The sequence below is a fragment of the Ochotona princeps genome, chromosome X, assembly GCF_030435755.1.
Source record: "Ochotona princeps isolate mOchPri1 chromosome X, mOchPri1.hap1, whole genome shotgun sequence".
In the NCBI taxonomy this organism is placed as follows: Eukaryota; Metazoa; Chordata; class Mammalia; order Lagomorpha; family Ochotonidae; genus Ochotona; species Ochotona princeps.
The window spans coordinates 66,374,889-66,446,359 of NC_080865.1; the positions used below are offsets into that span (position 1 = coordinate 66,374,889).

General features: G+C 43.9%; 3 protein-coding genes across 3 annotated transcripts; 2 read left to right on the forward strand and 1 right to left on the reverse strand.

Annotated features, from left to right (window-relative positions):
• Positions 1-1,309: 1,309 nt before the first annotated feature.
• On the forward strand, positions 1,310-4,123 carry RPL36A (ribosomal protein L36a). Its single transcript, XM_012928389.2, has 5 exons — positions 1,310-1,437; positions 1,830-1,935; positions 2,034-2,101; positions 3,595-3,717; positions 3,981-4,123. The coding sequence occupies exons 1-5, from the start codon at positions 1,435-1,437 to the stop codon at positions 3,999-4,001; spliced, it is 321 nt and encodes a 106-aa protein (XP_012783843.1). The 5' UTR covers positions 1,310-1,434; the 3' UTR covers positions 4,002-4,123.
• Positions 4,124-5,202: 1,079 nt separating this feature from the next.
• GLA (galactosidase alpha) lies at positions 5,203-19,542 on the reverse strand. The gene is made up of 7 exons (XM_004590221.2): positions 19,287-19,542; positions 13,082-13,256; positions 11,544-11,721; positions 10,435-10,526; positions 7,170-7,331; positions 6,771-6,968; positions 5,203-5,993 (listed from the first exon to the last, which is right to left on the reverse strand). The coding sequence occupies exons 1-7, from the start codon at positions 19,478-19,480 to the stop codon at positions 5,727-5,729; spliced, it is 1,266 nt and encodes a 421-aa protein (XP_004590278.2). The 5' UTR covers positions 19,481-19,542; the 3' UTR covers positions 5,203-5,726.
• Positions 19,543-19,741: 199 nt separating this feature from the next.
• HNRNPH2 (heterogeneous nuclear ribonucleoprotein H2) lies at positions 19,742-25,756 on the forward strand. The gene is made up of 2 exons (XM_004590138.4): positions 19,742-19,887; positions 23,553-25,756. The coding sequence occupies exon 2, from the start codon at positions 23,606-23,608 to the stop codon at positions 24,953-24,955; it is 1,350 nt and encodes a 449-aa protein (XP_004590195.1). The 5' UTR covers positions 19,742-19,887; positions 23,553-23,605; the 3' UTR covers positions 24,956-25,756.
• Positions 25,757-71,471: the final 45,715 nt, after the last annotated feature.

A 71,471-nucleotide genomic window follows, 5' to 3' on the forward strand; every position in this document is an offset into this window, starting at 1 on the left:
GTCAGCCTCATCGGTGGCCATTGCCGTCATCTGGGAATGAACCTGCAGATGGAAGATTCATCTCTCTCTCTGTTTTAAGTAACTAAATAAGTCTTTAAAAAAAAACCTCTCAAAGGTTAGTGAGATTATAGAAGGGTCTGGATAGAAGAAAATGCTCTGAGACTACAGGCTGCTACTTTAGTGGTAGTTTTTTTTTTTTTTTTGAAAGGCAGACATACAGAGGTCCTGGCATTTGCAAGGAGGAGGATTAGCCAACCGAGCCATAGTCCCTGCTTCCCCTGATGAATGTGGTAGTTTTAAGTGCAAAATGGTGGTATCAGACTACCCAGGGTCAAATTCCACATTCACAAAAATACCCATTTACGTGATTTTGAAGAAATGAATTTAATGCTTTCATGCCACAATTTCCTCATCTGTTCAATATGTACCATTAAAGGTGCATGTACCTCTTGGGGTTGTTGTCAGGATTAAGAGGTAGCATGTAAGCTTGCTAGGCCAGGGCCTGCCATAGAATTGGTGTTCAACAGTTTTTAGATATTATCACTAGCAGCTCATAGCAGCAGTATTGAACAAAGAGAAAGGGACCCAGGTTTGGGAGCAGAGACCACCTCGATTTGTAAATACTGTTGTGAAAATAATTTCCTAGCCCAGGGCTTCAATTCTCTTATCTGTAAAATGGAAACAATAGCATCACCTACCTTCTAAAATTGCTGAGAACCGCATGAAATAGTCTATTTGAAAACTTAGCAGCTGGCAGTCTGTCTTTAGCAGACTAGACACCCATAGTGCAAGCCTTCCGCCTGGTAGGCAGAGAAGGGAAGAGCAGTCCACGTGAGGGTCCCAGCTCCCACCCAGCTGCCGTGGGTGGGAGTATTTGGGAAGTCGATCAAGGGACAGAAGACCCCTCTGCACCTCTGCGTTTCCAATAAACAACAATAAAACATTTGTTGAATGGATGAACTGGAGTAGCTGGCTTCCTACAAGCCTTTTGCGAATTAGCTGTTCTCTGCACCTCTATGAGGTGGAACTCGAATGGCACACGAGGCTGGAGAGCGTCTCCTCTCCAGCCCAAGCCCCTTTCTCCCCGGGGAACCGGCGACTAGAGTGCCAGGGAACAGCGCCGCTCCTTTCACTTCACGCCCTTGCGAGGCAGCGTCCTCCTAGAGTGGTGAGGAAATACAAGATAGCAAGCGTTGCAAGTTGGGAGGAAGTCTGAGAACCAACCCGCGTTTAGATTCAGCGAGCGGCTCCTGAAAACTCCCGCCTACCTCTCCAAAGCGAGTCTTCTCAGCCACCTGATGGCGCTGCACATTCAATCGTAGACTCTATGGTCGCTCCCGTAGAGTCCCATGAGGAAGTGCGACTGGGAACCTCCTATATACTTCCGCTTCAGGCCCGCCTGCTTTCTTTTCGTGCCGGTATCGTTCCGCAAACATGGTAGGTCTGTGGTGTGGAGGGCCGGGAACATCCAGCTTAATCTTCCCACGCAGCGTAATCGGTGCTGTTCGTAGATGAGTTCGAGTACTTGCGTGAATTTATTTTACCAAAGAAACCCAGTATTGTTGCGATCGGTCTCGAAGGGCTTGGGCTACAAGGCAAAGATTTTAAGTGCTGAGTTCAAAGCAGTAGGCTTAGCCGGGCATGGAGTTAGCACTAGGAGTTAGGACTTCGCTGTCTGGGGTTTCGCGCCCAGCGCTCTGCTGGAAGCATTTCGGGGCCGCATCACCAGCCACGGGGGCGCAGTCCTTGCGGGATTCCCCCGCTTTGGCTGGGTCAGGTGCGGTGTAAGGCGTTGTGGCTCATAATAACCCATCTGTACGGTTTACCAGGTGAACGTTCCTAAAACGCGCCGGACCTTCTGCAAAAAGTGTGGCAAGCACCAGCCCCACAAAGTAACACAGTATAAGAAGGGCAAAGACTCCCTCTATGCCCAGGGTAAGAGGCCTGTGTGTAATTGTTTTAATGTGTTTGGCGTGGCACTGTAAGAACTTGCGGTCTTCGATCCACTGTAACAAATAACTTCATTTTCTCAGGAAAACGGCGTTATGATAGGAAGCAGAGTGGCTATGGTGGGCAGACTAAGCCTATTTTCCGGAAAAAGGTTAGTGCAAATGACTGATTGACATGTTTCCTACCTAATTTGCTAAGAACCTTACGTTTGTCCGCTCTAGCTAACATACTTTTTAAAGCAACTTTTGAACTGGCTTTTGCTCACTCTCAATCTCCTAATTGTTTCTCAGTCTCCCAATTGACTCTAAACGTAACACTTGACAACATACCAGGTGTCAGTCCCAGGGAAATTGCTGTAACTTCTTTTTCTTATTGCAGCCTCTTAAGGTGACATTTAGTGGGCACTGGAGCAGTGAGTTTAGCACAGGTGTGATTTTAGTCTGCAATATTGTACAGTGTCAGTGTATCACATTTTGAAGAAATACTCTTTCTGGAGGAGGCAAAAATCAAGCAGTATACCCTGCCTTTCCAAGAACTGAAGTGTACTTATACCAGTGACTCCCTCCAGACCCTCAATTTGCAGATCTTGGTTGTGGTTAAGAGTTCTGTTCATCTTGTCAGCTACAAAACCTGCAGTTGGTCTTTGACTACCTCAGGCTTAAATTTTGTAAAGAACAAAAACAAAAACAAAAAAGCCAAAAAACAAACAAAACAAAACAAAACAAAAAAAAGCTAGTTAGGCCATACCCTGGCTTTCTGACTTCCATAGGCTGAATAGCTTCTCTACCTTGTGCAACTTGGTTACCATTGAAAGTAACTGGCGCAGTTCCTGGAGGGTAACTTTACCTTGAGCACTGCATTTGGTCACGTAGCTCCAGTTCCTGAAAAAATCAGGGAATGATTTACTGTTCAATCGGGTGCAGAAAGTGGTTTGGTCTCAGTATAGAGAAGGGATGCTTGGGTGCCTTTTCATTTTGGAGTAACCTGTGAGAAGCTGGAGAAGCTTCAATTGCATTTTGGCCTTTTGCCAGTTGTGCACTAGCAGCAGTAGCTCCTTGCTAAAAGGGGCCATTGTGCCACTAGGGGTTTGGCTTGAGATCAGTAATTAAGATATTCGTTACAATATACATAATTGTAGGTAATCTTAGAATTAATAGTAAATCTTAAGTAATAACCCTGTTTCACGAGTTATAAAAGTTGATTATTTTATAGTTGTGAGCTTGGTTAAACTTTAAAAAAAAAATTGTGTTTGAAAGGTGGAGTTAGAGAGGCAGAGACAGAAATGGCCCCCACAGTGGCCCAAGCCACAGGCCTAGTCTTCTGTATGGGTACTTGGTCCACCATCTGTTGATTTCCCCCAGTGCATTGGTAGGGGAAATGGGTGGAGAGTGGAGTAGACAGGCTCAAACTGGGGACTGTATGGGGATGCTGGCATCGCCAGTAGCAGACAGCCCTAACTGGATTTTGATTGTGTGAAATGAAATGAAGATTAGTGGAAGGTGATGACAGCTGAATAACCTGCCACCTCTACTATTTCTAGATTATCTTACCTCTAACAGCTGTTGGAAAGGAGCCTTGAGTAGGCATTTTTCAAGAAATTAGGTTTCTGCAGTCACGGATATGGTGGTTTTGATTCCCCCCCAGGCTAAAACTACAAAGAAGATTGTGCTGAGGCTTGAGTGTGTAGAGCCCAACTGCAGATCCAAGAGAATGCTGGCTATTAAGAGATGTAAACATTTTGAACTGGGAGGAGATAAGAAGAGAAAGGTATGTAATTATGAATACCAGGTGCAGCCTCGTCTATATAGTTTTGTTGTCTTTGAAAACATACATTTCTGCCTACTCATTATGGCCTACAATCAGGGGCAGCCCTTTTGTGGGAGGGGTGAATAAATAATCCACAAAAAAGGTTCAAGACTTGAGTGTTGGGTGGCTATACTTGGTACAGCAGGAAATTTTTTTTTTTTCTTGGAGCAGGGGGTTCTTTACAAGAATCACAGACTCAGTTTTTTGTTTGTGTTTTATTACAGGGCCAAGTGATCCAGTTCTGATCTTCATTCTCAGTTTTGTTATGAATTGAATAAAGTCTTTAGATTATTGTTCACTTAATTTGTTTTTTGGGGGGAGGAAATAACCTGGAGCCATCAATAAAATTCCTCTTGGACATTTGTAAGCTGTGTGGTTCTACTGGGCACTATCTGATACTGAATCCGGTTGATCTCAAGCCAGATGTTGGGAATAAATGTGGCACTTGAAATATTTTGAAATTCATCTGATCTCATTTGCTGTTGAACCCAAGTAGAGACTGAGGCTCAGGCTAACAGGGAAGGTTGGTAACATCCATATCATTATAGTCTCAGATCTTCGGTACTGTAGTCATTTGGCAAGGAGTTTTGATCCCGTACCCTAAGCACAATATAATGTGTTCATAATTTTATGGTGCTTAGAGTAACTTGTATAAAGATAATGCGGATTATGTTTCTGCAAGGAATATAATTCCTGGTATACTAAGCTTCCAAGTGGAATTGAGGATGCTGGTCCATTTTCTAAAGTGTGTACTGAACAGTTGGCCTTTACACATTTCCTTCTTAGCCTCAAGTCTTAAAATTTAGCTCTTTAGAAATCTGCAATTTGTTTTAGTAGACATAGTACATGACATGCTTGCCATCTGCTCCTTTACTCCTTTCATGTTCTGCTTCCCAGGTACCTGTAAGATTCTCAAGCATGCAGTGGTGGGACTTCAACCAGGGACTAAGAATGTGAGCATTCATGTAATGTCTCAACAGTGCCACCAGTTTATTCCCTCGACATACACTTTGTACATTAAGAACTTGACGTATGCTTTTTTCTAGTTTGAATAGCAAGATTTATTTAGGAAAGGAAGAGGGTCCCTACTGTGGTGACAGAAGGAAAAGACCCGTGAAGGGTATGCTTTTTTCTTTTTAAAGATTTCTTTTTATTGGAAAGTCAGATACACCAAGAGGAGAGACATAGGAAGATCTTCATTGATTCAGGCCACAAGCAGGAAGCTGGATGGGAACTGGTGCCCATATGGGATTCTGGCATGTGCAAGGTGAGGCCTTTAGCCACTAGGTTGTGATTTATTCAAAGGCAGAGATTACGCAAAAAGCCACAGTGGCTATGGCTGAACCAAGCTAAGCCAGAAGCCTGGAACTTCACATTGTTTTTCCAAGTCAGTAATGGCCCAAACACTTAGGTCATCTTATGTTTTTATAGGGCCATTAGAGACCTGGGTAGGAAGTGGAACAGACAGAACACCAATGAGGGCAGCTGGCAGCTATCACTTGTCTGAGATGGTTGCTTATATTCCTTGTCTTTACAAATTTGATGTAAAAAGACATTTGAAAGGTAGAATGGCATGGAGATGTTCCATTAGCTGGCGCATTTCCCAGATGTTGGAATTGGGAAGTGCTGGGAGAGACCCAGGCATCAGCACAGTACTTAGGCCATCTTCTACGTCCCATTTAGAAGCTGGATCACAAGTATGGGTTAGCCAGTATTCAAGCTGGGGAAGCTGTCCAAAATGTGTACCCTGCACCACAATGCCAAACTAAACCTGAGCTTTCAAAGGAGCTGGGATGCATGGTCAAAGCAGAAACCAGGAACAAGTGTTATATAAGCCCTGAGGTAGTTGCATGTTGTGTGTGAGACAAGAAAAAGTGGTATAGTGAAGGCCATCACTCTTGGAGCTTGGATGGAATAGGGAAAGGAGTGAGTGAGAAACATTCATGTATTTTTAGGGTTGATGGTGTAATCTAATTAGGTCCATCTAGCCGGAGCAAAACAGTGCCTGTGGGATTTATCCGGACTTTGATGAGTGAGATCCATTCGTGGAACCCAAGTTTCCTTTTCTCCGGGAGGAGCTGTGTGATGAAGCAGCCAGGATTACAGGCCATTCCTCTACCGAGGGAGGCAGTCATGATGGTATAATAACTGGGTCCACCTATTTCCTTCAGGTTCATCATTGCCACAGCCCAGGATAAGTTTGAGAGTGGTCGCTCCCATACCTCAATATTTCCTTCCTGAAAAGACAAAGAAATAAGTATGATAATAGTACGTTGTTGCCCTTTTAGCTTGTCATTTGATTTTACTGTTGGAACTAGCAAGCATTTAGAGAAAAGTAAAAATTTCTCAAAACCTACAGGGGCAGGTGTTGTGGCATACCAGGTTAAGCTGCTACTTGCTACGGCAGCACCCCATGAGAGAGGGTTGGTTTGAGTCCTGGCTGCCCTACAGATGATAGCCCAAGTACTTGGTCCCCTGCCATCCATGTGGGGGACCAGGATAAAATTCTGGGCTCTAGGCTTCAGCCTGGCTCATTCCTCAGTCATTCTAAACCAGCAGATGAAAAGATCTTTGTGCTTTTTGGAATTTTTTAAGCTTTAATTTCATTGGAAAGGCAGATTTACAGAGGAGAGACATCTTCCAGCTGCTGGTTCACTCCCAAATGGCCACGAGGGCTTGAAGCTGAGCTGATCGGAAGCCAAAAGCTTCTGAGTCTTCTACATGGGTGCAGTAGTCCCAACTTGGGCCATCCTCCACTGCTTTTCCAGGCCACAGGCGGAAGCTGCATGGAAAGTAGAGTGTTGGGACACAAGCCTGCAGCCATATGGAATGCTTGTGCTTGCAGGTAAAGGGTTAGCCAATTGCACCATTATGCCAACTCCTGAATATTTTACCAAAAAAAGGGGGGGGGCGGTGGAGGGGCAAAGTTGGTATCTTCATTTGGCTGAATTTGAGACGTCAAGAGAACAAGTTCTTGGCATGCTGTCTTCCCCTCCCCCCAGGGCATTAATTACCTTTCTAAGCAGGTACCCTTGCTTGCCCAAGGGGTCTTGATTGATAGAAATGACATCCTTATTCTGAAGTAAGCTTTTGGCTTGATGACTGATGTGTCTGAGGTCATTGGACATGATTAAAGGAGCTGCCATGATAGCCCAGAGTGCCATCTGTGTTACTTGCTGATCCCAGCTGAGGCCAAAATTGCCAATCACTAACTGTGACAAAAAAAAAAAAAAAAAAGGAAGAGGTCAAACATTGTGAAAGATGCCTAGTTGTCCTGTACAGAGGATAGCATTCTGCTCCAAGTAGTCTCCTGGAAGGCATCCTCCCAGGAAATTCACTTCTGTTTACCTTGAATGGCAAGTAGGAAACAGGCTGAATGCAAGGTACTGAACAAGAAGGGCTCATGTGCTTACCATATCTGGGTCATTCCATCCCCCTGGTCCAGCAGCATCAACAATTTTCTCCTGGTTATATGATGTCCAGGCCAAGACACTCTTTACACTTTCCCAGGAATCGTAAATGTCACCAAAATTTCTCCAGTGATTGCAGTATGTGCGGATTTGTGTGTAATTGGGCTTTGAAAACAGAGATAGACACTTTACTTTCTCTGACATCTTTGTGAGATGAAAACTAACTTAAAAGTAGGCAGTTGTAGCCTCTAGTTTACAGATTGAATCTCATCGCAAGTTTGCTTCTGAAGTAGGTCGTGTAACTTTAAAATCCCTACTTGAGGGCCCGGTGGCGTGGCCTAGCGGCTAAAGTCCTCACCTTGAACGCCCCGGGATCCCATATGGGCGCCGGTTCTAATCCCGGCAGCTCCACTTCCCATCCAGCTCCCTGCTTGTGGCCTGGGAAAGCAGTCGAGGACAGCCCAATGCATTGGGACACTGTACCCACGTGGGAGACCCGGAAGAGGTTCCAGGTTCCCGGCATCGGATCGGCGCATCGGCCCATTGCGGCTCACTTGGGGAGTGAAACAACGGACAGAAGATCTTCCTCTCTGTCTCTCCTCCTCTGTGTATATCTGGCTGTAATAAAATGAATAAATCTTTAAAAAAAAGTCCCTACTTGAAGTAACTTTAAAACTGTTAATGCTACAAATAGGAGTTTGTGGGAAAATGGAATTTAGTCTATTTTGGTGCCAAAAAAAAAAAAAAAAAAAAAAAATTCTGGGATGAGCATTTGGCCTAGCCAGCTAAACTACATTTGGGACGCCTCAGACCCATAATGTCAGCTTGATTCCAGCTTCTTGCTAAAGCAGACCCTAGAAAGAAGCAATGATGTTAAATGGTTGGATTCCTGCTACCCAGGTGGCTCACCTGAACTCCTGGCTTTAACTCCAGCTCCACCTTAACCACATACACACATCACTGGGGAGTGATCCAGGTGGAGGTGGGAGGATGAGCTCTCTTCCAAAAAGAAAAAAATTATAAATCATGCAGTCATTTCACAATACATAATTTTCATGTGTCCAAAATTTTGCACCCGAACACCAATATGCCCTTGAATCCTAAATGGCAAGCACATGGTTAATGTTTTCCAAAAGGGGAGATCGATCATACACTGGTTCTCTCCACAGTGGCCAGGGCTGTGCTAGGATGAAGCCAGGAGCCCAGAGTTTCTTCCAGGTCTCCCATGTGGGTGCAGGGGCTCAAGCACTTGGGTCATCCTCCACTGCTTTCCCAAGCTCACCAGCAAGGAGCCAGATGGGAAACGCAGCAGCTGATGTGAAAGTACCCAGCATGAGTGGTGTCCTAACTTGTGCCGCAGTACTGGCACCTCCAGGTTTTCTAGTTTGCAAGATTCATTTTCACTGGAAAGGCAGATCTTCCATCATTTGATTGACTCCATAAGTGGCCACAACGGCCAGGGCAGGGAGCTGGATGAGAAGTGGTGCAGCCGGGACATGAACCAGCACCCATATGAGATCCCGGCACATGCAAAACAAGGACTTTAGCCACTAGGCTACCATGCTGGGCCCTATGTACATTTCTTTTACAATCAGAAAGAATGTGATTTGAATGGGTAAATAAAAATTGCAAAAATTGTACAGTCTCCATTAACTGATGAAACATATGAATCCTTATTACAAAATTTGTTAATGGAATGGATAAGTTTATTGACAGGTAAGATATCTGAAGGTTAAAATATTAAGAAGGTGAGATTATTTTGCAGAGAAAGTAACAGGGATTTATTGCATAACTTTCACTGGCTGTTAAGGTTATAGTAATAAAGTCAGATAAGGTTCCTGACCTGATGGGATTTATATTCTAATAAGGAGACAGATAATAAGCAAGTCTCATACTTGCATGAAGTACTAAGATCTTAGAAGACAAACAGATTAGCATGATAGTGGTTAGCTGCTTTTTGTAACAGACCCATCTGTATGTAGCATTTAGTTTGACACTTCTTTCCTTTCTTTACAATTGTTATTTTGGGGGCCAGCACTGTCTGTGATGCTGACATTCCACATGAGCACTGGTTCAATTCCCAGCTGCTTCTTTCCAGTCCAGCTTACTGCAAATTGCCTGGGAAAGCAGAGGAAGATGGCCCAAGTGTTTGGGCCCCTGTACTCAGGTGGGAGACTCCAAAGAAGCTCTGAGCTCCTGGCTTCAATCCTGGCTGTTGTGGTCATTTGGGTAGTGAATCAATGGATGGGAGATCTTTCCTTCTATCTCTCCTCTCTGTAACTCTACCTTTCAAATAAATATATCTTATAAACTAATGCATGTTCATCTACTTGAAAGGGTTAGGGGAGGAGCATGGCAGGGAAGATACTTTTCATCTGCTGGTTCACTTCACAAGTGTATGCAATAGCTAGGGCTAGACCAGGTGGAAGCCAAGAACTCATCTAGGTCTCCCATGTTGGGTAGGAATCCAAGTGCTTGGGCTGTCATCTACTGCCTCACAGGCGTATTGGCAGGAAGCGGGACAGGGACTTAAATCAGGCGCCCCAGCGTGGTTTTTGGGCACCCCAAAAGACGGATGGCTTATCATGCTGTGCTACAGCTTCTGCCCCTGAGATTTCAATATTTTGGAGCTAGATCTTTAAAAAATCTTGTATGAATGGTTCTGGCAAAAAACCAAAAGCAAGTATGAAAGCTCTGAGGCAGCAGTATGCTGCAGTATTTGAGGAACCCAAAGGAAACCAGTACAGTGAGGGAAAGAGCCATCACTGTTTTGGAGGTTGGATAGGCAGCGGAGTTTGATTTTACTCCAAGTGCAATGGGAAGTCAGTTAAGAGTTTAAAGTAGGGGAATGATATGATGACATTTATACTTGAACAAGGTAAATCCTGTTACAGCTTTCGAAAATCGATGGGGGTTGGGAGAACAGTGAAAACCAAGAGATGAGGTTGTCAGAGCAGTGTCAGGGAGAGATGCAAGTGGCTTGGAAGGCCAGGGTGGATGCAGTAGAGAAGAGAAATGGACTGACTCTAGATAGATTTCAGAGGTAGCACTGTTGGGATTGCTTATAGGTGGTACATAAATGATGAGATAAAGGGAAGAGTCAAAGATGACTTCCAAGGTTATTATAGCTTGTGTTACCATCTTACAGTTAGATCCTGGGAGAGATGCTAGGTTGATACTATCAAAGAACATTCAACTCTGGAAACCCCTGTTCCTTTGTTCTCATCTATCAGTATGGCTCTATTGGATTCTGGGCTCACTAGCTCACCTTCTGAAAGGGCCACATATAAAGGGGCCACTCACAGGAGTATACAATGCTTCTGCCAGTCCTGTTGAGAGCCAAGGACATGTACTGATAACCTGTATGAGAAAACAATGGGTAAGATAAGGGCAAGAAGAGAATTTCCAGCTGGGGTTCTCTCCTATGTATATTTAAGATCCTGCCTGGAATGTCCATGTTTATGTGTATGTTTGTATGTATATATATGTGTGTGTGTGTGTGTATATATATATATATATATTTGTTTGAGAACTCATATTATTCCAGGTTTGTAGGTAAAAAGTCTGGTTTCTTTCTTTCCTTTTCTTTTTTTTTTTTTTTTTTTTTGAGAGATCTCCAATCTGCTGGTTTATTCCCCAAATGCCTGTAACAGGTGAGGCTGGCTAGATAAAAGCCTGAAGCCAGAAACTCAATGTAGGTCTCTCACATGGGTAGCGATGACCCAACTATTTAAGCCACCATGGCACCTCCCAGAATCTGCATTAGCTATGCTGGAGTCAGGAACTGGAGCTGTGTGTTGAACCAAGGTATTCCAAAGTGGTAAATGGGTATATTAAACTGGCATCTTAACCATAAGGCAAAATGTCTATTGCCACATTTATATTTTAAACTAGCAGCAGGGACACTCAGTGGTCTGTGCTTAAATTTGCATACTGCCTCCTAGACTGCTGGGATTATTCTGAAGTGGACAGTGTATATATATATATATATATATATATATATAACACAAATACCTGTACATGGTATACATATATACAGAGATGGTATACATATTTAGGAAAGGCAAGGGCTGAAGATGCTTCTTTCTCAGGACAGTTTGACATCCTGAATCTTCTCTAAATGTTATTATATAGAGATATAAACATTAATTAACATGTAGAGTCTTCCTGAATAAAAAGTATATAATATTAGGCATGCTTAGCCATGCATGAATTTTACATACATGCATGAATGAGAAAACAAAGAGGCAGGAAATTTTGGCACATTAAGAATAATTATTTCCAATAAAGTGACTGAGCATTTAAAATCTGAAGGTTAGTCCTGTGCCTCAAAGTTCTTGCTTTTTCTCATAACTAAATCTCTGGAATGAAACATACCTTCAACCAAATGATCCACGCTGTCACAGTAACAACCATCGAATTTTAGTAGATCCACTCCCCAGTCAGCAAAGGTCTGGGCATCAATGTCATAGTATCCAAAACTTCCAGGGTAGCCTGCACAGGTTTTGTTTCCAACATCTGCATAAATACCTAGCTTCAATCCTTTGCTGTGGACCTGAAAAGAAAGAAAATGAAGAATCACCAAACAGAAGGGCAGTCATGACGTAGCAGAGCGAATTATTCCTGGCTGGAGAAAAACCTACATTTCATCAGGTATTAAGGATTTTTTTTTGTCTTCCCACAACTTCCTCAAAATGATCCAAATGAATTCGTTAGGAGATTGTGCTGAGACAGTTAAACTACACATGTAACTTACAGCACTGGACTGAGGAGAAAGCAATCAGCCTCTCTTAGTTGTTCTTGAAAGGATCACAAGCTGCATGTCCAGAGCAATGGTAGACTTATTTTGACAACAACTCTGTCCTTAATGAAATTTTAGTTCAATGTTTCAACTTTCTTTCTCAGTAGGCCTTGACCTTAGCCTCTCATGTTTGTCTTAGCCCATCTTCAGCAAGAACCCTGCTAAGTTACTCCTTACTTACTGTTCAGATTTGATCGAGTTCCTTCATCCCCTACTCTAAGTCCATGCTGGTTTTTTTTGTGACCAAGAATCTTCCCACCCTTGGTGTCTTAGTAATTTTCTACCAATTCCTCTCAATCTGCTTATTCTGTGCAAATCCCCACTTGTCTTTATTCATATTTGAGCTTAGCTTCTTCTCCTATTGCATTGGTCCTGAACCTTTCTTCACTGTTTTTTTTTTTTTTCTTTAAAAATGTATTTCTTAAGGAAAGACAGAGACCAGGAAAGACAGAAAGATCTTCTGTCCACTGGTTCACTCTCCAAGTGGCTTGCGATGGCTGGAGCAGAGCTGATCCGAAGCCAGGAGCCAGGAGCCTCTGCTGAGTCTCCCACAGGGATGCAGGGTCCCAAGGTTTTGGGATATCCTCCACTGCCCTCCCAGGCTACAAGCAAGTAAATCTGCTAATGGGATGAAAATTAACTAATAAGCCTCATCATTCAGTGTCCAAATAACCTCAGTGACTCTTCTGAATATCACAAGGGCTTTCTGAACAAGCTTTTTTTTTTATTTTAAGATTTATTTTTATTGGAAAGGCAGATTTACAGTGAGTAGCAGAGATAGAAAGATCTTCCATCCACTGGTTTACTCCCCAAGTGGCCGCAAAGGCCGGAGCTGAGCCGATCCAAAGCCAGGGGCCAGATGCCTCTTTTGGGTCTCCCACGTGGGTGCAGGGTCTCAAGAACCTGAGCCATCCTCTACTGCTTTTCCAGGCCACAGGCAGGAAACTGGATGGGAAGTGGAGCAGCTGAGGTACAACCTGGTGCCCATATGGGATCCCAGCTGTACAAGGGAAGTTATTTAGCCACTAGGCTACTTTGATGAGCCCTGACCAAGCTTCTTGTACAGAAGTGCCTACAGTCTCCTGAATGAAAACAAAATCATGTACAAACTCACATAATTCGCAAGTTGGCGGATTCCACCAGGAAAGCGCTGAGGGTCTGCCTGCAGCCTGCCTTTTGGATCTCGACTGGGGGCCATCCAACAGTCATCAATGCAGAGGTACTCATAACCGGCATCCTTCCAGCCATCTGAGACCATGAGCTCTGCCATCTGCATGAAGAGCTGCTCACTGAAAGAAATTCCAGTCATTATTGCAATTTATTAAATGTACAAGACTTGGAATTGTGCACTTTTAGGAATCACAACCAATATTCCCTACTCTATCCACTTAATATTTCCACCATTCAACCCTTAAACAATAAAAATACCAATAAGAAATATAAGATGAAATTGAAGTTATTAAAGTTAAGTTCAGCAGAGCATGACACTGCAAAGTTAGTATAATCAACAGCTTCCATTGATGTTAACAATAAGCTACTGGAAAAAAAAATCCCACTGAAGAAAATCTAAAAACACATCAGAAAAAAATCTAACATATTTAAAGATAAAATATGCACAGGAGTCACATATGTTTAAGTTATGAAGATCCCAAATGACTTGAATGTAGACATTTTTTTCTTAGACCAGAACACTCAATATTTGAAAAACCAAATTCTCTATAATCTTTAATACATTTAACAAAATTCTGAACAAATTCCAGAAAGACTTTTAATTATCCCAAGATTTTTCTGAGGGGTAGGCATTTACCAGAGTACTAAAGATGCTACGTGGGAATTCCTGTATCCATGTGAGAGTGCTGAATCTGGCTGTGCTCATTATTTTAGTTCCCTGCTAATGTGTACACTACAAAACAACAAGTGATTGTTCCAGGAGTTGGGTCCCTGCTGAGCACATGGGAAACCTAGATTGACTTCCTGGTCTAGCTCAGTTCTAATTGTTTCGGAAATTAGGGAGTGAATCAGTAGATGAGGGAGCCTGCCCCCACATACATACTTATTTATTCATTAAAATATTTAAAGATTTATTTATTTTTATTGGAAAGGCAGATTTATAGAGAGAAGGAGATACAGAGAGCAAGATCTTCGGTCCAATGATTCATTTCCTAAGTGGATGCAATGGCCAGGGCTGAGGCTAGAGTTTCTTCCAGGTCTGTCATACGGGTGCCGGGTTTGGGCCGTCCTCAACTGCTTTCCCAGGCCATAAGCAGGGAGCTGGATGGGAAGTGGAACAGCTGGGGACACAAACTGGTGCCCATATGGGATTCCAGCACTTGCAAGGTAAGAGGTTAGCCACTGAACCATCACGCCAGGCCTTACATATTTATTTTTATTTGAAAGGGAAATTTACAGAGGAGAGACAGAGCTTCCCTCTGCTGGTTTTCCCCACAAATGGCTGCAATGGCCAGAGCTAAGCTGGTCTGAAGCCAGGAGCCAGGTATCTTATCCAGACCTCCCACACTGGCACAAGGTCCCAAGTGTTTCAGCCATCCTCCGCTGAGTTCCCAGGCTATAAGCAGGGAGCTGAATCAGAAGTGGAACAGCTGGGACACAAACTGGCACCCATATGAGATGCTGGCACTTGCAGGTGGAAGATTAGGAAAGGATCATCATGCTGACCCCTCAAAGAAATTCTTTTACCCATCTGATACTGTAGGTTTATTTAAAAGATTCATTTACCTTTATTGGAAATGCAGATCAGATTTATGTAGAGAAGGAGAGGAAGAAAGATCTATCAGGGCATGGCACAAAGCCTAATGACTACATCCTTGCCTTGCATGCACGAAGATCCCATATGGGTTCCTCCCGGCTGCTCCGCTTTCCATCCAGCTCCCTGCTTGTGGCCTAGGAAAGCAGTAGAGGATGGCCCAAAGCCTTGGGACCCTGCACCCATGTAGGAAACCTGGAAGGAGCTTCTGGTTCCTGGCTTTGGATCAGCTCAGCTCTGGCCATCGCGGTCACTCGGAGAGTGAATCTGTGGATGAAGAATGTTTCTCTTGGTCTCTCATTCTCTCTGTAATTCTGACCTTTCAATAAAAACAAAATAAGTCTTACAGAAAAGGGAAAGAAGGAAGGAAGAATGAGAAAGAAAGGAAAGAACTTTCATCTGCTGGCCCACTCCCCAAATGGCCACAGTGGCCTGAACTGAGCCAATCTGAATCCAGGAGCCAGGAGCTTCTGGTCTCTCAAATGAGTGCAGCATCCCAAGGCATTGGGCTGTCTTCCACTGCTTTCCCAGGCCACAAACAGGGAACTTGATGGAAAGTGGAGCAGCCGGGACATTAATTCGTGCACATATGGGATCCTGGAGCTTGAAAGGTGAGGGTTTATTCACTGCGCTATATTGCTGGGCTCAATCGGACCTTATACCATAGGATTAGTACATGTTACATATGACATTCCTTACTGGTGAGTTATTTAAAAAATGTATAAAAAACTTGGATTTTATAAAAAAAAACACTAGAAGAAAATTATAGGTGATCGTATTATCTTTAGGGAAGAATGGATGTTCTCAGTGTGACCCCAAAGCAAGAAACTGGAAAGGATTGACATGTTTGGTTACATAATTATCAATATTGACACATTGGCAGAATCACCCAAATTACAGTGTCTGAATGAGAAAAAACAATATAAAAAGCAACCCCGGTGTGGTGGCCTAGTGGCTAAAGTCCTCGTCTTGAACACATCAGGATCCCATATGGGCGCTGGTTCTAATCCCGGCAGCCCCGCTTCCTATCCAGCTCCCTGCTTGTAGCCTGGGAAAGCAGTCGAGGATGGCCCTTGGGACCCTGCACTCATGTGGGAGACCTAGAAGAGGCTCCTGGCTTAGGATCGGCACAGTTCTGGCTGTTGTGGTTGCTTAGGGAGTGAATCAATGGAAGGAAGCTCTTCCTCTCTGTCTCTCCTCCTCTCTGTATATCTGACTTTGCAATAAAAATAAATAAAAATAAATCACAAAGCAAAATAGAAAACGAACAGAAAGAGTCAATCCCGAAAAGAAATAAATGCAGTGCCAATTCAATGTATGAAAAGATGTGTAACCTTATCAGTAGCAAAAGAAATGCAATTAACACACAGAAGTTGACAAAATTTTAAAAGAATGACAATAACGCAGTGTTAGCCAAGGTGGAAGCAAACAGTCAATCATATATATAGTTGTTGGAGTGTGCATTTGTAAAACCCTTGAGCAAGTTAGTTTAGTATGTATCAAAATGACTGTAATTTTGGACCCAGTAATTAGTCTTGTGAAGACTGACTCAGATAAGAATCAGATGACTTACAAAAACTGAAGAGCCAGAATAGCTTACCAACAGGGATGGCTTGAGTGAATTATGGTATATACACATAATTTGCATTTATGAAACTCTCATTCTGTGCCAAACACTCTATTCTGCTTACATGTAGATAGGATAATTACTTTGCCTGATGCCACATGGCTAAGTAACAATGGGGTAGAATTGGAACCCAGGCAGGACACCAGAGTCTTACCATTGACCATACCTGATATAAACATGATCCATTTTCACAGGAAATGATGGGAGAAAAATCTGTTTCTATTCACACAGAAAACAGTTGGAAGTCATGTATGAGGGTGCTTCAAGAAATTTATAGATGTGAGTGGGTACTGCAGAGGAGTGGGTTAAGCCCCTTGCTGGGGTGCCTGACTCCTGAATTAGAATGCCTGCTTCTACTCCCAACTGCTCCATTTCTGATTCTGCTCCCTGGTAATACATCTGAAAAGTCAGCGGGTGATGGCTCAGGTGCTACAGCCCCAGCCACCAATGTGGAAGACTCAGACGGAGTTCCTGGCTTCTGGCTTTAGTCTCGCCCAGCCCCCACTATTGTGGCCTTCTGGGGAGTGAACCAGAGGTTGGAAGATTCCTCTTGGTCTGTCTCTCCCTCTCTGTCACTCTGATTTTCAAATAAATAAACATAAATCTTTAAAAAATATAATCTTAGGGTCGACGCCATGACTTAACAGGCTAATCCTCCATCCTGTGGCACACTGGAATCCTATATGGGTGCTGGTTCATGTCCCAGCCACTGCATTTCTGATCCTGTCCGGGAAAGCAGTGGAGGATGCCAAGGCCTTTGGACCCTGCACCCCATGGAAGACCTGGAAGAGCCTCCTGGCTCTTGGCTGCTGGCTCCAGGTCATCTCAGCTCAGGCCATTGAGCCATTTGGGGAGTGAAGCAGCAGATGGAAGACCTTTCTCTGTGTGTGTCTCTTTATCTCTGTAAATCTGCCTTTCAAATAAAAATTAATGTTATTTCTCTCTATATATCTATCTATATAAATATATTTTATAAATATATATAGATATATATAGATAGATCATTTTACCTTTTAACTTTGCTTTCCATAGACTTTGAAATACACCTGCACTAATGTTTTTAAAGACTTATTTATTTGTTTTAAAGGCAGAGTGACAGAGATCTTCCATCTGCTAGTTTGTTTCCTCACTGGCCACAACAGCCATGGGTGAGCCAGGCCAAAACTATGGACCAGGAACTACATCTGGGTCTCCCGTGTGAGTGGCACAGACCCAAGTACCTGGTCCATCTTCTGCCTGTCCAGGTGCATCAGCAAGGAGCTAAAAGGGAAGCGAACAGATGGGGTTAATAGTGGCTAGCTATTAACATTTTAACCTTGACTATTTCTGCATGATGGAATGGCAGAAATTTTAGTTTTCGTTATATTTTTCTTTACCATGTACATTTTTAAAACCACTAATTATTGGTTTTATAGTCATATGAAAATTACACAGCTCTATGTTTTATAAAAAGAAGAAAGAAACCCACAGGTGCTCAGTTACCATCCATTATACTCCATGGTGACAACAGAATGAGTCTGACAGAGGCCCAAGTTCTCCTGTCCTATGGAACCAACACCATAACTTAGTCTCTAAGGACATTCTCAGAAAGAGGTTATGGACAGCAATATATTGTTACCTTTGGCCTTTAGAATGGCCTCTGCATCATGGGGTATTTTATGTCTTTAAGAGTATCTACTAGTGATTCTTTTAAAAGATTTATTTATTGGAAAGGCAGAGTAACAGACAGAGATACACAAAAAGAGATGTCTTCACTGAGCTGGTTCACTGCCCCAAATGGCTGTGATGCCCTCCAGACCAGGCCAGGCCAAGAGCCTGGAATTCTATCTGGGTCTCTCTCCTAGAGGCAGGGCCCAAGCACTCTGCCCATCTTCCACTGCTTTCCCAGGTCATTATCAGGGAGCTGGATGGACAGAGGATCAGCCAATACCGAAACTGGAGCTCACACTAGATGCTGGCATCGCAGGTGGTGGCTTTAGTTCACTGTGGAACAGCACTGGCTACTCTAGTGATCCTTTTCTATTTCACATATACCTTTGAAAATTAGGAAAAAACCTAAAGATTTTATTTGTAGAAAAATGTACATACAGCTCTAGACTTCATTTTTCATAGACTGCAGATGAAGAACATTTGTTCTATATGCCCAAGGGCTAGGTGCTGGGTACTGCCTACTTCAGATAGGTTATTTTATTGAAAGCTCACCTGTGACATTGAACAATAACAAAAAAGTTCAAACTATTATATCTGTCTGAATGAGCGCCATGAGGCCAAAAAGTTGTTATCCCAATTGACAAACAAGAATTGTAAGGGTCAGATTCAATACCTTTGTAGTGCAGGCTGAACTCTCCCCTCGGATATGTTAAAAGTCCCTACAGGTCAACGCTGCAGTTTGACACCATACTCAAAAGTGAGGTGGTGGACATCTCAGAAACCCCATGTCTAACTTCCTCTATGGTCAGCCAAGGAACTCGTGACCACAAAAGGAGAAGAAAGAGCACGCCTCATACGCTCTGGTCGCTCCTACTCACCTTGGGTGTGTTCAGGGCTAACTCCCGGGTAAACACACCCAGCAGGGACAGTGCAGAAGTTAACAAGAATCTGAATGGAATCAGATGATAAGTCGAGACAGGCTTAAGCCGAGTTACCGGTCTTAAGCTGAGAGAAAGACAGTGAGTGTGTGGGTGTGTGGCGGGCCAAGGAGGGTCCAGCCTCTAGCTGGACTCCCGTTCTAGGAGGGATGACACAGAGAAGATTTGGGGCTGTTCTCGATTCGGGACAGTTTTCTGGGGGATAAAAAAAAGCAGCAGTAGTAACAGAGGAGCTCTCCCTTGGGCTCATGCATTTTCGCTGAAACCCTTCATTCCCGTAAACACCCGAGACAAACAAACATGGAAAAGCTAAGGGAAGAAGGCATCTAATATCTCATACCTGATGCAGGATTCTGGCTCTTCCCGGCAGTCAGTGTTACACTCGAAGCGTTCCCAGTGCAGCCAGCCCATGGTAGGCGTTCTTGCCAAGCCATTATCCAATGCTGTGGTCCCAGGGACGCCCCGGAGAAATACGACCAGGAAGTGAAGGGCAAGCGAGCAGCCCAACCACTGACCTCCATAGTTCGGCTTCATCGTCACGGTGAACACACAGTACACACTTGGGGAGGTAACCTGGCTTTTAAGTTTAACCTTAGGAGCGGACCAATCACCGAGAAATTATTAAAGAGTGACGTTGTTGTTACTCAGGCAACTGGAACGGTTATCCCCGGAGGCGGGCCAATGAGTAGTTACGTAAAACGTATCTGTAACCAATCATACTCTTCCTTTCTTAATATTGGCCCGCCCTACCGCCAGACCAGCAGGCAGTGCGCAGCGGCCCGGGTTTGAGCCGAGTTGCTCACGTGACCGAGATCTCACATGACGTAGGTGCTCACGTGACCACTCGCTTACGTGAGCAGAAGTAGTTCTGGTCGTCGTCTATCCTCGTCGCTATAGCTGTGTGAGGGAAGAAGAAAGAAAATTGCCCGATATCGTTAGAGGTTGGTGTGTAGGTGGCAGCTGGGGAGCCGGGGAGGTGGTGGTGATGATGAAGTCCGGAGCGGGTTCCGCGAACCGCCTCTGCCGTTTTCGTTTGGTTTTTCCCCTCCCCCACTCCTCCTAACCCCCTCCCCCCCCCATCTCAGTGCCGGGAAGCCGCCTTTGCTGCGCCTGTTGGGGAAATGGTGGACGACTGTGACTGTATGTGTTTTTGTGTATTTCTGCGTCCGGGCCGGTTTCGAGGAAGCCCTGAGAGGGACCATAAGGTGAAAAACGTTTGAAAACCGCGGCCCTGAGTTAGGAAAAAGATGTTGAGAGCTGTAATCTGGGTCCGGGTTCATCCATCCAAGCATTCGGTCTCCAGTGCCTGATTGTGTCGGGGCGAAGGCCCCAAGTAAATTCTGTCTGTAGAGTCACATCTAGGCAAATGCTGCGTGCATGGCAGAGGCGCCCAATGAGTGCTTCTCCGGAATTAAGTATTGGAACACCGTTTATTTTTTTGCTTATAAATACAATCCACACGTTCAATTTTGAACATTTAAAAATAACAGTATACTTTTCAAGTTTTAAAAATGCACGTAATTCACCACCCGGAGGTAACTGCTCAATCTTATGTCGCTGTTTTTTTTTTTTTAATCACCTTAAGTATGTGTATAGCATACATTAAATACACAAACGGAATCTTGAGTCCTACTTTAGGCAGCACGCAAAGGCCTTTCTGGTGGCTTTCCCAGGAGTTGTAGAAATAAAGCAGAACCTCCCTACCACAATCCAGGGGGGATGTTAAGCTGTGGAGTGCTGCAGGAATGGTAAATGGGACAGACCATCTCAAGGATAAGACGGGCAAAAAGCCAGTCCCTAGGACCTTAGGATGCTGTATAGGAAGACTGTTATCACTACCGATGCAGCCACGTAATAAGCAATTAGTGTCACTGAGGCGAATCCTGACTGTAGTTCTGTGGTAGCTGTTACACCTTGTACTTTCCAAGAAGCCAGTGTTCCCAGGCTGTTTCAGATAAGCCATCTACCTGCAAAATTATAACGTGTAAGAAATTTGTTATACCAAGCCCCAGAGAAGCGAACGTTTTCTTTTGTTTTGGTTACTTTTAGCTGAACTAAATCGTTTTTCTCTAGAAAATTAGAAATGTACAGAAATTTAAAAATAAAAATAAAAATGCTAAAAGCAATAAACCTGTCACAGTAACCAGTATTAACATCTCACATTGCCCATGCATATATATATATCTTTTTATAAATTTTTAAAAATGCCTACACAGTGACTTTAAATAGCTAAAACTGTACGGAGGTTTGTATGATAAAAGGCAAAAACGCTACTTCATTTGCTCAACCCTGCAGTTCTGAAAAACGAGTTTGTGTTACATTCTTCTGGGTGTTGTGTTATGCTTGTGTGTATCCGTATACTCTCATGTTTACATTTAATATAAGTAGGATCATGCTCTGTAACTTCTTTCATTTCGTAGATCTTTCTGGGTCAGGGCAGATTTTTTTGAAGATCTGCATAGCATTCTATGTTAAAGAAGAAATACAGTTCATTCAGCCTCCCCCCCCCCATTGAACACTGTTTAGATTGCTATTTTCTGCCGGTTCTTCAGTGACTTGTTTTAAGTTCTCCGTTGAGCAGATTCCTGGAAGGAATTCTAGCAGGGTCACGGGACGTATGAATGCGTGCTTATTTTGCATTGTTGAGATTATGATGTAGCTGTAATCTTGGCAGTATTCAAAGATTGTAGAATAAGGCATTTCTTATGTTATTACATGTTTTTAGAAGTTTTTAATTACACGTGTAATACTGTTGTTTTTAGTAAAATGCATTTCAGTGAATATATTTTTGTAAATCTTTGGATTTCAGATCATCTGTTTAGGGCACATAACTGGAAGTAGGTTTTATTGGGAGATTTGCTTTCCAGAAACGGTGTAGCAGTTTTCCCTCCTGGTAGTCTGAGCCCTGGATAGTGTGCTATCACTATCTAATTTCTACTCTCTTGGTGGATGAAAAAGGTTGGTTGTTCTGGTTTTAGCTTGAATTTCTGATGGTGAATGATGTTTAAACATTTCCCAGGCACCCTCCTTCCTGTGTCTTCTTACAACTAAACAGAATTCCCTGTTTAATGTGTTAGAAAGTCCCACAAATTCCACTTTTTCGTACGTGTAGAACACATCTTACTTCCCCCTTTTGCTGCTGTTGCATTAGTGAATCCTGGAACATCGCTCCAAGAGAGCATTCGAACTAATCTCGCCTGCTTCACCTCAGCCCCCTTCTGATTGAGTGCCATACTGTTGCCACGGTGATCTGTCTGGAAGGGTTATGGTGACGTCACTCCCTCACTCCCCCGGAAAGACCTGTAAAAAGCCCTTAGCATTTGTATATCGAATAAGGCCTTCAGGATCTGATTCCTACCTTGCCAGCCTTATTTCTTGTTTTGCTCCGTCCTATTTTATGCTCAGTCAGAATTTTTAAAAATTGGTTTATGGATCCCTTAAGGGATTAGTCTTTTTAACTGCTCTGCCTCTGAGGAAAATCCACCAAGTAGTCTCTCCTTTATCCCCTGCACTGGGTACTGAAAACAGATATAATGTGTACTTGCACTTTTAATAGGAAGACATACAGTGCTCCATAGGACCATAGGCCTGCTCTGAGTTGGATCGATTCTTGTATGCCATATCCAAGTACTAGACCTAGCAGGAACAGTAACAAAATGTTGATAAAATAAATGCTAGCATGCCAATGATGTCCATTTGTTTCTCGGCCCTTGATACTTCGCAGGGTAAGTTATGCGAGTTCTTGTGGCAGGAATATTAGTGGATTTGCTGCAGGTATCAGTTGTGTTTTGTTTGTGTTTTCATTCTGTTTAATCTTTTGTCCTAATGAAAAACTTTTTTTTTTTTCGTTTTTATGTAAGCAGACATAGCCAGCTTTTATTTGTGGACATCTCCCTCCAATTCTTTAAAGTGTTTTCAAGTCTTTTTTATTTTCTGTTTTTGATGTCAGTAAATGGTCAGTGCAGAAAATTGAGACCATACAGAAATGTCCAAGGGAGAAAAATGACCCCTGAAATAAAAAATATCCAATCCTCCCACCCATAATAGTCACCATTAATAGTACCCAGAACCCAGCAGGTAATTGTTGAATGTGTGAATAGACTAACCATTGGGTGTAGTCTTTGTTTGTTTGTTTATACAGATGTCCTTTCTTTAATAGCAGTTTTGTTCATATATTTTCTAGTTTTTTTTTTAAGTCAGATTTACAGAGAAGAAGAGATAGAAAGAGAAAGATCTTCCATCTGCTGGTTCACTCTCCAAGTGGCCAGAGCTGAGCTGATGTGAAGCAGGAGCCTGAAGCCTCTTCCAGGTCTCCCTTGTGGGTGCAGTGTCCCAAGGCTTTGGGCTGTCCTCGACTGCTTTCCCAGGCCACAAGCAGGAAGCAGGATGGGAAGCGGAGCAACCGTAATACAAACCAGTGCCCATATGGGATCCTGACGGTTGCAAGGCAAGGATTTAGCTATTAGGCTACCATGCTGGACTCTATATAAATGTCCTTTAAAATGCTGTCAGTATTGTTGATTTTCATGTTAATGGTCAATAGTCTATTGTTTTACTATATTGTGAGCATTTTTCCATGACAGTAGTCTTCCAATTTATTTTCCAGCCACACTGAAATTACATTGAGCCAGGCTTGCCACCAAGAGCCCAACAGTCACCATGATGCTGAGCACGGAAGGCAGGGAGGGGTTCGTGGTGAAGGTCAGGGGCCTACCCTGGTCCTGCTCAGCTGATGAAGTTATGCGCTTCTTCTCTGATTGCAAAATCCAGAACGGCACATCAGGTATTCGTTTCATCTACACCAGAGAAGGCAGACCAAGTGGAGAAGCATTTGTTGAACTCGAATCCGAAGACGAAGTGAAACTGGCTTTGAAGAAGGACAGAGAAACCATGGGACACAGATATGTTGAAGTGTTCAAGTCCAACAGTGTTGAAATGGATTGGGTGTTGAAGCATACAGGTCCGAATAGTCCTGATACTGCCAACGATGGCTTCGTCCGGCTTAGAGGACTCCCATTTGGCTGTAGCAAGGAAGAGATTGTTCAGTTCTTTTCAGGGTTGGAAATTGTGCCAAATGGGATGACACTGCCGGTGGACTTTCAGGGGCGGAGCACAGGGGAGGCATTTGTGCAGTTTGCCTCACAGGAGATAGCTGAAAAAGCCTTAAAGAAACACAAGGAAAGAATAGGACACAGGTACATTGAAATCTTCAAGAGTAGCCGAGCTGAAGTCCGAACCCATTATGATCCCCCTCGGAAGCTCATGGCCATGCAGCGGCCAGGTCCCTATGACAGGCCAGGGGCAGGCAGGGGATATAATAGCCTTGGCAGAGGAGCTGGGTTTGAAAGAATGAGGCGGGGTGCCTATGGTGGAGGCTATGGAGGTTATGATGACTATGGTGGTTATAATGATGGGTATGGTTTTGGGTCTGATAGATTTGGGAGAGACCTCAATTACTGTTTCTCAGGAATGTCTGATCATAGATATGGAGATGGTGGGTCCAGTTTCCAGAGCACCACAGGGCACTGTGTGCACATGAGGGGGTTGCCTTACAGAGCCACTGAGAATGATATTTATAATTTTTTCTCACCTCTTAATCCCATGAGAGTCCATATTGAAATTGGACCGGATGGCAGGGTTACTGGTGAGGCGGATGTTGAATTTGCTACTCATGAAGATGCAGTGGCAGCCATGGCAAAAGATAAAGCTAATATGCAACACAGATATGTGGAGCTCTTCTTGAATTCTACTGCAGGAACAAGTGGGGGAGCCTATGATCATAGCTATGTAGAACTCTTCCTGAATTCTACAGCGGGGGCAAGTGGTGGTGCTTATGGTAGCCAAATGATGGGAGGAATGGGCTTATCCAACCAGTCCAGTTACGGGGGTCCCGCTAGCCAGCAGCTGAGTGGCGGTTATGGAGGCGGTTATGGCGGTCAGAGCAGCATGAGTGGATATGATCAAGTTCTGCAGGAAAACTCCAGTGACTATCAGTCAAACCTTGCTTAGGTAGAGAGGAAGCATTTAACAGCTACTACTACAGAAATAAAAGCTGTGCATTTATGGGAGTGGAATAGTGTGGGAGGGATGTTTAGTGTATCCAGTATGATTGGCTCAAATGGGAAATACAGTTGATGCTGACCACTTTTGGTCAGTTTCCTTTTTTTCTTTTTATCTTTCTTCTTTTTTAAGAAAACAAAGATTAAGTTTAACAGTTTTGCATTACAGGCTTGTGACTCCTGCTTACTGTAAAGTGAAAGTCAAGATTGTTTTAAAACTTTATGCTCAGTCATTTTAAACAATGAAACCTTCAGCTAGGACGTAATAACAAAGTTCAGTATTGACCATAACTGTTCAAACAATTTTCAGCTTTCCTCAAGTTAGTTATGTTGTAGGAGTGTATCTAAAGCAGGAAGCATATTTAGGTTACAGCAGTTTCGCATATGTTAAATGTTGCTCTTATACCACAATACATTGAAAACTTCAGATGCATGTTGAGAAACATGCTTTTCTGTAAAACTCAAATATAGGAGCTATGTCTACGATTCAAAGTGAAAACATTGGCATGTTTGTTAATTCTAGCTTTTTGGTTTAATATCCTGTAAGGCACGTGAGTGTACACTTTTTTTTTTTAAGATCTGGGACAATTTTGAGATGTAATACCAATACCTTAGGAGTTTGGTCGTGTTGTTTGTATGAGATTCTGAGGCTTTGATTTAAATCTTTTCTTGTATTGTGATTTCCATTTAGATGTATTGTACTAAGTGAAACTTGTTAAATAAATTTTCCTTTTAAAAACTGGAAAAATAATCTTGTGCAGCTTGACTTTATTTGGTTCCATGTGGCACATCAATTTACGATCCTCTGGTATTAAAATTTAAGGTTTTCAATTATAAATAATACATTAGCATCTTCATATATACATCATTGTGTGTATCATTAATTATTTCTAAGATATATTCTTAGAAGTGGATTTGCTGAGTCAAAGATAACATTTTTAATGCTGTGGTACTTTGTTTTTCCACCAGGAGTGTGTGTTTCTGCGCTTTCTCCCACAGCCGCCTTAAAGAGTGCACAGTATTCTTCCTTGTTCCTTTTGTTGGTTGAAAAATGATGTCAGATCGCTATTTTAAGTTGCATTCCATTCATTAGTATTAAGAGTGTCTATGTTCCTGTTTGCTTTTACACTTGTTACCGGTGTCCCTAGGACTACTGACCTACATTGTAGAGTTTGTAGTTTATCCCAGGCAATGTTTTCCAAAACCCAGAAGCATGCAAGTAAGTAATTTTAACCACGTACTAGATCTTATTAACATTAGTATGCTGAAAAAGAAGGAGGTCTATGTTATAGAATTAAGTCCTCTTTAAGGAACCTGTATAGAACCTGTAAACCTCCTATCTTTTGAAGTTTTTCAGGGCCTCCCAGACTTGTTTCGTATCAGTGGTTCTCCAGCTTAAGTGTGTCAGCATCACTTGTAGCACCTTCTGAAAACGTTAAATCCCAACCTGGAGGTTTCTGACTTGACACTTGCTGAGTGGTGTTGCAGCAGCTATTGCTCTAGAGACCAACTTTGAGATTCCAGAGGTCCACTGAACCCTGAAATAGCAACCTATAGGAGCAGTTTCTCTTATGATTAATTCTTGATTGCTTCTGCTTTGATCCCAATACAATAAATTTCCTATAAGATGCAAATCACAAATAATTAGATATAAACTCTTGCACTTCCTTGAGGCTTCTGAGTACCTGTGGCATCTCCATCTGGCAGTATCTTACAATTCTATCTATTACATTGGTTATCAAGAATCCTAACTTTTGACCTTCACAGGTTACCTGAACTCTGCAAATCTCTTGGCCACCCTGGAACTGCATTGGGCTGTTGAGACTATGGGAGCTTAGAGAAATCGCCTGATAGGCGAATACCTAATTGATGTTACCTAACTCCATTTTATTCGGAGAAGCTTTTCATCAAGCATGATTTCAAGAAAATCATTCAAATTGAAGATGCAGTGGGGGATTGCAGAGTCCGCTTATTTCTGTTACAGTGCCAGGAGAACAGGAAATCCGTTTTGATTCTTAAGTCTATTGAGCCAGTTATTCAGTTGCACTTCTGAGGCCTTAAGTCTTTCTTAGAGTAAACAAGTAGATTTTTCTGCTTTCTGCTGCTGCTCAGTTTATTTTCCAGAAGTTTCTCAAAGAAGGGGTGAAGATTCTTGAGTTAGCCACTAGATGTCATCAAATCCCAGGAAAGGGTAAGGTGAGGCCTGGTGTTGTTCATAGGTGTTGGCTGTACTAGGTTGTGTACGAAAACTAAGATGGGCTCTGCAGAGTCAAAGGAATGAAATCCTGGAGCCCAAGAGTCTCTCGTTTCAGCTTGATGACAGACTTGCTGAAGAGCTCAAGGAAGCGGGTCACTGTTCATTTCTTTCACTTGTAAAGGCCATGGTTGCAAGAAAATCAAAGGAGTGACAACCTGGAGGTCATGGTCAGCACTGGAGTATGCAAAGGGACAGTAGGACCTGCCACAGCAGCAGCACAAATGCACACGTGCACACAAGCACCATCTCAACCCCAGTAATCTGACACTAACTGCCTAAGAGGGCGTCCTGGGAGATGGGGTGAGCAGCCCACTCAAACCCTCGAACTCCTGAGGCAGGGTATCCCGTTTAGACTGTGCAAGAGCTGTTTGACAGCATCGGAAAGAAATGCTTGCAGACACAAAGTCATGGCTGTATGGGTTTGTAGTGATGGCTCACCCAGTGATGCTCAGAGTGTGATTCTGTCCAAGTTCAGGAGCATCTGGTATTGGTGTGAGGGTGTGGAGACCTGATCAAGAGGAGGAATTGTTGATGACCGCTATGACTCAGACAGAACTGTAAGATCTGGCTGGATGGAGATGTGTTGGGCACTGAGCATCCTCATGGGAGGTGAAATAGTGTGTATGGAGATGATCACATGTAGCTTGTATTCCAATGGAACATTTTAAACGCTTGTGAAGGCCAGGAGCGTCAGCTGCAGCTGGAAACCTGTTAGGAGGCAGATGATCAAGATGTCCTCAGGCATCTTGGAGGGGGTGGGTGGAGTAGTGAGCAGGAAGCTGTCTGAGCAGTGCTCAGGGAGGTTCTATGGCAGAGGACTCCTGGTTCATGCATCTTGCCCCTCGCTTTGTGCATGCATCCGTCCACCCCAGAGGAGGGCAAGCACAGGAGAACCTTCCATGAGCAAGTGTGGTGCATCACCTTGGCCTCTGCCTCAGTTCATTGCCACAAAGGTGCCCTGCCAATTCCTGTAGCACTCCTTACGTACACTCAGCAAAGCAAGGTTTTCCTGAGATGTGCCTCAGGGACTCTGGTAGAACAGATGGCTGCCAAGGGCCAAATATGGGCCTGTTATCAGCTGGGAGAGTCACAGGAGCCCTTTTGCAGTGTGACCCGCAGACTGCAGTCAGTTTTGAGAATGCAAATGCATACACTTGGTTGTTGCCTTGCAGGATTTCAATGGGTTGGTAAAAGAGTTAGGTGCACGTGTACCTGGAGTCTGTATATGGCTAATCCCCCTCTATAGCCCTCTCCACTCTCTCCCTCTTCAGCAGTATAGAGCACAGGCAGGTGTACCGAGCTTACAGGGTTGTGGCCCTCTGAGACAAGAGGCTGGGCTTCTGAGAGAAGAGATGGATCCTAAGTGACAGTTTCTTAAAATCCACGCAAAGTATTCAGAAATCATTTGAGTCTAACACTCTGTCTTCCCCAGTATGCTTGTTGGGATATCTGCTGGACATTGCTAGCAGCCTTTTCCAAGCTTTTTCTCTCCACCCTGCTTGCCTCCCTCTTACTGCTCCTTGGCACAGGGCCAGTTTTCTTTTTACTCAGGATATCTGTGAACTCACTGCCATCCTCACTTTAGAAACGAGGAAACTGAGACTATAGAGCACAGGAACCAGCTTTGTGTCAAACCAAAGAAGATGCTGGAGGCTGGAACAAAAGGTCACCGCTTGATTGGTCCAAGACCAATCAGGGAACGGGTACCCCTTAGACCTGCGTGGCGGCGAGGGTGGCAGGGACTGCTCTCCCTCTCTCTCTGTGGCCTGCAGTCCCCTTTCCCTATGGCTTCCTCTGAAGGAGGCTGGCCAAAGGTTGAGTTACGGGGCTCAAGAAGGCAGGACAGAGAGTTTTGGGAAGAAGCGGTCCCTCCTCCTTGTCTCCCACCTTCCAGAGCCCTTCAAATCGAGCCCCTCCCCACAGCCTCTTAAGGCTCTGGGAAAGGGACCAAACGGCTACAGGGAAATGGCGGCGGCGGGTGGGGGGGGGGTGGGTGCTGTGGTGGCCGCCGAGGGGGCGTGGTCAGCTCAGCGAGAATGGCGACTGGCAGCGGCCCAGGGAGACCCACCAGTACCACACCAGGAGGGGCAGGAGCAGCACAGATGTGGCCAACCAAGGCAGGGCTTCTGGAATGTGCCCCTCCCCCTTCCAGCCCTGTCCTCTCGCTCCAGGGCCCTCTCGCTCTTTTCCTTTCCATCTGGTGGCTGTGAGGGAGGGGTAGGTGGAAGCGCTTTCTGTTCTGTTTCCAGAACGAAACTTCTCACAGGAGAAAAGCCCCTGAGTCTCCATTGCACCTGGTATTGCTGGGTGCCTCACTTAAGGGGTAGCCCTGTGCTGGTCCCTCGGTGCTCAGCATTGCCAGCACGTTCTCTGCCTAGATGAGGCATCTAACCACCAATCCATGGAGAGCCAGGAGAAGCTAGCAGCACCCGCTTTTCGCTATTTATAGCTCCTTGCCTGGCACACAGTAGGCACTAAATACATGTTTATTTTCAGTTGAATGTTGTTTTAACTTTTATGTCTTGTGATTAATCTAATTTCTTCTGTTCTGGGAACTCCTTTTGTCAACTGGATTAAGGATAAACAGCTAAGTGACTGTCATAACACGATATTGGAATTTTTAAAAGTTTGAAAATATGAGGCCCTTTTTGTTTATTTCTCAATTCATATTCTTTTCCCTCTTCATTAATTTATTTAATTTATTTATTTTTCTTGCAAAGTCAGATTTACAGAAAGGAGGAGAGACAGAGAGGAAGATCTTCCGTCCGGTGATTCACTTCCCAAGTGACCGCAATGGCCAGTGCTGCACTGATTCGAAGCCAGGAGCTCAGAGCTCTTTCGGGTCTCCCACATGGGTGCAGAGTCCCAAGGCTTTGGGCCATCCTCGACTGCTTTACCAGGCCACAAGCAGGGGGCTGTATGGGAAGTGGAGCTGCCGGGATTAGAACCGGTGCCCATATGGAATCCCGTCCCATTCAAGGTGAGGACTTAAGCTGCTAGACCATCTTGCCAGACCCTATTTTATTTTAATATTGTTTATACAGTTGAGAGAGATGCATGCCCTTCTGGGTCTCTGATCAGGGTGGGGAGGGGTCAAGGTATGGAGGAAGGTGGGTGGGACAAATGTTTCAAATTTTTTTCTCTGTCAGCAGGGGCAAAGGGGCTATGCCTTGCTGTCAAACTACATCATGGGGTACAGTCATTTAATGATGCCTTAGAGGCCCCCATGTGGGGAAGACTGAGGGTGTTACCTGAGTGGTTTTGACAGTTCTGAGACATCATCATTGGCTTTGTTGTTCCAGGGTTGAGAAAATCTTTCCAAGGTCTGCGGGCTGACAGAGTCCACCTCAGTGCATTCACAGGCCCAGGAACATGTTGCAAAGCTTAACCAGGAGAGTGGTCCAACCTGTTCCACTTTTCATGCTCTGATGAGGCACTCAGCATCCTCTGCTGCTCTAAATGAGCTAGCTGTCATGTCCCCCATGTGCATCTGTGCATGCTGTCCACTGCACAGGCATCAGTAACTAAGGAGGCCCACTCCCAACACACTTATTCCAAGATTAGAACACATACGTAGTGTTTTTCCCTGTGTCTGGGGTTTGATTCCAGCCATCTGGTTGCGAAGTCCCCCAAGAAATGCCACCTGGGGTGACCTCAGGCTTGACTCTTCTGTGTAACAGCCAGTGCAGCATCAGTTGTGGTCCATCACTTTCATCAGCCAATGCACATACCTGGTAGATGTAGCTGCCTACTCGTTTCTGCCCCCAGCTTCATCTCTCATGCAAACTGGTGTGTGCTGTGGCCTAACCCAGCCCAGTGGGCCACCAGTCTAGTCTTCATGCACACCAGTATGTGCCATGGTGTTGGGGTCCGTGCAGTGGATGTGGGGGACACGAGGGTGTGAAGACATTGTTCCATTGCTGGCAGGGCCACAAGGAACTTCCCGCTGAGGCAGGGCCCGGGGGAAATCTACAGCCACCTGGATGCAGCTCCACCTTTCTTTGCATGGATACCGGACCACCCTGTGGAAGAATTCTAATCTGTCCAGGCATTTTTGCTACTGTGAGACTGGCTTTTTACACAATGTGAGCTTGGAGGTTAATGTCAATAATAATGTCTTACAAAAGGGCCTTCTATTATTCCTACTGTCTTGGCTTTCCCCATTCACCTTATGCTAACCAAGGGACCTGTATTTAGGGTTTCATTCTTTCCTTAATCTTTAGGTTCTCCTTTTCTTTGTGATACAAGATTAAGTTGTAGAATAAGAATTGTAGCAGGAACTTCTATTGTTTTTGGGTAAAGCAGGTGGCAGGGTTGTCCTTAGAAACACCCACTTGACCATGACATGGAAAGTCTGAGCCAGAGTTTGACTGATTCTGCTTAAATAAAGCAGACGGCATTATTGCATAGTCCACTATCATCATGGAATCCTAGTGGTCTGTCTCTTTCTTTCTCTCTTTGCGCCAACTCCACGCACACTTCACGAGTTCTGAACCCCGGGCCGGAGCTGGACTCCGGCACCATGGTCTAGTTGGGGCACCCCAAATTACTCTCATGAAGCTCCCCTTCCAACCCATTTTTGTATGTGTTGTCATGTGCTGCAGCCTTTCTTGGTCTGTTCCACATCCCATCTAACTGTTGCATGGGAGCTATAACTTAGCTCAGCCTGACTGGCTTTCAGATCTGACCTACATGTGTATTGACAGATGCTATTGCCTTGACCAGCCTTGCCTGCCCCCATCCCTGGCTCTCATGCTTACCTGCAGGAGATACCGTCCAACATGGGAGTGCCCAGAGTTCCCTCACCATTCCCATTCCCAGCCCTGGATTTTGTACAGGTTATGGGGTACTGTAGATCCAGTGTGACATGACTCACACTCAGTACTGGCACTTGTCAGCAGGTACTGCACCATAGGCTGGGTAGCCTGCATACATTCTAGCTCTCGTGCATGCCAGTAGATGCAGCAACCTAGAACCAGCCTGGCCCACCTCCAGACTGACTTGCCCAAGTCCCAGCTTTCATGCTTAATAGTGGAAGCTGGGACCAGCAAGGGAATCCCTAAAGTTCCCTTATTAGGCCTGCTCCCAGCACTGGATCTTGTTTGTGCCAGTGGGTGCTGTGGCCCAGTCTGAAATGCTCAACATTTACCAACAGATGCTGCAGCCTTGCTCAGCCTGGCACACGCCCAGTAGCATTGCCTTAAAATGTTCTACCTCTCCCTTGAATCTGCTGCCACTCTTTAGATCACACTGATTTGTCTCCCCCAAATGTTTTTGAGTAACTAATCAGAAATGCACAGATAAAATTTGATGATTCTCAAATTACTTCCCATGTGCTGGTTTTCAATTTTGCTTGTCCAATTAGGCTCTACCTCTTATTCTCAGGCAAATATGAGGGCCCTCAAAACTGCCTGTGGGGAGTAGGGTGCTAAAGCCACTCCTGGGACTGGGAGGGGCCGTTGCAAGATGGTGGCTGGCCCAGGGCCAGGAAGCGGAGCTGATCTCACCAGCAGGTAAACAGGAAGTCACAGGGATGGGCTAATTCCCCCGCTGCAATTGCTGACCTATCAGATAGCGCCAAGTGGACCCACAGGGAGAAGTGATTGGTGGAGAACGATATAAAAGCCGGTAAAAGAAAGACAGAACAGACGACAATGGAAAGACTGGGGGGGGCATGGCACAGAGACAGAATGGGGGCGATGAGGAGACTGGGGGGCGACGAGGAGAAAAACTGGGGAATGAAGCAGAGAGTACGGGAAGAAATGTGGGAAGAAGGGTGGCAGAAAACAGGAAGAAGGGTGGTGGAAGAAGCGAGTAGGAAAGCTTAGACCAATGGGTACAGGAGCAGTGGAGAGAAGGTTTTAAACGCAGCCATTTTTGGCAGTGTAGGGTCCGGTTGCCAGCTTTTCCCGGACCCCCAAGAGTATGCCTCAGCTTTTTTAGTGTCGCCGCTCGGCGACAACTGCCTATCCAATAAGAATGGGGAATAGTTGCAAATGAACAGGAAGCATCTTTAACTTATTTTTAAAATAATATATATATATATGTATTTTAAGATTTATATTTATTTTTATTGGAAATGCAGATATACAGAGAGGAGGAGAGACGGAGAGGACGATCTTCCGTCTGATGATTCACTCCCCAAGTGGCCGCAACAGCTGGAGCTGATCCAGTCCAAAGCCAGGAGCCAGGAGCTTCTTCCAGATCTCCCATGTGGGTTCAGGGTCCCAAAGCTTTGGGCTGTCCTCAACTGCATTCCCAGGCCACAGGCTGGGAGCTGGATGGGAAGCAGAGCTGCCGGAATTAGAACCGGCACCCATATGGGATCCGGGTGCGTTCAAGATGAGGACTTGAGCAACTAGGCCATGGCGCCGGGCCCTCTTTAACTTATTTGAAAGATCTGTTTATTTATTTGAAAGTCAGATAGAGAGAAAGATCTGTCTTTCAACTTCTGGATCATTCCCCAGGATGGCTACAAGGGCCAGTATTAGGCCACGTCAAAGCCAGCAGCCAGGAACCACATGCAAGTCTCCCACGTGGGTGGCACAGACCCAAGTCCTTGGGCCATTTTCTGCTGCCTTCCAAGGCACATTGGTAGCAAGATGGACCAGAAGTATAGATGCCAGAACTCAAATTATATTCTCACATGGGACACTGACACAGAACTACAACTGCCCCAAACATCTTTTAGGTAATATAAATGTCCATATAAATAGAGGTTTGTACAACTCTAAATTTATTGGACATCACTGAATTCATACCTCCAATTGGTGGAATAAATGAAATATGAATTATACCCTCAAACTATTAAAAATGCCTTTGGAGGGCCCAGCACCATGGCTCAATTAGCTAATCCCCCTGCAAGAGCCAGGATCCCAGATGGGTGCCATTTTGTGTCCCAGCTGCTCCACTTCCCATCTAGCTCCCAGCTTGTGACCTGGGAAAGCAGTAGAGGATGGCCCAAAGCCTTGGGTTCCTGCACCCATGTGGGAGACCTGGAAGAATCTCCTGGCTCCTGGCTTTGGATCAGCCCAACTCCAGCCTTGCAGCCACTTGGGGAGAAGTAGTGGATGGATCTTTCTCTCTGTCTGTCCTTCTGTCTGTTAATCTACCTTTCCAGTGAAAATAAATAAATCTTTAAGAAAATGACTTTAGAGTAACAAATGGACAATAATGGGGCTATGACATATTTTTGTGGGGCAACTAGCAGGAAAGGTAGGAAACAATGATCAAGAAGTGTATGTATAGTAACTGTAACAGACTATCACATAGAGATGTGAAGATGCAATGCAGTATGCATCTCTGCTTTCAAATCAAAGATGGACTCCCAGTGAAACTGTTGACTGTATCTTGATAATATGATGCTGGAGTCTTTGCAATTGTCCATGCCTACAATATCAGGGTATACTTAAAGAGCAGAATGATGGACTTGTGACTGATTGTGAAGGACTATACAGTGGTAATGACATGGGGGAAATTAGTGTGTGTATGTTGGGGGAGGGGGATTTGTGGAGAGGGAAAGGAAAATCCTGGAACCTATGAAACTGTATGGAATAGTAAAACTAATTAATTTGACATAAAAAATAAACATTTACTCTGAGTAATGATTTGATATGGATGTTAAAACGCCTGTTAGGGTGCCTGTATCCCACCTGGCTCCACTCCCAATCCCAACTTCCTGTTAATGAGCATGCTGGGAGGCAGTAGGTCATGTTTCAGGTGCCTGAGAGCCTGCTGCCCATGTGGAAGAGTTAGATGAGTTCCGGGCTCCAGGCTTTGGCTTGCCCAACTCTGAATGTTATAGATATTTGGAAATAAACTTGCTCTCTAGACTCCACCCTGGTAAAGTTAAAATATAAAGAGAACAGATTTTATGCATTCTAAAATTTGTACAGTTCCTTTTTTATGTTTTAAAGATTTATTTTATTTATTGGAAAGGCATATTTACAGAGAGAAGGAGAGACAGGAAAAAAATGATCTTCTATCTGCTGTTTCACTTTCCAAGTGACTACAATGGCTGGCTGGAGCTGAACCAATCCAAAGCTAGGAGCCCAAGCGGGTACAGGGTCCCAAGTGTCTGGGCCATCCTCTACTGCTTTCCTAGGCCACAAGCAGGGAGTTGGATGGGAAGTATAGCAGCTGGGATACAAACTCAAACCTATCTGGGATCTGTGAGGATGCAAGGCAAGGATTTAACCATTAGGTGCAATAGCCCAAGTACAGTTACAAGAAGACAACCACAATGCCCTCCCTCTTCCCAGCACCCCCTGTCCCCTCTCTTCGGTAGTTGTCAATTTTTCCAAAGACATAATTTTATTATTTTTTAAAAAAATGTTTGTTTACTTTTATTGGTAAGGCAGATTTACAAAGAGAAGAGAATACAGAGAGAGAGAGAGAGAGAGAAAGATTTTCCATCTGCCAGCGCACTTCCCAAGTATCTGCAATGGCCAGAATTGAGTCAATTCAAAGCCAGCGGCCAGGAGATTCTTCCAAGTCTCCCATGTGGGTGCAGGGCCCCAAAGCTTTGAGCCATCCTCTGTTGCTTTCCCAGGTCATAAGCATGGTGCTGAATGGGAAGTGGAGAAATCAGGACCTGAACTAGCACCAGATGGGATCCCAGAGTGTACAAGGCAAAGATTTAGCCATTGAGCCATTGAGCTAATTTATATTTTTAATATAAATTAAAAATTTAGAACTATTTTGAAAAATAAATGCACTAGCCCCTGGATCGTTAGGTTCTTCTGAGTCCAGTTTTTGACTAGACCATGTTCTTGGACCCTCTGTTCCTCCTACCTAGTGCAGTTTTAGCAAGAATCCTGCTAAATTGCTTTTGAAACTTGATCATTTTGGTTTGCCCTAAGCAAGAATCCTCTTAGGTCTGTTTGGTATCTTAGCAATTTTCCTTCTAGTTGACCCCTTTATTTTTTCCCCTTGTCTGTAATCCCACATTTATCCTTCTGTTTGGAATTGAATTCAGTTAGATACTGGAATCAGCATTCCCTGATTACAATACTGCACAATAAAATGCGTCTTTGCTGCTTTAAGCTTGTGTCTGATTCTGCTTCTCTTTAGCAAAAAGCATTCTCAGTGTTCCTCTGGTGGTGTTCTGGACTGCTGTGAACCAATTCTTTTTTTTAAATAAATATTTATTTTTGTTTGAAAGGCTGTACCACTTCTGTTCCAGCTCCCTGAGTGTGGCCTGGGAAAGCAGCAGAGGATAGTTCAAGTTCTTGGGCTCCTACAGCTGCATGGGAAACCTGGAACTAGCTCCTGCCTCCTGGCTTCAGATTTCACCTCCAGACATTAGGGAGGTTTGGGGAATGAATCAGCAGGTTGAAGACCTTTGTCTCTCTCTGTCTCCCATTCTCTTTGTAACTCTGCCTTTCAAATAAAAATTAAAAGGAAAAAAAAAACTCTTAAAAAAAGAAGAAAGAGAGAGAGAGAGAGAGAGAGAGAGAGAGAGAGAGAGAGAGAGAGAGAGAAAAGCTTGTTTCCATTGGCTCCCTCCCCAAATGGCCACAATAACTGCAGCTGGACCAGGCCAATGCCAGGAACCCAGAACTCCGTTCAGGTTTCCATTCAGGTTTCCCACATGAGTGGCGGTAACTCGAGCACTTGGATCATAATCTGCTTCTTTCCCAAGTAAAAGTACATTAGCAGGGATCTGGGTGGGAAGCTGAACAATGAATCAGCATTTCCATGTGGGATGCTGACATTTTAGGTGACATCTGATACATTAATGTGATTGTATCAGAGAGCAGGTTTAAAGTAATTTTTTTTCGGAGACAGCATGGGGAGTAAAAGGAACTAAAGGAAGGCCAGTGTGGCTGGAGTTCCAGAGGTTGTTGGGAGAGCAGTGTGGTAGAATTTGGGGTTGCGCCAGTACATAGGGTCAGGGCATCAAGAGACCTTAGTAACCAGCTTAAGCTGTTTCATCTATATCCTGAGACATTGAACCCCAATGGGATGGCAGGACTGTGTCAGATTTGACTTTTGAAACTGTTTTCCTGACTACTGTGTGGAAGAAGTTTTGAGACAGGATCAGAAAGTATTGCGGTAGCAAGAGGGTTTATTAAATCACTTCAAGAATCTACGGTAGATATGAATGGGGGTGATGGTGGTTGCAACGGAGGGGATTGATATATTTTAGCTTACTTAGGAGGTAAAACCAACAGGTCTTGGTGATGGTTTGGAGGGAGTGAGGTGTTGTGAAATACATATTTGATTTTTGTTTTGGTCCATGTTGCTGTGACAGAATACCTGGGACTGGATAATTTATACATAAAAATTTCTAGGTGTGTAAGTCTAAGGTCAAGGTATTGATAAGTATGATATTTAGTGAGGACTTTTATTCCAATATGGTACCTTTCATAGTATATCCTCTGGAGGGGAATATGGCTGAATTCTGACATGGAAGAAGACAGAGAATCAGAAGAGACTGCAAGAGGAGACCAAACTTACATTTTTATGTCGTATTAGACTTACGTCATACTGTTACAATTGCAATTAAAGTTCAACACGAGTTTTGGAGGGAACAAATTTTCAAATTTTCAAATCATAGTCTTCATTCCTGTTCCGTAAAATATAATTTCTAAAGTCCTAGGAATCTCTGGAGTGATGCGAATACATTGCTGGAGAGTTGACTGGAGTCTGGGGGCCACTAGACAGCATCAAGGTGAGAGCTTGTCACTGAAAACTAAGGCAGGAATGGTCAGCTTCATTCCCAACCTCTGGGGGAGGGAAAAAGGCTGAAGAACAGGGCACCGAAGAACCTTAGAATGATCACCAGTGGTCACTCATGTCTGTGCAATGGAGTCTTCATAAATACGCAGAAATACAGGGTTTAGAAGAGTTTGAGAGAGCTTTAAGAACCAGCTTTGGGAACCAGCTGAAGCCTCTAGCCCTTCGCCTAGGCCTCATCCTTTCCATCTATTCACCTGTGTCTTTTTTTAAAATTTAATTGATTAATTAATTATTTTAAAGATTTGTTTATTTTTATTACAAAGTCAGATATACAGACAGGAGGATAGAGAGGAAGATCTTCCATCCGATGATTCACTCCCCAAGTGAGCGCAACGGCCAGTGCTGTGCCGATCTGAAGCCAGGAGCCAGGAACTTCCTCCAGGTCTCCCACATGGGTGCAGGATCCCAAAGCAATGGGCCATCCTCCACTGCTTTCCCAGGCCACAAGCAGGGAGCTGGATGGGAAGCGGAGCTGCCGGGAACTAGAACCAGCGCCCATATGGGATCCCGGGGCGTGTTCAAGGCGAGGACTTTAGCCACTAGGCCATGGTGCCGGGCCCAGTTTATTTATTTTTATAATCTTACTTAGTTGATTAGAGTAGAAAGGGTCAAGGACTACAGGAAAGTGGTTAAGACCATTGTTTCCACAATAATATCATTTCCCTCCCTGTATCTGGGGTCAGGGGAGAAACAAAAGAAGCAGCCCCACCCAGCCTTGCACCCATCCCAGATCCCCAATGTGGAGCATGCTCCGAGGGTCCTACTCAAGCAGTTTTGATAGTTCATCAGTTCTGAATTGCTGCCATTCTCACTGTTCCAAGCATGATGAAATCTATTCAGAATCCACTGGCTGACATAGTCTCTTCATGGTTGGTGTTCTGAGATCAACAGTTCAGTTGGAGGGATCTCCAAAGAAACTTCGTCTGAAATGATCCCAGACCTGATTCTTGTGTGAGTTTTCCAGTACAGGGTCTGGCATAGTCCGTCGCCCCAATCAGCTTATGCACATGCTGGTCGTTGCAATTGCTGGGTCAATTCTGTTTCCAGTCTCGTCTTCGACATTTACCAATGGTTGTTGCAGTCCAGCCCAATCCTGCCCACTTCATACTCGGCACTTACACAAACCAGTGGGAGCTGCAGCCTAGTTGAGGCAACTCCCCATGACCCCCACCAGGCCTGCCCCCACCCTGGTTTCCATGCATGCCAGTATGTACCACAGACTTGTTCAGTCTGTCCGACATCCCATTTAGCTCTTGTACATGTTAATGGGCATTGAAGCCTACTTCAACACAACCAACCCTACTATCCTGCCCACACACATACTGGCAGGTGCCTTTCTATCTAGCCACCTCTGCCACTGTCCTGGTTTTCGTGCTCTCCAGTGGGAGTGGTTACCCAAGAGGGTGGTGCCCACTATTTCCTCCTAGGCCATTCTCACTCCCAGATTATGCACTCTTCCCATGGCTCTGGAGTTTATTTGACAGATTTAGCCCCCCAGTGCCAGCATCTGCCAGCTGATGCTGCAGCAAAGCCCAACCAACCCTCACCCACTCTAATTTTTGCTTGTACCAATCGGAACAGTTAGCTCAACCTGGCTTTTCCCTGATCTAGCTCACATGAGGCCCGCAGGTGCTGTAGCCCTGCCTGGTCTGGTCTGTCCCCATCCCAACTCACGCTGTCTAGTGGGAGTGTCTGTCCAGCAGGGGAGCCCACATTCCCCTTTCCGGCTTTGCTCCTCCCTCCCTGATTCTCACGTGTGCTGTTTGGGCACTGTGGCCACATCTGGTATGGCTCACCTCACCTTGGCATTCTGTAATGTGCACTGGTTTGTGTTGGGACTGAACCTGGCCCAGCCCATGCTCTGTTCTGGTGCTTGGATTTGCCAGTGGGTGATGTGAACTGGTTCAGTCTGATCTGCCCTCTACCTATGCTAAATGTATGCTGGTAGGTATTCTCTGACCTGGTCTGGACTGCTCCCTGTCATGGTTCTTGCACTCACCTGCAGGGACTGTGTCCCAACAGAGGAGTTTCCCAAGCTCCTCCATCAGAACCTTTCACAATGTCAGATCTTGTGCATACTGGTGGGTCCATGGGCCAGCCTTACTTAGTCCACCTCCTGTCCTGGTAGTAACAGTGGCCTTTCCTGACTGGCCTTCAGTCCATTCTGGTTCTTACTGTTGGATATTTCAGCCCAGTTAAGGCTCATCCATACCCAGACACTGCTCACACATGGCTCAGTAGGGGCAGAGACCCAGCCTAGTCTGTCCTACATCTACCCAGGTTCTCCAGAGCACCAGATGGTGCTGGCATCTAGCCTGGTTAGGTGTACCTAGCCCCAGTTCACACTTGTGCCAAGGGAGATTGCAGCCACATCCAGACCAGGACACAGCTCCCACTCTTGTCCCCACACTCTCCCTTGGGAAACCCAAACCAGCAAGGGTGTACTCTCACAGCTCCACAACCGAGCCTATTCTTAGCCCTAGATTACACACATGCCAATGGTTGCTCTGACCCAGTTGGCTTGGCCCCTCACCTGTCTCAGCCTTTGCCTTAGATGCTGTGGCCTAGTATCCCTGGCTCATGCAAACCAGTAGGTGTAAGAGCCTAGTTGGGCATGACCTGTGCTCCATCCTGATTTATGTTCTTCCCTGTGAGTTGAGGTTTGCTTGGCCCTGCCTGGCCCGCTCCCTTCCAGTTGCAGCCCGGCCACCACACATTCTATTTTAGGATGCACATTCAGGTGCTGCTGCCTTGACCTGCCCAGACTGTTGTCAGTTCTTTTATCCATGAGTGATGGCAGGTTCCATGGTCACACCTTGCTCAGTCCATCAACACCCCAGCTCACGAGCTAACCAGCGGGACTTGCATTTCCACAGGGTTGGGCCCACACTTCCCCCACAGAATCTATGACTGGACCTGGTTCTCTCGCATGCTGGTTAGTGTCTTGATCCTGCCAAGTGTGACCCGTCCACTGTTCCACCACTTAGTCAGGTACTGGTACCTAGCCCTGTCAGACAGGCCCCCATCCATAGCTTTCGTGTGGACTGGTGTGTGGCAGTCAATGATGCTCTACACCAACAGCCCATCTCAGGATTCCCATGTGGGCTGGTGAATCAGTCTGGCCCAAATAGATCTTATTGACTCTCCCCTCCAAACCATCAGGTCAGAAAATTCTGTGACCCCGTTGCTGGGAATCACCCAGGATTCATCTCTCAGCTACACTCACACTGGCCTTATCCATGGGTGTCCCTAGGCAGCAATCACATATCCTAAAAACCCCAGTGCTTGCCACCAGGCTGCCAGGAGGCAGAGCCTGGCACCACTTGGTATGCTGGCTGCCCAAAGCCTAGGACTCAGTCAACTGCCTTTTGCAGTGGCTTTGGCCTGAGTCCCCAGCATTGGATCTGGACTGCTTGGGGCACACCCCACAGCTGCCACACTGCACGAAGCTGCTTTTGCCCTAGCCCCATGGCTGAACCTTTTTTTTTTCCTTTCAATTTTTTGGAGATTTTAAAATTTTTATTTGAAATGCAGAGTTAACAGAGAGAAGGAGAGACACACAAAGATCTTTCATTTGCTGGTTCACTCCCCAAATGGCTGCAATGGCCAGAGCTGGGCCCATCTGAAGCCAGTAGCCAAGAACTTCTTCTATGTCTCTTACGTAGGTGCAGGCGCCCAAGATCATGAGTCGCCCTCTTCTGATTTCTCCGGACATAGGCAGGGAGCTGGATCAGAAGTGGAGCAGCCAGGACTTGAACCAGTGCTCATATGAAATGCTGGTGCCACAAGTAGAGACTTAGTCTGTTATGCCACAGTGCCAGCCCCCACTTTTTTTTTCTTTCAAAGATGTATTTATTTTTTTGGAAGGCAGAGTTACAGAGAGAGCAGAGACAGAGTGATCTTCCATCTGCTGATTCACACCTGAAGTGACAGAAATGGCTGAGACTGAGCCAAGCTAAGGCCAGGAGCTAGGAGCCTGGAGCTCCATACGGCAGCCCCCATGTGTGGCAGAGGTCTAAGAACTTGGGTTGTCCTCCATTACTCTCCTAGACTCATGATCAGAAAAGTGAATCAGAAGTGGAGCAGCTGGATCTCAAACTGGAGATCATGTGTGATGCAGGCATCATAGGCAACAACTTAACTTGGAATACCACCACACCAGCCCCTGTCTGTGTCCTTTAAAAATATTCCTTCTAATAAATGAGTTTCACTGACTTCTGTTAGCTGCTGTTGTAAATTAAGCAAGCCAAGGAAGATGTTGTGATAACCCCTGCGTTTAGAAACACAACTCACAACCTGGCATCTGAAGTGAGATGCAGACGTGTGGGTAGGTAGTGTCAGAATTGAACCAAATTGGAGGATATGCAGCTGGCGTCCATTGCAGCTTTCATAGAGTTGTGGTGTATGAGGTCATAGCTCTGTGGGGAGACCCCGCATAGCTCTACACTATGGGTAGCACAGATATTCTATGTTGAGTGGAGAGCTGGGAGTAGTAAAAGCAACATTTGGGTTTTTGTCTTTACATTATGGGGGAGCAAGGTATCAAGAATGAGTTTCCAGTTTTCAGTTTGTATGGTTAGGAATTTGGAGTACTGATCAGACACAGTGAATTCCAAGCTCAGGCACAAAGATCATGAGTGAAGGGGTTCCCAATGTGCTATCTCAAATATGCTGATTTACACTGGTGATTTCAGCCAGCTGAAATCACTTGAGAAAATATAACTTGAGAATGAACCATTTGGCCTATCTTCTCTTCCATGCAACAATCTATACAGATTCTTCAGGAAGGGGTGTCCTTCACATACCAAGGCTCAGAAATTGCCCTGATTATCAAACACTGGTAAATGCAGTTGCAGTGAACTTGAATAAACACAGTGCTTTTTTTTTTTAAACTTTCGTTTTTAATTTTTTATTTGAAAGGCAGATTTTACAGAGAGGAAAAACACAGAAACACACACAATCATACACACAGAAAGAGAGAGAGAGATTGAGGAGTTTTCCATCTGCTGATTCACTCCTCAAACAGCTTCAATGGTCAGAGCTGAGCCAGCTGAGCCAGATGAGTCATTCCAAACCCGGAAATCAGGAGCTGCTTCCAGGTCTCCTACATAGGTGCAGGGGCCCAAGGACTTGGGCCACACTCTACAGTTTCCCAGGCCATAAGCATGGAGCTGGATGGGAAATGGAGCAGCCAGGACAAGAACCCATGCCTAAGTGGGACCCCAGAACCGCATGATGGAGGATTAGCCTACTGTGCCATGGCACTGGCCCCACAAATTGCTTTTTTGTAAAGAGATTCATTTTATTGATTTGAAAAGCAGTTACAGAGAAAGAAAGAGAGAATTTTTTACTTGTTGATATATTCCCCAAATGGCTACAATGGCCAAGCATTGGCCAAGCATAAGCACTTCCTCCAGGTCTCTCACATTGGTATAGGAGCCCAAGCACTTGGGCCATTCTTCACTGCTTTCCCAGGTACATTAGCAGGAAGCTGGATCAGAAGGGGAACAGCCGGAACTGGAACAGCACCAATATGGGATGCTGGTGTCATAGGCTGTTGCTTTGTCTAGTTTACAATGCCAGCCCAGGATAGTAAATTCTAGGAAATGTTCCTAAGAGTTATGTGTGGTAATGTGGAAGCTAGTAGAACATAAGGATTATCTAAGAGCTTGTGTTGTTTTAGTGTAGCAGATAAAGCTGCCACTTGCAATGTCAGCATCCCATATGGGTACCAGTTCCAGGCCTGGCTGCTCCACTTCCAACCCAGCTCCCTGGTAATGCACCTGGGAAAGCAGTGGAGGATGACCCCAGTGCTTGGGCTCCTGCACCAATGTGGAAGACCTGGAAAAGGCTTTTGGCTCCTGGTTTTGGTTTGGCCCAGTCTTGTCTGTTGTGGCCATTGGGGGTGTGAACCTGCAGATGCAAGATCTCTGCTTCTGTCTCTAACTCTTTCAAATAAATCTTTAAAAAATGAAAAAGAATTTACTACCCTGCGCCAGAGGTCCTGTCATTTATTCACTAATTTTATTGTTCTTTGTCTGAATGGTGAAAAAATAATATGTTTTGGTCATTTCTTCAGGTTTCCCTCTCTTGTGAGTATCCTCACGTACAAGGAAACTTAACAAAGCATTGTGTTTTTCTCTTGCTGTTCATCTCTTAACGTTAATTGGATCCTCATGTTCCAGCTAAAGAGCCCAAAAAAGAACTAGGTGAGTGGTGGAGCAGGTCTGTCCCTCCCCTACAGGTCTTAGACATGTTGTTAGAGGTGCCTTTGAGAACACCCAAGGGAAACGTATAGAGAACTGGATAGGTCCAGCGTTTGAAAGGGAAAGTATTAAAGTGTGCGCTTTATACATATGGGTGGCGATAAGGTTGTGCAGCTTGGAGAGTGTCAGAGTGAGAATATTGGCAAGCATAGCCAAGAGCCTTGAGAAGCTCTGGTGTTTCATGCAAAGTAGAAGAGGCTCAGCCTGCTAAAGTGACAAGGAGCCAAGGCAAGAGCAGCAAGGGAAGTTTCAAAGGAAATTAGGAGGGACTTATGTTACTGCAGTCAAAGGAAGAGACTGTTTCAAGAAGTACAGTGCGGACCAACTACGATGTCTCTCGGTGCTAAGGAGTCAACTAACATGTAGACTAGTAAATACCAAGAAGTGAAGACATATTACAGTATGCATCTCTACTCTTGAATTAAACGTGGACCCCCAATGAAACCATTAAATATATCTTGACAACAGGATGCTGGACTTTATACCATTCTCTGTATCTACAATGTCATGATACGCTTAAGTAGCAGAATGATAGACTTGTGACTGTTGCTGAAGGACTATATTATTGATATAATACAGGAGAAAATGGTCAGGGGGAAGGAAAGAGGGAGGGTGGAAGGGGCAATCATTGAGTCTATGGAACTGTAAAATGAAAAATAAAAATATAAAATGCATTGTGATTAGAAACATGGAGGCTGGGCTGATGTTTGGTGCAGGGGTTAAGCTACCACTTGAACTGCCCACATCCCATGTTTGAGGGCCTGGGTTTCAGTTCCTGCTCTGCTCTCGATTCCTTTTCCTGCTGATGCACATCCTGTGAGACAGCAGATGATTGACTCAAGTACTTGGGTCTCTGCTTCCCATGAAGGAGACCCAACATGAGTCCCCAGTTCCTGGCTGTTACGGCCATTTGGAACGGGAACCCCACAAATGGAAGATCTTTCTGTATCTGTCTCTCTGCCCTTCAAATAAATGGAATGTAATAAATCAATTTTGAAATAAAAGAAAGAATGCAGGTCAACAGGGACTGTACAGAGTGACAGGGAGGAAATGTGGCTTGAACTGGAGTGTGGCTAGCAAGGAGGGGGAAGGCAAAGAGACTGAAACAAAGAGTGTAAGCAACTACTACAAGCAATGTGGCTGAAATGGCATGCAGAAGTCAGGCTAGAAGTAACAGTGAGATTAGGGGTCAAGAGAGGCTTTTTTGTTAGTAGGAAGATACTTTGTGATGTGAAAAATCTACGATTAAGTATCTCTTGAGAGTGAGTGGTTGAAAAACAGGCAAGAGAAGGAATATCCTCAAAGCACAAATGGAGAAATTCTTGCCCGTTTTTCTTTCTTTCTTTCTGTAAAAAGATTTGTTTATTTTTCGTGGAAAGCCAGGTTTACAGAAAGAAGGAGAGACAGAAAGATCATCTGCTGGTTCACTCCCCAAGTGGCCACAGCAGCTGGAATTGAGTTGATCTGAAGACAGGAGCCAGGAGCTTCTTGTGGGTTTCCCACATGGGTGAAGGGTCCCCAAAGGCTTTTGACCATCCTCTACTGCTTTTGCAGGCCACAAGCAGGGAGCTGAATTGGAAGCAAGGCTGTTGGGACTTGAACCAGCACCCATATGGAATTCCAGTGTGTGCAAGGCGAGGATTTTAGCTACTAAGCTACTGCACCGGGCCCGAGCTAGGCATTAAAAAAACTTTTTTTTTTTAAGCCAGACTTCACAAGGAGGAACAGGGGGAAGGTGGTGGAAGGCAAGAGAGAGAGAGAGAGAGAGAGAGAGAGAGAGAGAGAGAGAGAGAGAGAGATTCCGTACCTGCTTTTCAGGGGCCAGGACTGGGTTAGACTGAAGCCAGGAGCCTGGAACCCCATCTGGGTCTCATATGCGGGTGCAGAAGCCAAAACACTTGGGCCATCTTCTGCTGTTTTCTCAGATACATTAGCAGGGAGCCAGATCAGAAGGGAAACAGTTGCCACTCAAACTGCTTCTTTGGCATGCAGGTGTTATAGGCAGTGCGTTAACCTTCTGTGCCACAAACGACACCAGCCGTCATGTGGGTATTATTATTACTACCCCCTTTGTGCAGATGATGGGATGAAGGTACAGCAAAACTATGTCGCTTGCCAAAGGTTAAAGATATGGGTTTGTGGGGGACCTTTATGGTATAGCTCAGCAAGCTAATCCTCTGCCCTGCAGCACCAGCATCCCATATAGGCGCCAGCTCACATATTGCTGCTCCACTTCAGATCCAGTTCCCTTATGGTCTGGGAAAGCAGTGGAGGATGGTTCACGTCCTTGGGACTCTGCAGCCATGTAGAAGACCCAGAAAGAAACTCCAGGCTCCTGGTTTTATATCAGCTTAGCTCCAGCCATAGTGGCCATTTGGGGAATGAACCAGTGGATGGAAGATTCTCTCTCTTTCTCCTTTCCTTTCAAGTCTGGCATTTAAGTAAAAACAAACAAACAAAACAAAAAACAAGAGCTGGGGTTTAGAACCAGGCATTGAATCCATAGGCTCTGGTTCCAAAGCCCATGATCTTAACCATTACACTAAAATATGTCCTGAAAAATAGATCCTGATTTTACTTTGCCATTGATAAATATACAGCTATATAATGTTATTTATATCCCTTGTATGGATATAACATGTTAAGATGTGATCTAACCATTTGTTTTTAATAAACACAAACCCAGTTGCTACAACAGGAACCATTGTGTATCCTTTTGCCTCCTGTGTGGTAGAAGCTCAGGAAGGCTGGCAGCAAGCATGGAGTTGTTTCCTTTTTTGGGTTTGACTATATGCCCTGTCCAAAGTGAGCCTCTTAGTATACTTAATAGAGAGCATCTCAATGGATTTGTAAATTGGTTTTCTGCTTGACAGTCTGCTCAGTTAATTTGCCATAAACTCTCTAGCTATGATTCAGCATACTTGAGTCAGCCACTAATCAATGCCAAATTGAAAGAGCTTATTTTAACCCTTGGTTACAGGAGTTTTAATTTTTCTGCTTTGCTGTATTATCCAGTTTTCCATAGATAGTATATTCAATTCTGTGGTGGTGGGGAAAATGGGTAACTTCTTTAAAATAAAAAAAAAACAGTGGGTGGGTGTTTGGCCTCACAGGTTAGACACGGGTTGTGACATCCATGTCCCACAGCAGATTGTCTGTGTTCAAGTCCCAGTTCTGCTCCTGATTCCAGCTTCCTGTTAATGTGTACCCTGGGAGGGAGCAAATAATGGCTCAGGTACTTGGGTCCTGGCCACCCACATGGGAGAGCTGAAGTGATTTCCTTCCCGATTTTGATCTGGCCCAGCCCTGGCTGTTGTGAGCATTTGAGGAGTAAACTAATAGATTGAAGCTCACCTATGTCTGCTAGTATCTGTCTCTATCAAACAAATAAGTGCAAATAAAGCCAGGTTAGCCTGGGGAGAAAAGCCTAACACTCTTGCTTTTGAATCTACCCAAGCTAAACATACAGGTTTAGTTGTGGGGCAACCATTGTATTCCTAAATATATACAAAAGCTTACGTGTATTCAAAGACTTGGATGTGAGTGTTCTTAGGAACTCTATTTATAATTTCCCCAAACTGGTAGCAATCCAAATGTGCAGTAACAAGTAAATGAATAAATAAATAGTGGCACAATAAAAGAAGTAAATTCTTTTTTTTTATTTTTAAAACAAATTTATCTATTTTGAAAGAGAGGGGGAGACAGAGAAAGAACCTTCTGTCTACTGGTTCATTCATTAGATGCCTGCAATAGCCAGCAATGGACTAGACTGAAACCAGGAGCCAGGAGCCAGGACCTATATCCCAGTCTCCTACATGGATGGTAGGGGCCCAAATACTTGGATCATCTTCTGCTTTTCCCAGGCTACTGGCAAGGAGCTGAATCGGAAGTGGAGCAGCTAGATCATGAGCCAGTGCCCATACAGAATGCCAATATCAGAGGTGATGGCTTTATCTACTGTGCCACAATGGTGGTCTTGGGAATAGACAGAGATCTTCCCTCCATTGGTCCACTTCCCAAATGACTGCAACAGCTAGGGCTGGGCTAGGCTGAAGCCAAGAGATAGGTACTCAATCTATGTCTTTCACACGGGTGGCAGGGACTCAAGTACTTGAGAAATCATCTGCTGCCCCCCAGGGTACACATAAGCAGGAAGCTAGAATTGGAAGAGGAGCCAGGACTTAAGCTCAGGTACTCTGATAGGGTATGAGCAGCAAGGTAGTACTGTGCCAAATGTCCACTAAAAAAGAGAAACATTTTCATACATGCACCAATCTAAATACATCTTAATTGTGCTGAGTTAAAGGAGTGAGATTTTTGAAAAGCATACATAGTGAATTATTTCATTTATGTAGCATGCTCAATGTGCAAATTAATATATTTACAATAATCAGATCTATGGTTATCTCTAAGGTTCAGGAGTAGCATATAGGGAAGGGGCATATAGGAGCCTTATGAGATAATGGAAATCTTCTATATCTTGATCTTCTTAAACTGGTGTGCACATATATCAAGTTCATCAAGTTGTATGTTTAAGAATTACATACATTGCTATATGAAAGCGCTATCTCACTAGTAAGGTTCAGCTACCTTTTTTGGACTCTTTCATTCTTCCCTTAAAGAATATCTCTCTCCTTCCTTTCCTTTTCAGAGTGAGTTGATGGTGCGCCAGGCACTGATGCAGATTCTATTCTAATATTGTGAATAAAACGTTCACATTCCTCTGAAGAGGCAAAAGCAGACAACAGTTTATTTGCAAAGTAGGATCAAATACTTACAAGTCTGTGAGTGAAGAATGCTCCTTGACAGTAAATATTTCCTCCTTTTCTTTTGCATGAAGTGTATATCTTTGGGCCTTCACTTTTGTTGTGGAATTTGTCTGTGACTTGTGATCTTAGGAGTCTGATTTGCCCTTTGACTCCAGGTCTCACCTCTTACTAGTCATTTGACCCCAAAGAAAGGACTTAACCAAATCAAATCAAATATCAATAATGACTTATGATGTCTAGATGAGCCTTTGACCAAACAGCAGTCTATTTGTCTTTTCTTTTCTTCATTCATTCAACAAATATTTATTGAACACTGGGGCTGTGTGCTAGGTAGGCATCATGGGAGGCATGATGTTTTCTTTTGTACAATAAATATAGCCTTTTAATTCTTCTAAAATCAAACAACTCAAAGGAAGGATTTTAAACATCACTCTATGATCCTCAGTTTTCTTATTCAGAGTATAGGTGCAACAATTGCTACTTCCTAGGCTGTTTCAGCATCAGGAATTACGTAAAACAGTACAGGGAAAGCACTTTGCCTCCCATAGAGCAGCCACTTAAATTTGGTTGTCTTCCTATCTGTTCACAAAGATTTTTGAATCTTAGGTGACATCTAATCCTGTGCTGTTGGATATTTTAAAAGATTTAATTAATTCATTAATTATTTGTTTGTTTGAAAGGCAGAGCATCAGAGACAGAAGAGGAGGTAGAGCGAAAGGTGAGAAGGAGATCTTCCAACCCCAGATTCACTCCTGATGTGGTATAACAGCCAGGGTTGGGCCAGACAAAGGTGGGAACTAGGAATGCCATTTGAGTCTCCCATGTGGGTGGCAGAGGCCCATGCACTTGAGACATCTTCGAAGCACTGTCCTCCCAGGTGCACTAGCAAGAGGCTAGACTTGGATTGGAATTCTAATGTGAGATGCTGGTGTCACAAACAGTAGCTTGTCCCACTATGTCACAGTGCTGGCCCCTGTTCCATTGGATATTAAATAACTTTACTTAACATTGTTGCTGCAACAACCAGGGGGAAGCTTCATACTCGTAATGGGACTCTTAAGCCTGTCCTAAGGCTCACACAGCTTGTTCATTGTCAGGTAAGAATGAAGTGAGCTTTTTCACTAATTTTCAAAGCACAAGATCATGGAGTTCTAGGGTGATCAGTTCAAGACATCTAGTTCTTGCTATCCTGCTGCAGAAATGAAGATTAGGAGCTTCGAGTTAGTAATTAGTCTGACACCAACAAATGCTTTGTATCTTTCCTTGTGCAGGCTTAAGACATTGCAGACACCTACATAAATATATACAGGATTATGATTTTTCTTTTTGCCTCATAAAAAGAGACAACTCATTTCTACCACATGAAAACATCAAACATAACACAGATGCCTGATTTATTTCCCTCTTTATTGATCCCTTTCTGAATATTTCAGTGTTAGCAAAATGGTTCATTCAATCTCAATGTTATCTATTTTAGGGAAATTTTAGTTTAAAAAGCTGATGTTTGCTGAGTGATTGCTCCATGGTAAGCCTGGGGCTCTTTGTTTCATAGGGGGTCTAAGCCATCTTGCAAAGATAATGTATGGAATTGGATTTTGGAGATGAAGAAATTTGATTTTGGAAAACAGAACTGGTTTTTAGGCAGCCAATCTGCTAATATGTAGCAGAAGCAATATCCCCTTATTCTTATCTATTGATTTTTTTGTGTTTAAATAAAAAGCATATGACAAATAGTTCAGCTTCTCTCTGTCTCAGCCTCATTGCAGTAACAGTCAACCAAGATGTCTGCCTGAGAGCAAATCAAATCAAATATCAATGACCTATAATGTCTCGATGAGCCTTTGACCAAACAGCAGTCTATTTGTCTTTTCTTTTCTTCATTCATTCAACAAATATTTATTGAACACTGGGGCTGTGTGCTAGGAAGGCATCATGGGAGGCATGATGTTTTCTTTTGTACAATAAATATAGCCTTTTAATTCTTCTAAAATCAAACAACTCAAAGGAAGGAATTTAAACATATAAACTGCTGCTACCTTATTACCAGAGGTACACATTTAAATTCGGGGAAATTTAGGAAAGTTAAGAGAGTTATTTGAGAAGGAAATTGGGGAGAGCAGAGAAGGAGAACCCACAGGAGCCTCTCTGCTGGCTTATTCCCCAACTACTTATGATGAGATCAAACCCAGCAACCAAGGACCCAACCCAGGTCTCCACCTACTACTGCTGCTTTCAGAAATTTGCCTTACCAGGAAGCTGGAATTCAGAGCAGAACTGGGATGAGTTCACACACTTCAATACGGGATGTAGGTGTCCCAAGCCAAGCTTAACTGCTAGGCCAAACACTTTCCCATGACCTCAGGGAGCTTTTTTTTTTTTTTTTTTTTTTTTGAAAGAAAGACGAAAAGAAAATAGAGCAGTCTTTCATCTGCTGGTTCACTCCCCAAATGGCTGCAATGGCCAGAGCTGAGCTGATTTGAAGCCAGGAGCCAGAAGCTTCTTCCAGATCTCCCACATGTGTGCACAGTCCTAAGGACTTAAGCGATCCTCTGCTGCTTTCCCAGGTCATAAGCAGGGAGCTGGATCAGAAGTAGAGTAGCCAGGACTTGAACCAGTGCTCATATGGTTTCCTGGTGCTATAGGCAGAGGCTGAGCTTGCTCCCCCACATCAAGAACCCTTTAAAGAGTCCCCATGTCTCTTTAGAGATCCACATGATAAATAAATAATAAATAACAAATCTTCCACATAAGACATGGCTCCTATTGGGACCTATGTTGAGAATGAGAGCTTTCAGGTTAAGATAGCCATGGAATCTCAGAAGGAAGGCAACAATGTTTATTGAGCATGAATTGTGTTAGGTCTATGGCATTAATAATTGGTTCTCAACCTCAGGCAGGAGCATCCTGTAGGGCTTCACCGGAGGAGGAGCTCTGAAGGAACTGGGACCCAGGTATGTCCCTTTCAACTCCCATCCCTTCATTCCCCTACTCTGGAATTTCAGATGGTCACTTTTTTAAAAAAAAGATTTATTTATTTTTATTGCAAGTCAGATATACAGAGAGGAGGAGAGACAGAAAGATTTTCCATCCAATGATTCACTCCCCAAGTGACCACAACTGCTGGAGCTGAGCCCATCTGAAGCCAGGAGCCCAGAGCCTCTTCCTGGTCTCCCACATGGGGGCAGGGTTCCAAGGCTTTGGGCCATCCTCCACTGCTTTCCCAGGGCACAAGCAGGGAGCAGGATGGGAAGTGGAGCTTCCGGGATTAGAACCGGTGCCCATATGAGATCCCATATGGGTGCATTCAAGGTGAGGACTTTAGCCACTAGGCTATCACCCTAGGCCCGGTCACTCTTGTCTATATATTTAAAACCTACTTCTTAGTGTCTGTTTATTTCTTCCCATGCTGTAAGGTATCTTGTACACTTGGTAAACAAAATTGTAACTGGAACCCCTTGCCACTGCAGAGGGACTGTCAGCTTACACAATATATATGGAAAAATGAGTTGGTTGGGTCTCCTTCCTTTGGGTAAGTCAAACAAAAACAAGCGCATCTATTACTATGATCCAGGTTAAAGATGAACTGTACCTTTCAATATATGTAGTTTTTAATATTCAGTGTTGCTGATTTTTTGGCTCCATGGCACTATTCCGCAGAGGTTTAGGCTATTCTCTAAACCGCCCATAGTTGAGGAAGTATCTACATTTTTTTTTTAAAGATTTATTTTATTTTTATTACAAAGTCAGATATACTGAGAGGAGGAGAGATAGAGAGGAAATGGGGCTGCCGGGATTAGAACCAGCGGCCACATGGGATCAAGGCGAGGACCTTAGCCACTAGGTAGGCCACGCTGCCGAGCCTGAAGTATCTACATTTGAGCTTACAAAAGTTGATGTAACTGAGGCTGGTGCTATGGCTCAATAGGCTAATCCTCCAGGTTTAAGTGCTGTCATCCAATATACATGCTGGTTTGTGTCCTGGGTGCTGCACTTCTGACCCAGTTTCCTGCTTGTAGCCTGGGAAAGCAGCAGAGGATGGTCCAAGTCCTTAGGCCTCTGCACCCATGTGAAATATCTGAAGCAGGTTCCTGGCTTCAGATAGGCTCAGCTCCGGCCATTGGTGGTTGTTTGGAGAGTGAACCAGTGAAAGGAAGACCTCTGTCTGTCTCTCCTCTCTGTAAATAAAATAAAATATAAATACATTTTTTCAAACAAAAATAAATAAATATTTAAAAAAAACAATATGTATTCATTTCAAATGCAGAGTTAGAGAGTGGGAGAGATGGAGGAAAATAGGGTGGGAGACAGAAAGCAAGGCAAGCAAGCAAGCGAGCGAGAGAGATCTTTGCTGGCTTACTCCCCAAATGGACCAAAATGGCTGGGACTGGGCCAGGGCAAAGTTAGGAGTCCGGAACTTCATCCAGGTCTCCCACATGGATGTTAGGGGTCCAAACACTTGGACCATCTTCTGTTGCTTTCTTAGGCACCCTGGCAGGGAGGTTAACCCACTGCACAACAATGCCTGCATCTGTGAATTGCTTTTTTTTTTTTTTAAGATTTATTTTATTTTTATTACAAAGTCAGATATACTGAGAGGAGGAGAGATAGAGAGGAAGTGGAGCTGCCGGGATTAGAACCAGCGGCCATATGGGATCAAGGCGAGGACCCTAGCCACCAGGCCACGCTGCCGAGCCCTGCGAATTGCTTTTTGAAAAATGACTCAGTACCGTGCAATTTCCTGTTTTGTTTTAAAAAAAAAATCCAATGAAGGTTTGTTTCCAGGTTTAGATACCTTTCCTGTAATTGCTGGAAGTAAGTTTACTAAAAAAAAAAAAAAAAGCCCTTAGCCTCAGTGCCCCATAGATTACTCCTGACCCTCTGTTTCCTGCCATCAGAACAGCTCCACTTGAAGATAATTCCCTTGTTCTCTGGCACTTTGTAGTGATTTCATGTAAAGAAGTTCTACCTTGTTGACTAGAGTGAATCACATCCTCTAAGACACAACTTTTTTTTAAAAGTTTCTTATATGTAATTTAAAGCACCTTAGAACAGTGTTGTATAATAGGAAGATTGCAATACAAGCATTTTGCGAGAAAGGTACTTAACCTCTCAATTTCCTTATCTGGCATATGGATCATGAGCATGCCACTTCATTGGGTTCTTGTGGTGAATAGATGCACAAATGTTGACCAGTATCATTACTGCCTGAAAAATGACTCAGATTGATCAAGTATGGATGGAGTGGAAAAAACAGGACAGAATGTGAAAGCAGCAGTGAACCCTGTCACCAAAGAAACCCATTCTCCCACAAAATTTGCTTTTATGTACGTAGAAAGATTAGAGAGGATACCACACTGGGTCTGGGTACTTTGAAATCACTTCAGAAAATATTTTATCAAGAATCTTTTTAAGTAGCATGGGCATTGACATGAGTGCAGGTGAAGAGTGCAAGAGGGGAACTTAACATCTTCTGAAATGTTACTATGTGTCTGACTCTGTGTCAAGTGCTTTTGCCAGGGTTTCTCATTTTGTCCTCTCAACAGTATGGTGAGGTAAGGGTCAAATGGACACAATTTTTAAAAAATTAATGTATTATTATTATTATCATTTTATGATACAGTTCCATAGGTCTTGGAATTTCCCCTACCACTGCCCCAAGGCCCCTCCCCCCACTGAGTTCCCTATATTATTACTATAGTATACTTCTTCATAAACAGTCATATGTCCATCATTGCAGGCATGGACAATGGCAGAGAGTTCAGCATACTATTGTCAAGACATACTTAATAGTTTCATTGGGAGTCCACCTTTGTCTGGAAATAGAGATGCATACTGCATTGCATCCTCACATTTGGATATGATAATCTCCATTACACAGTTACTAAACATCCTCTTAAATGAAAAGCCACAATACAAAATCAACAACAGGAAGGAAAATAGAAATTTACAACACATGAAGTTCTCAAGAGGTTTTGATATTTCAACAGTCCTGAATTGCTGTCAGTCCTGCCACTACAATCGTGATGAAATCTCCTCAGAATCCGCTAGTTGACAATCTATGTTAGAGTCTCCATCTGCCCAGATTTTCACTGCCAACACTGGTTGGAGTAGTTGATCAATTTGTTCTATCCTCCATCCTGTGTTGTGGTATCAGGTGTCCTCTGCAGGCTCCAATGTACTGCCGTGTCCTCCATGTACATTTGGATATGCTGTCCACTGCTCCATCTGAGCCACTGAGGAGGCCCAGCTCTGACACCTGCACTCAATGGTCAGCCCGTGGAATCTGCAGTTCTTTCCATGGTCAGGATTCTGAGTCCGGCAGTTCAGTTGGTAGGGAACCGCCAAAGAAACCTCATTTGAGGTCATGCCAGACCTAATTCTTGTGTGTGTTTACCAGTACAGGGTCCAACATAGTCTGTCACCCAAATCAGCCTACACACACACTGGTAGTTGCAATTGCTGGGTCACTTCTGCATCCAGTCCCATGTTTTACACAAACCAAAGGGTGTTGGAGTACAGTCCTACTCTGCCAACCAAATGCTCGGCCACTATGCAAACCAGTGGGAGCTGCAGCCTAGTCGGAGTGAACTGAAATAACCCCTGCCAGGCCCGCCCCCTACCCTGGTTCCCGTGCTTGACAGTATGAACAGCTGACTGGTCCCGTCTATCCCATATCCCATTCTGCTCTCATCTGTATCAATGGGCAATGAAGCCCAGTTCAAATGGACACAATCTTAACTAATGATAAAACTAAACCTCAGATAGAACTTAAAAGTCTTAGGAGAAGAGATGGGTCCTGAGCAACAGCTTCTTAAAATCAACACAAAGTATTCAGAAATCATTTTTTAAAAACCGTATTTGTTTGTATTGGAAAGGCAGATTTACAGAAAGAAGGAAAGACAGATCTTCCATCTAGTGCTTCGCTAAGTGGCCATAACAACTGGAACTGAGCCAACGTGAAACCAGCAACCAGGAGCTTCCCCTAGGTCTCCCATGCAGCTGCAGGGTCTCAAGGCTTTGGACCATCCTCCACTGCTTTCCCAGGCCACAAGCAGGGAGCTGGATGGGAAGTGGAACAGCCAGGACATTAACTGGCACTTGTAGGGGGAGAATTAGCCTGATGAGCTATTGCACTAGCCTGACACTTCTGGTTTTATTTTCTGACTCTACACCATCCACAGTAGACGTTTTTTTGGGATTGCCTTAGGCATTTGGATTCCTCTGATCTGCCCCCTGCTCCCCCCCCACCACACACATATACACAATTTAAAGAAAAAGTCCGATCTTTTTCTGTATCACATGCTTACAAGTGGGAGGATGGAGTTAGCCTAAATGAGCTTTCTTTGCACAGCTTGATCAAACTGACTCAGCTGCTGGGTCAGCCCCACCTCTATGAGGACCACACAACAATCTTTTTGAAATTGTAATCCACCTTGGCCCTTCCTTGTCTGTCTAGTCAAAGTTTCCTTGCTGCACCAACCCAGGCCCTGTCAAGAATGAAGGGGGAGCGCTATTGACTGCAGCTGGCTAGACAGGTTTCCTCATCTAAGCAGGAAAGAGGCCAGAATCCATTACACCTTCAAATCTGATGGACATTTTCTCCATTCTCTGCGGTTTATGCTAGCTTTTTTCTTTGGCTCTTGGCAATAGAAACGTATGCTTCACTGTTATAAATAATGGCCATGTGCTGAACCAAGGTTCTTCTGTGTAACTGACTTAGGTAATGAGAGCTTTCATATGTCTTGGGAGATTTTGTGTAATATCTCTTTTGCAGTCATTGAACCTTGCACATTAACTCTGATCAGGTATGACCCACAGTATTTGTTAAAATGCTCAGTTAAATGTATTTTATTTTGACTAAATGATTTGGACCACTGATGATTCTTCCAAGTTTTAATCCACATTTCCTGATTTTGAGACTTCCAGTTAGATCCTTGGAATTCTCAAAGGATGAGACTCAACTTGAATGAGATAACAGTTTGATTTAATTTAGATCATGCAAAGTACATTGTAAGGTTATACAAATATGTTAAATTTATGTTGCGCTTATGTTAGTGTTTTCTACCTAGAGTTGTTTTAAAAAGGAGTGAATTCTGTATATCGAAGCTTTTGTGTACTATCAAAGGGAACCACCACAAACTGGTCCAAAAAGTATGTTTACCCAAATGTTTATCAATATACATGATTACATGGATCTTTGATATGCTTTAAACACTTTATAAATTTTTTTAATTTGAATGCAAATTTACAGAGAGAAGGAGAGACACACACAGAGAGATCCTCCATCTGCTGGTTTACCCTTCAAATGATTGCAAAGGCTGGAGCCAAGCCAATGCAAAGTCAGGAGCCTCTACAGGGTCTCCTATATTGGCACAGGGACCCATCCACTACTTTTTTCTTAGGCCATAAGAAGGCGCTGGATTGGAAGTGAAGCAACTGGGATCCATATGGCATGCCATTGCTGCAAGGCAGAGGATCAGCCTGTTGAGATACTGTGACAGCCCTATGCTTTAAATTTAAGGGGATATATATATATAAATATATAAAATAAAATAAAATCTTATATATATATATATATATATATATATATATATATATATGATTTTATTTTTATTGGAAAGGCAGATTTACAGAGAGAAGGAGAGACAGAGAGAAAGATCTATCATCCACTGACTCACTCCCCAAGTGGCCTCAATGGCTGGAGTTGAGCTGATCCAAAACCAACAGTCAGGACATTCTTCTGGGTCTCCCATGCAGTTGCAGGGTCTCAAGGCTTTGGCCAGTCTTCACTGCTTTCCCAGGCCACAGGCAGGAAACTGGATGGGAAGCGGAGCATCTGGGACACAAAGCAGCACCCATATGGGATCCTGGAGCATGCAAGGTGCAAGGACTTTAGCTAGTAGGCTACTGTGATGGGTCCTATTCTTCACATTTAATTCTATCAGGAAGACTGAGCTTGTTAACAATGTTTTCATAAATTGTTCATATATGTGAGTAAGTCATGTAAAGTTTGAGAGTAATGATCTTGAAAGAAAATTTATATGTGATTGTGTGGTAATTTATTTTAGCTGTAGCTGGACACTGAGTTTAGAGGAACCTCTCCCTTTTGCATCTAGGAAGATCTTTGACTTTGAATTTTTCTGTTTTGGAACTTGCCAAGCTTGTTTTGTGACTTTGTTTATGGTATGATTCCACATGCTAACTCTTATATTGTTATTTCCATTTTGGTGACAAACCAGAGACACATATTTGTATTCTATTGAGTATATTTGTGCTTTAATTAAGTTCTGATGGTTTTAAAACAGCTTAGTTTAAAAAATCATGGATTGGTAGGAATCCTAAATAAATAAATAAATAAATAAATAAATAAATAAATAAAAACAGGATTTTCATTTGTAAAAAATCATGGATTGTATAAATATGTACTTATTTTAAAAATATTTGGTCACTTTATTTTTATTTTCTAATTTTATTTTTAATAGTAGTTTATTTTTAATAATAGTTGAAAGGGATGCATGCACATTTGGGCCTCTAATTAGGGTGGGATGGGTTGAGATATGCAGAAAAGTGGGTGGGACAAATGTTTCAGTTTTTTTTTCTTTTATTAATTCCTATGTCTGCAGACGGGGAAGGGGAAGGTTCTGCTCCTTGCAGCTCCCACTCTGGCCCCATGCTCACTAGTCATAACCCTAACCCAGCCAGGGTTCCCCCTTAGCTCCCCAACCAGTCCTGTTCCCAGCCATAGATCGCGTGTGTGCCAGTGGTCGCCCTGGCCTAGTTGGCATAGCCCCTAACCTGTCCTTAGATGCTGTAGCCTGCCCTGACCCAGCCTGCCCCCTGTCCCAGTTCTCACTGGTGGGTGATGGAACCTGGCCCTGCTCAGTCTGTTCCCATCCCTGGCTCATGTAAACCAATAGGCATTAAGAGCCTAGCTTGGCATGACCTGTGCTCCAGATGATTTCTGTTCTTGCTGGTGAGTTAAGGTTTGCTTGGCCCTGACTGGTCCACCCCCTTCCATAACCAACCCACACATTAGCCAACTGTTGGAGCTACTTTGCCCAGTTTTCCCGGCCCCCAGGCCTGGACAATGTGATCATCAGTGAGAGTTATGATCCACTAGGGGAGTTTCCCAAGTTCCCCCACTTGGGCCACTCCCAGACCCAGATCTCATACATGTCAGAGGGTGTTAGGACCTTGCCCAACATAGTCTGCCCTTCCATCTTGGTCTTGTATGAGTTGGTGAACATTGCGACCTGGCCCACCCCACATCCTGTTTTAGGATGCACATTCGGGTGCTGCTGCCTGGGCCTGCCCAGACTGTTATTGGCCCCTGTACCCGTGAGTGATGGAAGGTTACATGGTCACACCTAGTTCAGCCCATTACCACCCCAACTCCTGAGCTAACCAGAGGGACTTGTATTTCCACAGGGTTGGGCCCACACATCCCCCATAGAATCTAACCCCGGACCTGGTTCTCTCATGTGCTGGATAGTGCCATTGGCCCTACCTAATGTGACCTGTGCCCTGTTCCAATATTCTGTCAGATACTAGGATCTAGCCCTGCTAGACAGGCTCCCAGCCCTAGCTTTCACATGGACTGGCATGTGGTGGTCAGCATTGTTTGGTGATAACAAATCCTACACAGGACTCACACATAGGCTGGTGTATCAATCTGATCCATACAGATTTTCTGGCCTTTCCCCTCCAAACCACCAGTCCACTCACTTACCTTCAAGTAAAGTGACCCTGTCATTTTGAGTCCCTCAGGAATGATTCTTCACCAACATGCACAATGGCCTTACTCATGGAAACCCTAGGCAGGAATTCCACACACCCAAGACCCTAGAGCTCGCTGCCAGGTGGCCAGTGGGCAAAGCCTGATGCCACTTGGCATGCTGGTCGCCCAAAGCTTAGGACTCACTCACCATGTGGCACTAGTGGCTGTGGCCAGGGCCCCCAGCCTTGAGTCCAACTTGGTCTGAGTATTCCCAGCAGCCGCCAGGCTGCTGGAAGCTCCCTCCACCCAGGCCCTAAGGTCGAATTCCCCTAGGTCCCTCCTGCTGAAATATTGTGGTGGTGGGTGGAGCCAGGGCCCGCCTTTGCTCCCAAGAGATTTCCTCTCACAGTGTACTCACCACGAAGGGAGAAACTTCTTTGGCCCAGGCAAGCCCAGGACTTGCTCACCATGTAGCAGCAGTGGCTGTGGCCAGGGCCCTGCCCATTAAGTCCGACCTGGCTTGGGTACTCTCAGCAGCCACCAGGCTGCTGCAAGCTCCCTCCACCCAGACCCCAAGGTCGAACTGCATTTAAAGATTTTAAGAAGCTGTTACTGAAATCACTTTCTTGTTCTGTCTTCAATGTTTGTTATGTGTTATATGTACATATTGCAGGTACATGCAGCAAAAGTTATTAAGAGCTCTATTTTCATCGACTTATGAATAAAAGTATGTTCATAAATTAAAGACTGCTCAAATAACACATGTGAACATTTGGTTCACATGACTCAAAAAATTCTTTTTTTTGTTTTTATTTTTTAATACATTTTATTATTGTTGTTATTATTTTATAATACAGTTTCATATTCCCTTATCCCCCCAGTTCCCTCCCCCCCCAGTTCCTCTATATCATTACTAACATATAGTTCTTCATACTCAGTCATATGTCCATCATTGCGGGCATAGACACTGGTAGAGAGTCCAGAATCCTATTGTCAAGATATAGTAAACAGTTTCATTGTAAGTCCATCTTTGTCTGGAAGTAGAAACGCATACCACACTATATCCTCACATCTGGATGTTAGTCTCCATTTCACAGCTACTGTACATCTCCTTAAATGAAAAGTCATGATTCAAAATCAACAATAGAAAGAAGAAATTTACAATGCCATGAAGTTAAATGACATGTTACTATATATGACAGTTTCCATTACACAGCTACTAAACATTCAAAAAAATTCTTGATAGAACAGGGCTGCAGGAAACCCCCCACCTTCTTAGAAAGTTTTAAACTTTAAATGCAGTCCATTAGTTCCTAACTATAGAAGAACAGATGGTTTTAAAAGACAGATTCTTAACCCAGTCTGTCCTGGACATTAGGGAAAAGCTCCAAAGAATTGCAATAAAACCTGAAAGCATAACCTCATAAAGGTGGCCACCTGATCTAACTGATCAGGAGAGAAGCCAACAGTAGAGCCAAAGGATAAGAAGAATGTGTTACTGGTGTAATCTTGGACCCACTGAGACCTCGAGGGGAGCAACTTTCTCCGTAACAACTTTTTCTATTTTTCGCTCTGGTTCTGCCTCTCCCATCCCTTCTCCTCCCATACAGTGACCATAACACTGTCCCGGGAACCACCAGGTTAGATTGTTCATCCAGTCTTTGAGCTGTGTCTGGAATTATCTAATATTTACTCACTCCTTTTTCATCACATCAGATCCCACAGTACCTTAATTGGCTCAGATGAAGACCACAGTTCTTACAGGACTAGGGGAGACTTCATGCCTTTCTCTGCCAGCTTTAGACATTAGTCCAAAATTTTGAAATGTACAAGGAAATGTTGGTTAGGTTATATCTGCCTGGCCTGTACCACCGATAAGACACCCTGATCATCCTCTTAATTCCTTTCTAGACTTGACAAGGGTAGGACACTCTGACTGCTCTGACCTAGACTTGACAAGGGTAGGACACTCTGACTGCTCTGACCCAGAGTTCACATTTTTTTTCACTTGCTAAATCACAGAAGTTTCTCTGCCCACCTATTTAAAATTGTTCTGTTCTCCAATAGTCAATATATACCTCGTAAGATTATAGAGTTGTCTGAATGCTTGCCACTGCCATGAAGTGTATAAAGGTCTGTGAAATCTTGTTATGCTTATTGGAACTATTGAGTTATTAAACCTGTTACCATCTGCAAAAACGTTTTCTATATGTTTTGCAACAAAGCATTGTTGGTACTATGGTTTATCTTCTAGGCTACACATTTTCCTGAAACTCCTAGGGTTTGCAACACTTTGATAAAGTATAATTGTTTAAAAATCACCTATTACCTATCCACATTCAAAACTGCTTTACCATTCTAAAAATTCAAGTAGCTTAAAATAACTATGGGTTAAAATTATTCATCAGTTAGAATTATGTACAAATGTGACACAAGAACCAAGGTCGCTTTTGTCTTTTGTGTTGAATTCCCCACAATGATGCCTTTTATAGTAAACCTATCCTCAACCTCAGCCGTGAAAAATCACTGGGCTCATTTCTGTCCCTACACCTTTGCTTTTCTCAGACTGTCCAGTAAATGAAATCAGAACCATTTGTTGAAAAGACTGTTCTTTCTCCACTGAATTACTTTGACACCTTTGCTGAAAAATCAATTGACCAAATGTGTGGGTCTATTTCTAGACCCTCTGTTCTGCTTCAGTGATCTATATATTCATACTTGTGACCAAAGCACTCTTATTGCACGTAACTGCCAAGTCTCAATCAGGCCAGTGTGGTTCCCTAATTTTGTTGTTTTTCAAAATCATTTTGGCTCTTTTAGGTCCTTTATTTTCTTTCAGTATTCTGTCCACTGATTCACTCCTTAAATGGCCACAATGGCCAGGACAGGGCCAGTTTGAAGTCAGGACCCAGGAGTTTGTTCTGGGTCTCCCATTTGGATGCAGAGGTCCAAGCCGCTGCTTTCCCAGGTGCATTAGCAGGGAGCTAGATCGGAAGAGGAAGAGACAGGACACAAACCTGTGCCCATAGGGATGCTTTAGCCAGCTGCTTAAAATGCTGTGCCACATTGCCAGCTTCCTTTGTTTTCCCATACAAATTTTAGAATCAGCTCATATATTTCTATTCCCTCCACCAAAAAAAAAAAAAAAATCTGCCGGGGTTTCATATTCCATTAATGTTGATGTATCATAATTTCATTTTCTTTTTTAAAGATTTATTTATTTTTATTACAAAGTCAAATATACAGAGAGGAGGAGAGATAGAGAGGAAGAACTTTTGTCGAATGGTTCACTCCCCAAGTGACTGCAGTGGTCGGTGCTATGCCCATCTGAAGCCAGGAGCCAGGAACTTCCTCCAGGTCTCCCACTCGGGTGCAGGATCCCAAAGCATTGGACCGTCCTTGACTGCTTTCCCAGGTCGCAAGCAGGGAGCTGGATGGGAAGTGGAGCTGCCGGGATTAGCTGCCCATATGGGATCCCAGCGAGGACTTTAGCCGCTAGGCCACCACGCTGGGCCCATAATTTCATTTTCATTCAGTTTAGAACCTTTTCTAGGAGCTAGCACAGTGGTGTAGCAAGCCAAACTTCTGCCTGTGCTGCATACATCCCACTTGAGAGCTGGCTTATGTCCCGGTTGCTCCACTTCCAATCCAACTCCTTGCTGATGGCACAGGAGAGCGGTGGAGGATGACTCAAGTGCTTGAGCACCAGCATCCACATGGGAGACCCAGGGGAAATTCCTGGTTCCTGGCTTTAGATCAGCTCAGCTCAGGCTATTGTAGTTGTCTGTGAAGTGAACCAACAGATGGAGGATCTCTCTCCTTTCTGTATATCTGCCTTTCAAAAATGCCTTTATAAAAGCTTAATTTTTATTGGAAAGTCAGATTTACAGAGAGAAGGAGACAAAGATCTTCCATCTGCTGGTTCACTCCCAAAATAGCTGTAAAGGTAAGATGAGCTGATCCAAAGACAGGAGCTTCTTCCAGGTCTCCATGTGGGTGCAGGGTCCCAAGGCTTTGGGACATCCTTGACTGCTTTCCCAGGCCACCAGCAGGGAGCTGGATGGGAACTGGAGCAACTAGGACATGGACCAGTGCTTATATGAGATTCTGGAATTTGAGGGGGAGGATTAGTTAATTGAGCCATTGTGCCAGGCCCCAAAATATATTTATTTCAAAATACAGAGACATTTCTGACTGGCTTTCTCATGAATTTCTAGCTGCCTTAGGCAGAAGTCTGTACTCAGACTGAAGTTACCAAAGATGGGGAATTTGCAACCTTTCCCCACACAGAGCACCTTGTTTGGCACAGAATAGGTGTTCACAACATGCTCATTTCCAATTCACAGTTGGCTTTATGGTTATGGAGAGTTATTACTTTTTCCCTTTTGTTACAGAAGCTCACTGCAGAATGGATTGAAGACAAATGTTTCACTGACTCTTAGAATGTCATCCTCAGATTTACTGAAGATTATGTCAGCTGTATAGGAACATTTGACAAATATAAAGTTGGCTCTTGCATTTGTTTCCAATTTAGTGGTTGTCAATTGACATGTATTGTTTCACTGATTAAAAAAAATATTCTCTGCAAAGTATACATACTTTAAGACTCATGTGGCTCAGCTCCTTTAATCAGCCAACCAGCTTGCTAGTAGCAAGGGATGATTTCCGTTGAGCAAGGTCCTGTTGGATGGACATGAGGTCATCGGTTATTTTCTTTTTCTTGAGGCTGCAGTAGGAAATTGCTTGTTATTTTTGTGTTTGCCATGTTGTAATTCTCAGAATCAAAATTATTTTCACAATTGTTTCCTTAAGAAATCTGAATCTCTAGGCTTTTGTGTCAGATGAGATACCATTTTTAATTTTTTTATTTGAAAGGCAGAATTGCAGACAGCAGGAAGGAGAGTGAGAGAGAGAGAGAGCGAGAGAGCGAGCGAGCAAACTCGATTGCTTCTATCTGCTGGCTTACTCTCCAGATTGCCATTGCCTCCAGGGTCAGAGGTGGGACAAGTTGAAACCAGGAGTCAGCTTTATTCTGATCCCCTGAGTGGCTGAAAGGGCACAAACACTTGGGCCATTTTTCACTGCTTTTTCCCAGGTCATTATCAGGGAGCCAGTTTGAAAGTGGAACAGCTGAAACATGAACCCGCTCCCATATGTTTCAAGAGATTTTTCATTTGGTATATTGGGTTATAGGCAAAGGCTTTACGAGCTTTTACCAAGGCTGACCTCAAACAATGTTCAGATTTAAGAAAAAAAATATATATTTTTTCCAATTTTCTTTGTATTCAAAAAGCAGAGAGACAAAGAAAGGGAGATAGGAAGAGGGCCACAGACCTTTCATCCTTTGGCTCAACCTCTAAACGCCTACAACAGCCAGGAGCAGGCCAGGGCAAAGCTGGGATCTTGGAACACCACATGGTTTTTCCATGTAGGTGTCAGGGACCCAAGTATCTGGGCCATATTCTGTGTCCTTGTAGGATGTGTATTAACATGAAGCAGATGTGGGGACCTGACCCAGGCTGTCCAATACGCCATATGAATATTCCGGGTGGTACTTTCATCACTGTGCCAAATGCCTGCCTTAGGTATCAAGCATTTTGTTTTTGCACTGAAAGGAACTTGTTTTATAAAGCAGTTTGTGAGTTTTTTTTAAGATTCTTTTTATTCTATTTGAAAATCAGAATTATAGGCAGGAAGGGTTGAAGAGAGGGCTTTCATCTGCTCCTTTACTCCCCAGATGCAGAGCTGGGCTAATCCAACACCGAGAGCCAGAGCTTCTTCTGGGTCTCCCACATGGGTGCAAATGCCCAAGGGATGTGTGCCTTCCTTCCATGCTTTCTAAGACCATTAGCAGGGAGCTGGAGTGAAAGTGGAGCAGCTGGGACTTGAATCGGCATCCATATGGGATGCTGGCAGCACAGGTGGAGGATTGGATTGCTACACCCCCATGCTTGTCCCAGGAAGTTATTTCTTTATTTGAAAGGCAGAGTGAAAGAGATAATTATATCTTTCACCTGTTGGTTCACTCCCCAAATGTCTGCAATAACTGGCACTGAGTCATGGCACAGTCAGGATCCAAGAACTTTATCAGTCTTCTATGCTTTTTCTTTTTAAAGATTGTGTGTATTTGAAGATTTATTTTTCATTTGAAAAGCAGAGTTCGAAGAAGTCAAGCTCTCACTATAGGCAGATGATATGATTCTTTATGTAGAAGAGCCAAGAGACTCAATACAGAGACTGCTAGAACTTGTACGAGAGTTTGGTAGAGTGGCAGGGTACAAAATTAATGAACAAAAATCAACAGCCATAGTGTATGCGAACAGCTCCAAGATGGAAAAAGATTTAACCAGCAAGATACCATTCAAAATAACAGAGAAAAGTATGAAGTATCTGGGAATAAATCTAACCAAAAATGTAGGAGACCTATTTGAAGAAAACTACAAACCACTTAAAAAAGAAATTGAACAAGACCTCAAAAGATGGACTAACATCCCATGCTCCTGGATAGGTAAAATCAATATCATTAAAATGTCTATACTGCCAAAAGCAATATATACATTCAACACAATCCCAATCAAATTGCCCAAAACATTCTTCACGGAAGTGGAAACAATGATCCAAAGGTTCATCTGGAAACACAAAAAACCACGGATAGCTAGAACCATCCTGAAGAACAGGAAGTTAGCAGGGGGAATCACAGTTCTGGACCTCTGGACATACTATAGGGCAGTGGTTATCAAAACAGCCCGGTACTGGCACAAAGATAGAGAGGAAGATCAATGGAGCAGAATAGAAACACCAGAAGGGAGCCCAAACAGGTACAGCCAAATAATCTTTGACAAAAAGACAAACAACAATCCAGGCAAATGGGAAGGTCTGTTCAATAAATGCTGTTGGGACAACTGGTTAATAGCCTGCAGAAACAAAAAGATAGATCCACATCTCTCACCATACACTAAGATCAGATCTAAATGGATAACAGAACTAAACCTACATCCAGAAACCTTCAAACTTTTGGAAGAAAATGTTGGAAACACACTGCAACACTTAGGGGTAGGCCCTCACTTCCTAAAAAAGACTCCAAAAGCAGTAGAAATTGAGACCAAAATAAACAATTGGGACCTCATCAAACTAAGAAGCTTCTGTACAGCTAGAGAAACAATCAACAAAGTAAAAAGGCAACCCACAGAATGGGAGAAGATCTTCGCGCACGACATAGGTGATAGAAGGCTGATCTCCAGAATATACAAAGAGCTACAAAACAACCGAAATGTCAAAACAAACAAGCCACTCAAGAAATGGGCATGGGAAATGGGCAAACACTTCACAAAGGAACAAACCCAAATGGCAAATAAACATATGAAAAAATGCTCAAGTTCCCTGGCAATAAGGGAAATCCAAATTAAAACATCAATGAGGTACCACCTGACGCCAGTAAGACTGGCCCACATGAATAAAAGCACCAACAACACTTGTTGGCAAGGTTGCGGGGAAAAGGGAACCCCACTCCACTGCTGGTGGGGCTGCAGGCTGGTACAGCCTCTATGGAAATCAGTATGGAGAATATTCAAACAACTCAAATTCAACATACCGTATGATCCAGCAATAGCACTCCTAGGAATATATCCAGAACAATTGTTTTATGAGAAACCAACATGCACTCCTATGTTCATAGCAGCACAATCAGTAATTGCAAAAACATGGAAGCAACCAAAATGCCCATCAACAGAGGATTGGATAAGAAAGCTATGGTTCATCTACTCCATGGAATACTACTCAGCTATTAAAAAAAAACAAAATGCAGTTCTTTGTGGCCAAATGGGCCAAACTGGAAACCATAATGCTAAGGGAAATGAGCCAATCCCAAAAGGTTAAATACCACATGTTTGCCTTAATTTAAGATGATATGATGTTATGTATAACATGTTATGTTATGAATGTTATATGTTGTGTATAAACTAAAATTGAAATGTAAGTGAGGTGGTCACAGAAGGTGGCTAGGAACTTGCATTTACTTTTAACAAATTGGTTACTCATTACTATGTCAATTAATTCCATAATGATGTAAATTTTTGCTGATGGTATGTTGGAGCTTTCAATTGACTGGGATGATACTCTGCTGGCTCTGTCTTCAGACCAGAAAGGGTATACCTAAGAAGCCGTTGAACTTGACTGGACAATAAAATGCTGTACTGTATGTTTGGTATACGCTTGCAATGGGGGAATCTCAACTGAACTTGAGCTGTGGTTATGCAACAAGGTGGAGGAATCCACCATGGGGGGAGGGTTTGGGGAGGGGTGGGGAGAACCCAAGTACCTATGAAACTGTGTCACATAATACAATGTAATTAATGAATTAAAAATAATAAATAAAAAAAAAATAAAGCAAAAAAAAAAAAAAAGCAGAGTTACATAGAAAGATGGAGAGACAGAGATCTCCCATCTGCTGGTTCCCTCCCTAAACAGCTGCAACGGTCAGAGCTGAGCTGGTGTGAAACTGAGATTTTGGAGTTTCTTCCAGGTCTCCCATATGCGTGCAGGAGCCCAAGCACTTGAGCCAACCTCTGCTGCCCTCCAGGAATAGAAGCGTGGAGCTGTATTGTAAGTGGAGCAGCCCGAAACTTGAACCAAGATGTATATGCCACAGGCAGAGGATTAACTTACTACACTATAGCGTTAGCCCTTCCAGTTCTCTCCAGCGGATAGCATAAGCCCAAGTACTTGCGCTGTCACGTGCTGCCTCCTAGGTGAATTGGCAGGTAACTGAATGGGAAGTGGCGGTGGGACTCAGTCTCAGACATTCCAATATAGGATGTCTTAAGCAGTGGCTTAACTTGCTGAGCCAAAATGCCTACTCCTAATTCTAACTTCTAATTCTTTCTACAAATTATTTTTTAAGTACCCTCATATTACCTGTTCATTTAGAAAATGTTTCCTGAATGTGGCTACTTAGTTTGACTCTGATGCTAAGCTTAAAAAGTGCAGCAGTGAGAAATTACAATAACACTCAAATCTTGTTAAAGTTGCTCCTGGTGTTGATAGCATAGCATTTGATGTGGAGGCTGGGGTCAGGGAGCAATCAGCTGATGAAACAATGTTTTGAAACAATTTTTTTAAAGATTTATTTTATTTTTTTTATTGGAAAGGCAGATATACAGAGTAAAGGAGATACACAGAGCAAGCGATTTTCTGTCCACTGGTTCACTCCCCAAGTGGCCACAATGGCCAGAACTGAGTTGATCCAAAGACAGGAGCCAAGAACTTCTTCCTGGTCTCCCACGCGGGTGCATGGGCCATTCTTGACTGCTTTCCCAGGTCACAAGCAGGGAGCTAGATGGGAAGTGAAGTAGCTGGGATAAGAACTGGTGCCCATATCGTATCCCAGCAGATGCAAGGCAAGAATTTAGCCACTAGGTTATTGCACTTGGCCCTGAAACAATTTAAATATATGTATGTTTGGAATGCAGATTTACAGAAAGGAGATCCTCTATCTGCTGGCTCGCTAGTCAAATGGCTGTAACAGTTGGAGCTGGCAGCCCATCTGGTCTGAAGGCAGAATCCTGCAGCTTCCTTCTGGGCCTTCCACATAGGTACAGAAGCACAAGGTCTTGAGCTATCTTGGACTGATTTCCCAAGCGCATTAGCAGGAAGCTGCGCTGGGAGTGGAGCAGCTGAGACTTGAACCAGCGCCCATTTGGGATACTGGCACCACAGGCAGAAGCTTAATCCATTATACCACAACACCAACCCTGAGAGAAAAGGCTTTAATTAGAGTGTCCCTGAATTGGAAAGACTCTGGAAGCTGGGCTGCCCATCCATTAGTCAGTGACTACTCTCTTCTATCTTTGCTTGTGTCAGTATTTTGACAGATAAAGACAAGGCCAAAATGAACTTTGTAGAGGGCATTGATGAATACTATATTCACGTCCAATATTAATTTAGTGTTCAAAGAATGAAGGGCAGTCATGCTAATTCATTTGAAACGAAGGTTGTAGTGTTTTTGTTTTTTTTTTTTTTAAGTCATTCATACACAAGAATCAGGTCTGGGATCATTTCAGACGAAGTTACTTTGAGGATTCTTCCAACTGAACTGCTGATCTCAGGACCCCAACCATAAAGAGAAGTGCTGGTTCCATGGTCTGGCCATTGAATGCGTGTGTCAAAGCTGGGCTTCCTCAGAGGCTCAGATGGGACAGTGGACAGCATATTCAGGTGCACATGGAGGATATGGCAATCCATCGGAATCTGCAGAGGACACCTGGTACCACAACAGAGGACGGAGGACAGAACAAATCGATCATCTGCCCCAGCCATGTGTTGGCAGTGAAAATCTGGGCAAACAGAGACTCTAAGGTGGACTATGTCAACCAGTGGATTCTGGAGAGATTTTATTGTGCTTGGAATGGCGAGACTTGCAGCAATTCAGAACTGTTGAATTTTCAAAACCACTTGAGCAGGACCCCCGGGGCATGCCCCATGTAGGGGACCCTGGGATGGAGTGGGAGGCTGGGTGGGGCTTTTCCCTTTATCTCCCTCCTTACCCCAGATACACACACACACAAAATGTGGAAACAGTGGTCTTACCCACTTTCCTGTAGCCCTTGACTCTTTGTGTCCTAACCAATTATGTAAAGATTATCAAAATAAAAAATTAAAAAGAAAAAGGAAAACCTTTCACTTTACTATTTGCTGGAGGGAGGACGAAAGGTGGGGGCAGGGGGCAGCAGGAGAGAAAGCTCCTATCCACTGTGCCATTCTCCAAAAGACCTGGTTGCAAGTGCCAGGTCTCCCACGTAGGTGGCAGGAAGCCAACTACATGAGCCATCACGATACCCTCTTAGGGTCCACAGTGTTACTAAGCTGGAGGCAGCAGCCCAAGATGCTTATCCAGCCCAGGTACTCTGTGGGCCTTGAGCAACTGGCTTCCTAACTAGGCTAAATGCCCATCCCTGTTGCCACTGTTTTCCCTTTCAGCCCTAGTTCCAGCTAACGCTTGTGCCACACAGAATGATATTGGAGTAATCACAAATGATACAACACAGGCTTATTTTCTGTGTTAAATCTCCTAAGGCTTTGTGTTACGTGGTTGGGCTGTTTGTGTGAATTCATTGTTTTCCAGAGAGGAGGTAGCAGACGTGAAAGGATCTTGGGTTTAATGAGCAGCTGCAGCATGCCAGACACTCCGCACAAGCTTCTCAATTCATTCTCACCCTCCCCCTGAAAATAAAGTACTGTTATCTCCATTTTACCAATGTGGAAATACACTTAGCAAGGGCAAGTAGTTCTTTTAGGATCAGCCAACCAGCAAGAGTGGAACAGATAGGACTAAATGTCAGGCTTTGCTTAACTCCAGTTAAAAACACTTGTCAAAGTGTTTCTTTTTTTGCATGGTGAGCTTGCAAGCTTCAGGGTCATCGGGCTTAAAACCTTCAAAATCAGATTTCTTTTCTGATTTGATGACAAGCTGAATATAAATTATTGGCACATTTTCATGGTACATAAATAGTGTTTATTATTATGAAGTGCCTTTAACATTGATGCCCTAAAATCCAGGACTCTGTCTCCAATGTGCTTGGTTTCCAGAAATTCCATGTTCTACCTATCTGTGCCTGTCACACTTAAATATGGGCATGGACAATGCAGGGAACTTTAATAAAAGACCAATTCCAATCCAATGGATCTGGAGTGAGATCTCACATTCTGCATTTCCAAGA

Coding starts and splice junctions, on each gene's coding strand:
- RPL36A (XM_012928389.2), top strand. Junction 2,102..3,594: donor AGCCTATTTTCCGGAAAAAG/GTTAGTGCAAAT, acceptor ATTCCCCCCCAG/GCTAAAACTACAAAGAAGAT. Junction 3,718..3,980: donor GAGGAGATAAGAAGAGAAAG/GTATGTAATTAT, acceptor GTTTTATTACAG/GGCCAAGTGATCCAGTTCTG.
- GLA (XM_004590221.2), bottom strand. CDS start 19,480: ATGAAGCCGAACTATGGAGGTCAGTGGTTGGGCTGCTCGCTTGCCCTT. Junction 11,722..13,081: donor TCCGCCAACTTGCGAATTAT/GTGAGTTTGTAC, acceptor CTTTCTTTTCAG/GTCCACAGCAAAGGATTGAA. Junction 10,527..11,543: donor CGTGGATCATTTGGTTGAAG/GTATGTTTCATT, acceptor TTTCTCATACAG/GTTATCAGTACATGTCCTTG.
- HNRNPH2 (XM_004590138.4), top strand. CDS start 23,606: ATGATGCTGAGCACGGAAGGCAGGGAGGGGTTCGTGGTGAAGGTCAGG.